The sequence below is a fragment of the Orycteropus afer genome, unplaced genomic scaffold, assembly GCF_000298275.1.
Source record: "Orycteropus afer afer isolate SDZICR_OR568_19922 unplaced genomic scaffold, OryAfe1.0 scaffold00500, whole genome shotgun sequence".
In the NCBI taxonomy this organism is placed as follows: Eukaryota; Metazoa; Chordata; class Mammalia; order Tubulidentata; family Orycteropodidae; genus Orycteropus; species Orycteropus afer.
Genome location: NW_006922087.1, coordinates 1,601,719 through 1,671,094, shown reverse-complemented (window position 1 = coordinate 1,671,094; position 69,376 = coordinate 1,601,719). Strand labels below are relative to the sequence as shown.

The 69,376-nt window shown below is 41.8% G+C and overlaps 1 protein-coding gene across 1 annotated transcript; it reads right to left on the bottom strand.

Annotated features, from left to right (window-relative positions):
* Positions 1–20,038: 20,038 nt before the first annotated feature.
* Positions 20,039–42,063, bottom strand: BANF2 (BANF family member 2). Its single transcript, XM_007955382.1, has 2 exons — positions 41,938–42,063; positions 20,039–20,185 (listed from the first exon to the last, which is right to left on the bottom strand). Exons 1-2 carry the CDS (start codon positions 42,061–42,063, stop codon positions 20,039–20,041), a joined length of 273 nt encoding a protein of 90 aa, XP_007953573.1.
* Between the last annotated feature and the right edge of the window lie 27,313 nt (positions 42,064–69,376).

Sequence of the window (69,376 nt, the reverse complement as noted above, 5' to 3'; positions counted from 1 at the left end):
GAGTTTCTGTGGGCCCAGAAGGTGGGAGTGGGGGATAGTCGCACCTCCATTCACCAAGTGGGTGTGGGGTATAAGAGTAACAAGAGGAATGTCGTACCTTTTCAGTCTTGCAGGTCTGGAGGGTTCTTGGGATTGCTGGAAAGCAGAATGTGTTCTTAAGCCCCAGGAATCTGTGAGAGCACTGTCTCTTTAAATATACAAAACAGTCAAGCTGCTTTTAGATCTTCAAAATGGCGGCATCCTCCGGACTGGCAAAAGTCCACAGCTCAGCCCGCCTTTCTCTTCACCTTCTCCGTTTATTCCCCAGCCACCGGAGCAGTGCTCCGTGCAGTCCCTGGCTAGCAGGGCTGATTTTTAGGTTAATTCTTAAGTCCTACCAGCACTCGGGAACCTCCAAGCTGTGTGTGCCATCAGGATTGCTCAGGATCGCTGCCAGACCGCAGTTCCATATGTCTCCTTTTTTGGTATTTTCATGCAAATTCTTCTGCTAGTTGGGGTTTAGTCCACTTCTATATCCTCCCTTCAAGGCTCAGGGGTCCAGGATTATCTTCTGTGTCTGTGTTAGTTGGTTTCCCTTTTCTTTGTTGAAGAGTGTCGGTGCAGTCATTCTGCCTAGTCCGCCATCTTGCCGGAAACTTCTTGCCTTTTCTCTAAACTACTGTTTGATTTTAAGAAGAATTCAGGGAATTTTTTTGGTTTAAGGTTTAAAGATTATCTCCGAGCAATGGTTTCAAGGGTTAGTCTACACCCTATAGCTCTAGAAATTCTACAGTCTATGAAAATTTGAAATTCTGTTCTTCATTTCCCCCCTTTTGATCAGGATTCTTCTGTTGAATCTTTGATCAAAATGTTCAATACTGGTAGCTGGGTACCATCCATTTCTTCTGGTCTCATAGCAAAGGAGGAAGTTGTTCATGGAGGCAATTAGCCACATGTGGTATTTAAGTCAACTTGGCTGGGCCTGGTTGAATGGCTGGGCAGCTGAATGTAGTTATTCCCCATGGTAAGATTGGTAATTAACTCCAAGGTGGAATCTATTGGAGCCGCTGAATAGCTCTTTGGGTATGTGGCCTACTTCCTGTCTATAAGAAGCAGCTTTGGGAATGGTCTCTAGTCTATGGCATGCTTGGACCCTGCATGAAGCAGTGTCGTTGCTCAGCAGCCTGCCATGATCTGTTGACCTTGGGACTTACAATGGACTTGAATTAATGGCCTGCCATGTGGTATGGTAACATCGGGACTATGCCTTTTTATTTGTTGATCTTGGGCTTGTTAGCCTCAGCAGCCAGTAAGCTGCCTGAGTAAAGAGATGTCTCTAGCTTCAGTGGGCCGGGAGCAAAAGGCAGAGCTGAAGCCCAAGGTCAAGGGGCTTTCACCCAGCCCCTAGAGCCTTGCACTTTGAATTTGGACTTAAAGCCTCCAAACTGCGAGAGAATAAACTCCTGTTTGTTCACACCATCCCATTTGTGGTATATTCCTGTCAGAGTGGCACTAGGTAACCAGAACACCACACATTCCATATCCTCCTCCTTTTCCTGATTTTCCTTCTTCCTTTTTTGCTCCAGAAGAATAGATACCAATTTTTGTGACTTAGAGGACTGCTTCCAAGCTTTTAAACCCCAGGTACTACGCAAGGAACTAGGAAGTACAATAGAAGCACTAAACATGTTATTAGTTTATTAATTAACTATTAATTCATGGTATGTCCCATGAAACCATGACCCTAAGTTCAAACCAAAGAACTAAATCCCATGAGGAGTTTGGTTATATATAAGCCTCAGCAGCTACTCTATCTGTTTTTTTTTTTTTTGGACAGGGGATCATTCTTGTAAATATATCTACCACATAACTTTTGCAAGTTCAACTCTTTACGGGTGTACAACTTATTGACAGTTCTTACAATAGTCAGCTATGCAACGGTACCCTTAATCAATATGATTTTTCCATCACCATAAAGTGAAACTCATTACTCCATAAGCAATAATTCCTCTTCTTTCCCCCTCCCTCTGATAACCACTAATAAACTTTGTTCTCTATACATTATAAGTGAAGTCATACAATTTTACCCTTTGTGATTTACTTATTTCACTCAGCATAATGTCTTCCAGATCCATCCATATAATTGCATGCATCAAGATGTCTTTTCTCTTGCTGGCTGAGTATTTTTTGTATGTATGAATTTACCCCATTTTCTTTATCTATTCATCCACTGATGGGCATTTATGTCGTTTCTACCTTTTCACTATAATGCTTAGTACTGCAATGAACATTGCTGTACAAGTCACTGTTTGAGTCACTGCTTTCAAGTCATTTGGGTATATACCTAAGAGTGGAATTGCCAGGCCATATGGTAGTTCTATTTTAGTTTTTTTAAGACCACCACACTGTTTTCCACAACAGCTGTATCATCTTGCATTCTCACCAGCAATGGATAAGTGTTCCAATTTCCCCACATACTCACCAACATTTGTTATTTTTCATTTGTTTGTCTTAGCCAATTCTAATAGGAGTGAAATCACATCTCAATGTTTTGTTTTGTTTTGTTTTGTTTTCTCATTGTGGTTTGATTTATATCTGTCTGATGGCTAATGATGCTGAAAATTTTTTCATGTGTTTGGGACCATTTGAATGTCCTCTTTGGTGAAATGTCCTTTCAAGTTCTTTGCCGATTTTATGATTGAGATATTTGTCTTTTTGTTGTTAAGATGTAGAAATGTTACATATGTTTTGGTTATTAGATTCTTAACAGATATATGGTTTCCAGAGATGTTCTCCCATAAGTAGCTTGCCTTTCATTGTTTTGGTGAAGTTTTATGATGAACAAAAGTTTTTAATATTTATGAAGTCTCATTTGTTTATTTTGTCTTTTGCTGTTTGTGTTTGTAGTTATATTAGATAATCCATAGATAAAAGATAGGCCTTTTTTCTTTGTGTATTGCATGAGGCTCGGGATCTTTTTGCATTATTTCTTACAGTTGCATGTGATTCTATAATTATCTCAAAAGAAAAAGTTTAATTAAAAAAAAAAAAAAACTGCCTGAAGGCACAGGAGAGTGAACAAAAGCAGACAGAAACAGGAGAGGGGAAGAAAGGAATGGCACAGGGAGACCTTCCTAGGTTTTATTTGTGTAGCTTTTAGTCTGAGGGAAGTTCGCAGCCTGAACCATGTAGGGTGGTGTTCAGGTTACCTAGTGCTGCTCTGACAAAAAATATACCACAAATGGGATGGCCTTAACAAACAGGAGTTTATTCTTACAATTTGAAGGCTTTAAGTCCAAGTTCAAAGTGCCAAGCTCTAGGGGCTGGGTGAAAGCCCCTCAACCTTGGGGTCCAGCTCTGCCTCCTGCTCCTGGCCCACTGGAGCTAGAGGCATTTCCTCACTCAGACAGCTGCTGGCTGCTGAGGCTAAGAAGCCCCAAGGTTGACAAGGAAAAAGGCACAGTCCCAATGTTGCCAAACCACACAGCAGGCCATTCATTAACTTAAGTCCATTGTAAGTCCCAAGGTTGGCAGAGCATAGCAGGCTGCTGAGCAATGACACTGCTTCATGCAGGGTCCAAGCATGCTAGGGACTATTCTCAAAGCTTCTCCTTATATACAGGAAGCAGACCACCTACCCAAAGGTATGTATAAGTCTTGCCATCAGTAGATCCCACCATGGAGTTGATTACCAGTCTCATCATTGGGAATACTACATCCATCTGCCCAGCCACTCAACCAGGCCTAGCCAAGTTGACATGCAAATATAACCATCACAATTCCACCCCTTGTCAACTTGGCACCTGTACAGATCTTCAATGGGTGGTACCTGTACAGGTCTCCTCCACTGCGTGGCTCCAGTCCCCTAGTTCCTGAATAGTGACCTTACCCCCTTGGCCTAGAAACTGCCCCGTTCCTCTCCCTCTTGGGCATGGCAGCCCCGCCCCCTCACTCTTGGGCAGCAGGTATGGCTCCATCCCACTGGCTCACATGAACGAGCAGCCCAGCACTCCAGAACCAAGTTGGTGAAGGCCTGGCTCTTTGAAACCTAGGGGGCTGTGGTCGTTCCACCCCCAAAGGCCATGGTCCTACCCCTAAGGCTGAGGCAGCTCTGCTTCCATTTCCTTGGTCTCTCAGCTTCTGCCGATTAATGCTGTAGGGCAACCCACTCCGCTGAAAAACCATGCCCAAAACCACTTGGCTTTTTTTTGCTCCATGGGCCAGCCAACCTGCTACTCCATTTCATGCCGGTCTTTTCTACCAATTAATGCCCAAAGGCAACCCACTCCACCAGGAAGCCGCCTAACCAAAGGCATCAAGCTTTTTCCTCCATGGGCTGGTAAGGCTGTCCCTGTCTCATACAGGTTCTCTTGGCTCTGCTCCTGCCGTCTCTCATGCCGGTCTCTTGCCATCTGTCTTGCCGTCTGTCATGCCGTATGCCAGGGTCTCTCTGCCAGGGTCTCAGGTCAAGGACACACTCCACTCCTGTTTCCACATTTTAGGTATCTGTCAGGCAGCACCCCACTCTCTTGGTACCAAATTCTATTCTGGTTACCTAGTGCTGCTCTGACAAGAAATATACCAGAAACGGGATGGCCTTAACAAACAGGAGTTTATTCTTACAATTTGGAGGCTTTAAGTCCAAGTTCAAAGTGCCAAGCTCTAGGGGCTGGGTGAAAGGCCCTCAACCTTGGAGTCCAGCTCTGCCTCCTGCTCCTGGCCCACTGGAGCTAGAGGCATTTCTTCACTCAGACAGCTGCTGGCTGCTGAGGCTGAGAAGCCCCAAGGTTGACAAGTCAAAAGGCACAGTCCCGATGTTACCAAACCACATGGCAGGCCATTAACTTAAGTCCATTGTAAGTCCCAAAGTTGGCAGAGCGTAGCAGGCTACTGAGCAACGACACGGCTACATGCAGGGTCCAAGTGTGCCATAGGCTGGAGACCATTCTCAAAGCTTTTCCTTTTATAGAGGAAGCAGACCACATACCCAAAGGCAGCTACTCAGCTGCTCCCAGTAGATTCCATCATGGAGTTGATTACCAGTCTCATCATGGGGAATATTACATTACATCCAGCTGCCCAGCCACTCAACCAGGCCCAACCAAGTTGACATACAAACATAACCATCACAAGTAGTGAAACCCCAAAAGAAAATCTTCAATCTGGCTTGAAGAACCAGAAAACAGAATTTGGGAAATTATAGATACTACAAACTGAGAGGAGAACCCCAGAAAGGTGAAGCCCAGAGAAAAGAAGCCCAAAATTCTGTGTATTAACTCTGTCTAAAATCTCTGACTGACCCTGAAATCATGTGTAGGGAAAACTCTCAACAGTCCTGCCAAGGCTAAAAGAAAGGAACTGAGGTTTGAATTGCTGCCCAACTGACAGCACATGAAGTGAAGTCCTGCCAAGTTAACTGCTTGCCAAATGAAGGAAATATAAGTCAATACTCTAAAGAAATGTAACAGAATCCAGAGTCTTCACACAATAACATCCCCAGTGCCTAATGTCTTAGAGATTATCTAGTGCTGCTATAAGAGAAATACCATAAGTGCATAGCTTTAACAAATAAATTTATTATCTTATAGTTTAGGAGGCTGGAAGTACAAATTCAGGACAGCAGCTTTAGGCAAAGACTTTCTCTCTTTGTTGGCTCTGGGGTAAGGTCTTTGTCTCCTTTCAACATCGGTGGGCTTGTCATCCCTTGGAGATCTCCCATGTTTCTTGGCATCCATCTTCCCTGGGTCTAGGAGGTTCCCAGTGCAGGGACCTTGGGTCCAAAGGATGTGCTTCTCTCCTGGTTTTCTTTATTGGTGGTAGTAGGTCCCTCTCTTTCTGCTCACTTCTCTCCTTTTATCTAATTACAAGGACTCTAAATTCCAATTCTTGATGGTGGTATAAAATTATTTGTGGCCATTTTTTAAAAAATCTGTGACAATTCTCAACAAGCATTTGTTGAATGAATGAATAGAGGGAAGGAGGAACAAATGAAATCTACGTTGAGATATCCCTAGATCATAGGTCCCAAGTACTTGTCATTAAAGTCATAATAAGGGGCAGATTACCCAATAAGCAAGGTAAGCATGGGTTTACTTGTGCTTACTTACTAATCTGTAGTGAATAGTTTCACGTGGGTTTCACCACATCAAAGATGTAAAACTGTTCACTACAGATTGGTAAATAAGCACAAGTAAGCCTGTGCTTACCTTCCTACTGGGCATTCCATTCCTATCAGGGATTGTAAATTTGAAAAGAGGCTTTGGTTCTGTAGGTTTGAGAAAGAGACATATGCCAGACTTACCTAGAAGCTAAATCTCTGATGTGGTAAAAAGAAAAAAAAAAAAAAAAAGTGAAACTATTCACTACAGATTAGTAAATAAACCTTTGCTTACCTTGCTTACTGGGTAATCTGACACCAGCTGAAATCAATGCTAGAGAATTCCTTCAAAAGATGGATCTTAGGTAAACACATTTTTCCTTCCCTACAACTTGACTAGAAGGTCTTTCCTGTTATCTGCTCTGCTTCTAGACCATCTGTCCTGCATGAACAAATCAGTGAATGAGAACCAGGGTGGTGACATTGAATTTTCTAACACCTTAACTTCTTCCCAAGCCATCGACTATATGACATGAGCATTACAGCATGTGGTGGCCTCTCCCAGGCCAGGAGGGTAGGGGTCCCATTGATCTCAGTCATAACACAGGATATGATAGACCAAAGTGGCTCTAATGATGATAGCCATCTACTGTCAGTGGACATATGCCATTCTAAATTCCTTCATATGAAGGGAAAAGCTGGAAGATATTGATCCTGGCCACCCTTTACTACTCTCCAGAGGGCTCCGAATCTTCACAAGAACTCAAACAAGGCTGACATTGGATCAAGAGAAATAAAGTGCATGAATATGTGCTTGGTAAGCAGCTGTGAGTGCTCTTCATGATGATGGTAAACTAGTAGAGAAGGTGTTCTCTCCAGACCTACTCAAGCAGAGGACGTTGTTCATACACAAACACACATGCTTAAAATACCCTTTAAAGTATGGGCTATGTCTTGATGTAGAAATGAAAGAAGAGAGGCCTCTAGCTTAGAAGCCTGGCAAGGGACACTGTGGGAATTGGGCTAAACCAAAAAAAACAAACTCACTGCTGCTGAGTCAAGTTTGACTCATAGGGAAAACCCTCCTTGGGTTTCCAGGGTGGTATCTCTACAGAAGTAGATTTCCCAGTCTTCCTTCCGGGAAGCAGGCTAGGCTGTGGAAACACTGTCTACTCAGATCTAGACCACTTGGCTTCCAATCCCTGTTCTGCTTAATCATTCTCTACTGTCATTGTCTCCTCTTGTGCTCACTCTTTAGTCCACCACTCTGCCTCTGTCCCCATGGAAGGGACCCTAAATAAGGTCACCGGTGACATCTGGTTGTCAAATCTCATGGGCATTTTTCATCATCTTCTTTCTTGACCTCTCTGAAAACTCTGCCTTCTGGAAACTCTCTCTTCCTTCAATGATCCATGAAGCAGTTCTCTTCTGCTCTTACATCTCTGGTCTTCTGGGATCCTTTGTGCATTCTTCAATATCCTCCTACCACTGAAATTTCATTAAAAACAAACAAAAAAAAATTGCCATCGAATCAATTCCAACTCAAAGCGACCCCCACAGGGTTTCCAAGGCTCTAATTCTTTATGGAAGCAGACTTTCTTTCTCTTGTTGCACAGCTAGTGGGTTTGAACCACTGGCCTTTTGGTTAGCAGCCTTAACCACTGCACCACCAGAGCTCATAATTGACCATCATTCTGCCACAGGACTTTTTCTCTTCTCATTTTCCTTGATGGACATTATTCACACCCACATCTTCACCCTGTGTGCCAATGATCCCCAAAGCTATAGTTCCATCCCAAATATTCTTCCTGACTTACAGATCATAGAACCAACTGCCTATAGGAAGTTGACCCTTAGATGCTGCACATGTCTCCAGTTCAATGTGTCTAAAAATAACTTGTCGTGGTCCCCACAAATCTATTTCTCACCTCTATTTCCAATGATCCCCCAAGATCTGGGATGGTTGGGTGGCTTGCAGAATATCTCCTGAATCTCTCCCCATGTTCAAGCCCTAAAACTGCCTTAGCTGAGACCCCACCATTTCTCACCTGGATTCCTGCAGCAGCCTCCTGAGAGTTACCCTGCCCTAATTCTGCCTGCCCACCCCCTGCTTCCCTGTACTGTGTGTGTTCATTGAGGCAGGACACTCCCTGCTTAAATCCTCCAGTGCCTTCCCATCACTGTTGGGACAAAATTTAAGTCTGATGAGAACATGTGAGGTGTTGGATGCTTGGTCCCTTCTTCACCAGCTGTAGCCAGGCTCTGGGCCTTGATCAAGTCCAGCTTCCTGCATTTACTGGCTGTGAGACTTTGGACAAATAACTTGGGCTATTTATGTGTATTTATGTGTCAGGAGCTCTGGTAGCATAGTGGCTAAAAGCACTTGACTGCTAACCAGAAGGCTGGGGGTTAAAACCCACCAGCCACTCCTCGGAAGGAAGGTTGGGCAATCCTAGGAAGGAAGGTTGGGCAATCCTACTTCCGTAGTGATACTGCCTCGGAAACCCAAGGAGGGGTCGCTATGAGTCGGGGCCGACTGGACGGCACATAACAACAACAGCATTTATGTGTCATTTTTCCATATATAGAAAGTATACTCATTTCCAACTTCTAGAACAAAGATACAATGAAAATGCATTTAAGGGCTAAGTGCCAGCACTTAGTACCTGCACTTCAGACACACCATCCCCCAAGACTCCAGGCTCTTTTTTTTCTTCACACCTTGCTCACACCATTCTCTCTTCCTCTGCCTGACATTCTTTTTCTTCTCTTTTCTCATCTTCTTCCTTTAGCTGTCTTCTTCTCAAAACCCCACTCAGGGATTACACTTCTCTGAAAGTTTCCTAACCTTCTCTTAGTTTCCTAGTGCTACTGTAACATAAATTCTATAAGTGGATGGCTTTAAAGACAAAACTTCCGAGACTCTGAGGGAAGATCTGTTCCATTCCTCTCTCCTAGCTTCTGGTAGCTACAAGCATTCCCTGGCTCTGACTGGAGAGACTCATGGCAGCCTTCCTCTATCTCCCTTCCTCTGTGTTTGTTCTGTTATCTTATTAGGTCACCAATCAGAAAGGATTCAGACACACTACTCCTGTGTGACTTCATGTTAATATAATTGCTAATATCTTCAAAGACCCTGTTTCCAAACAGAGTAAGCACTTTAGCATATCTTTTTTGGGGAAACAAAATTCAATCCATATCAGGAGGGAAAACCCTTTGCCTCCAAGTGGACCTGCTTGCTGGCGGAGGTGACTTAGAGCTTCTCTGTGATTTGGCCTGTTTCTGAATTTGCTCCCGCTGCTGAGGACAAAACTCTGATATCATATAGTGTTAATTGACCCATCCACACTTTAAACACTTTGCTTTATGGGGAATTTTGATCCTGTGCCTGTACTGGAAGCCCAATGAGCCTGACAGGAAGTGCCCCACAATGGGGAGGTCAGCCTCCTCCAGGATGCTCCTGGGGGACTCCCTGCTGCTTTGGCAGACATGCCTAGAAGGGATTTCCCTGCTTCCTAGGGTTCTTCCGCTCCTACCTTCACGCCTGTGTTAGGGGATTGCCTACAATGGAAAAGGCCTCCTCCCTGAGGACTCATGGGCTCCGCCCTAAGTAGGGGCGTGGAGGGCTTGCTCCCTTGGAGGTCCTGACAAAGTCGTCAGGTCAGGAAGGATGGGCAACTCAGGGGCTGGAGTTTGGCGGGTGGGGCTCGCTGGGCTCCGCAGCATGTGGTTTACAGTTCTTCCAGAGACAAAACTTTGTTTTCCCCGATCACAAGCAGGCTTATCTGTAAGGGTCAACATCTCCCAGGTTTTACTGCAGGGCAGAACAAACAGTCCTCAATGCAGCTGCTGATTGTTTGTTCCAGAGCTGATTGAAGCGACAAGACAACTGATCAGGACAATCAGGACTCCCTAAAAGACTAGAGCTTCTTCTGACCCTGGGAGAGGAGGTGGGTTGAGGAGAGGAAGTGTAGATCCTTCCACTTCCTCCATTTTACGAAGAGGGTTCTAAATGCTGAACATCAATTCAATTCAATGTGTCTTTATTGAACACCTACTCATCCCAGGCACCCAGGCTCCAGTGATTAATTTTCATAAGTTGATCTAGGAACCAAAATAAATAAGTAAATTACACAGTAGAGTGTCCTGGGCTCAGTCCTTGATTCTCTGTGTTTTTCTATCCACACTCATTCCATTCTACCTTCAAACAGACCCAGAGCCTGATCACTGCTCACTGCCCCATCACTTCAATCTTGGTCCTGGACCTACCATTAACAACCTTGATTATTGTCATTGCTTCCTAATTGGTCTCTCTATTCACCCTTGCTACCTTTAGATATTCTAAACACAGTAGAGATACTTTTAAAATATCCTTCTGATCATATGGTCTTCCAATGGATTTCCATCTTAACCCAAGTAAAAGTCAAAGTCCTATTGATGATCTGCAAGGGTCTACACAATCTGACTCCACTCACTTTCTCTCCAAACTCATTTCCTACTACTCTCCGCCTTGCTCACCCCACTCCTTGAACTCATCAGCACATGCCCACCTTGGGGGCTTTGCACTGACTGTTCCTTCTGCCTGGAACGGTCTTCTCCCAGAATGCTTCTTTTAGGACTTTACTTAGCCTCTAGAGTGAAGCCCTCCTTGACTACCCTATTTAAATTTCACACCCTTCTAACTCTCTTGATACCCTTTCTTTGCTCCACTTTTTTCCCTCCATACATCATAAACCTAGCATACCATTGTTATTGTTGTTAAATACCTTCCAGTCAGCCCGATTCAAGGTGACCCCATCACAGTGAACTATTGTGATCCATAGGGCTTTCATTGGCTGAGTTTCATAAGTAAATTGCCAGGCCTTTCTTTCTAGTTCATCTTAGTCTGGAAGCTCTGCTGAAATCTATTCAACATACTATTAAGTTGGACGCTACAAAATTGCTTATATTTACAAACAGCAAAGCACAAAACAAATAAATGAGACCTCATAAAAATTAGCAACTTTTATTCATCAAAAGACTTTACAAAAAAGTAAAAAGACAAGCTATTGCCTGGGAGAATATCTTTGGAAACTATATATTCTGCAAGAATCTAAAAATCAAAATATATAAAATGACAACAACAAAACAAAGAACTCAATCATAAAATAAGCAAAGCATTTGAATAGACATTTCATCAAAGAGGACGTTCAAATGATCACCAAACACATGAAAAGATCCTCAGCATCATTAGCTATCATAGAGATGCAAATCAAAATCACAATGAGATACCATTTCACACCCACTAGGATGGCTAAAGAAGCTCTGGTAGCATAGTGTCTAAAGCATTTGACTGCTAACCAGAAGGCTGGTGGTTCAAACCCACCAGGCACTCCTCAAAAGGTTGAGCAATCCACTTTCATAGTGATATAGCTTCAGAAACCTAAGGAGGGGTCACTATGAGTCAGATCCTACTCAAAGGCAGTGAGTTTAGGATGACTAAGATAAAGAAAATAATAATAATAATAACAATGGTTGCAAATATGTGGGGAAATTGGAACTCTTATCTATTGCTGATGGGAATGCAAAATGGTACAGCTGTTGTGGAATACAATGTTTTGGTTCCTCAAAAAACCTAAAAATAGACCCAGCAATTCCACTCCTAGATGTATACCAAAAGCTTGAAAACAGAAACTCAAAAGAGACTTGTATACCAATGTCCATTGCAGCAATACTCACAATAGCCAAAAGGTGGAAGCTAACCTAAATGCCCATCAATGGATGAATGGATAAACAAAATGTGGTGTATACATACAATGGAATACTACTTAGTAGTAAAAGAAATAAAGTCTTGATGCATAGTGAATGTGGATGAAGCTTGAGGACATTATGCTGAATAAAATAAATCAATCACAGGACAAATACTATGACTCCACTTATATAAAAAGACAAAGAAAAGTCAAATGTATAGAGACCAAAGGTTATTAGTGCTTACCAGAGGTGGAAAGGAGGGAGGAAAATGGGGTTAACAGTGACAGAAAATCATATTGATTAAGGATAAGGTTGCACAGTCCATTATTATAATTTCTGTCAATAAGTTATACACCTGTAAGAAGCTGAACTGATGAAAGTTGTGCGATAGATATATCACTGTACAACAAGGACCAAAAACAGAGAGAGAGAGAGAAGCTGCTGAGGCTGCTTATATACAACCAAATTCCTCATAGGATTTGGTTTCTTGGTTTGGAGGGTTAGGGTCATGTTTTCATAGGTCATCCCAATTAATTGGCCCAATAATATGTTAAGGCTTCTGTTCTACTGTCTAGTTCATTTTGTAATGCCTGGGATCTTAAAAGTTTGCTAGTGGCCATCCATCACACTACAATTGTCTCTGTTTGCCTGGAACAACAGAAGAAGAAGGATAGGCAGAAATAGAAGGAGGATATGGAATGTGTGGTTAATTGCCTCCATGAACAACTGCCCTCCTTTGCTATGAGACCAGAAGAACTGAATGATGCCTGGCTACTATTACTGAACTTGATCAAAGATTCCATAGAGGGAGCCTGATCAAAAAGGGGAAAATGCAGAACAGAATTTCAAATTCTCATGAACTCCAGACTTCCTGGATCCATGAAAGTTGGATGAACCCCAGAAACTATTGCCTTGAGATAATCCTTAAAATTTAAACCAAAAATACCACCTGATGTCTTCTTAAAACCAAACAGTAATTTAGCTTAACTAGTAAGATATGGAGGAGCTCTGGTAGCATAGTGGCTAAGACACTTGCCTGCTAACCAGATGGCTGGCGGTTCAAACCCACCAGCCACTCCTTGGAAGGAAGGTTGGGCAATCCTACTTCCATAGTGATACTGCCTCGGAAACCCATGGAGGAGTCGCTATGAGTCGGGGCCGACTTGATGGCACATAACAACAACAACAACAACAACAAGTAAGATATGGACCCTAGGGGATGTCCTTGGGCCTAAGGAAGTTGCCTGCCAAGTGCAAGGCTGGTGGTTCAAACCCACCAGCCGCTCCCCGCAAAATAGACCTGGACGTCTCTTTCTGGGAGCTCTGGTAGCATAGTACCTACGGCACTTGACTGCTAACCAGAAGGCTGGAGGTTCACACCCACCAGCCACTCCTTGGAAGGAAGGTTGGACAATCTACCTCCATAGTGATACCACCTCGGTACCAGTGCAGAGATCTCAGGCCCAAGGACACACTCTACTTCACCTCCAGTTCTTCTCTCTTGATGGCAGTGAGATTCCCCTCTCTGTATTTAACCAAAACCCAAGCTCACTGCCGTGGAGTTGGATCCAATTCATAGCGACCCCTCCTTGGGTTTCTGAGGCAGTATCACTACAGAAGTAGATTGCCCAACCTTCCTTTCGAGGAGTTGGGCAATCTACTTCTGTAATGACAGTGCATATAAGATGGCTCATTTTAAGCCTGGCAGAGTGACAAAACTAACCAAACCCAACATGAGAGTTCTACACACCTTATTTGGATGGCCCCATCTGGTAATCTGGCCTGAGTTACAAAGGCTATGGCTAGAAAATCCATACCAAATAATTCACTGCACCACAGAGCTAACTTGTATTGAAATTAATAATCTCATCATTTTGACCATTATGTATCTCCTTTTGTCCTCAATTTCCCCATCTGTAAAACAGAGAAAATAATCCCGACCCCACCCCTTAGCAGGATTTTGGGAACCTGAAGAAAATACCCAGTACAGAGTGTGCTGAATCAACTATTTGTATTTCTGCTCAAAATGATTTAGAGTAGCAAATATTCAAATTATATATCTTCAAGAAACATTTGCTAAAAGTTTCCATCAGTTTTCCCACCACCCACATCTTCCAACACAGTTGCTTGGTGGTTATGTATGAGCTGTGGTCATCCCATTCATCACCACCATAAACCCAAATATCACTCAGGATGACTCTAAGAAATAAAGAGTGTGGTTCCATTGTGAGCCCAGAGATACCCCACACAATGAAGCCTCACATGGGAATTGCATCAATCAGCTACAGCTGCATAATAAATCACCACCAAAACTTAGTGGCTTAAAACAATCAGGATTTATTTATGTGAGTCTGTGGGTTAATTAAATGGCTTTCCTGGTCTGGGCCAGGCATGGTTCATCTCAGCTGCAAACTCATGAATCTGGGGTCAGCTAACAGACTGACAGTGCAGGATGGTGTTCTGGTTACCTAGTGCTGCTCAGACAAGAAATATAACACAAATGGGATGGCCTTAACAAACAGGAGTTTATTCTTACAATTTGGAGGTTTTAAGTTCAAGTTCAAAGTGCCAGGCTCAAGGGGCTGGGTGAAAGTCCCTCAACCTTGGGGTCTAGTTCTGCCTCCTGCTCCCGGCCCACTGGAGCTAGAGGTGTTTCTTCACTCAGACAGCTGCTGGCTGCTGAGGCTGAGAAGTCCCAAGGTTGACAAGTCAAAAGGCACAGTCTTGATGTTACCAAACCACACAGCAGGCCATTAACTTAAGTCCATTGTAAGTCCCAAGGTTGGGAGAGCATGGCAGGCCGCTGAACAACGACACAGCTACATGCATGGTCCAAGCATGCCATAAGCTAGAGCCCATTCCTAAAGGCTTCTCCTTATATACAGGAGCAGAACATATCCCAAAGGCAGCTACTCAGCTGCTTGTGGTAGATCCTACCATGTAGTTGATTGCCAGGCTCATCATGGGGAATAACTACTACCAGCTGCCCAGCCACTCAACCAGGCCCAGCCACGTTGACACACAAACATAACTACCACAGATGGCCTTGCTCACATGTCTGGAGATTGGTTGATGTTGTGGGAATTTCTCAGGGAGGTTAAAACTTCCTCCTGAGTAGGTAAGGAAAGGGGAAAAAAAAAACACTTCCCCAGAGGCACAGGCAGTGACATGAACGTTTATTCAGAATAGGGACAAAGAATCAGGAGAGAAGGGATTTAAAAGATAAAAGAAAGCAGGCTTACAAATGTTGTTAGCAAGTTCAGCGCCCAGCAGCAGCAGGCTGGGATGGAACCAAAATGACTACTAAACCCTCCATTTTTATGGGGACATTTATACCTAAGTTTAAGGAATTGACAACAGGGGGTACATGACTGGGACTGGAAGGCTATGTGACCATCTTCAGCCTTGGTGGCACTGGGGCCACTCAAGAGGGAGCTCTGGATCATCACCTGTGTGTGCTTTAATAAGATGCTGCTGGCTAGTGAGCTTTATTTCTTTAAAACTATGCTAAGGATGAGTTAATACCTTACAGGGAAGGTGGTTAATACCTGACAGGTGGGAGCAGGGGTATACATGAGAGGGAAGGAGAGGGAAAATGGCTTGTAGTTGTTACAAGCACAACTAAAGATGGGGTCTGAGATCCATTTTGGAGGGGGTTGCTGCTACTGACCATACAGTTGACTATTAGCCAAGGCAATGAGGCAACTGGGCTTTGTGTCTCTCATCCTCCAGCAGGTGAGCCAAGGCTTGTTCACATAGTGGTCAAGAAGGCACGCTGAAGTCTAGGCTCAGAACTGTCATGGTGTCACTTCTGCCATATTCTTTTGGCTAAAGCAGGTTACAAGGTTAGTTCAGATTTAAGTGGAAGGGCAATAAACACCACCTCTTCATGGGAAGAGCTGTGAAGGGTGTGTGAAGGAGTTAAGGAATATGAGTATTTTAAAAATCAGTTACTACAGGATCTTTCTCAGGGTGCTGGGAACAGTACTGCCATATTCTGGGTTATGAGTACAGATGGGGTCCAGGCTCTCACTGACCGCTACAGGGCACAAACTTTCTTCAAGAAAGACACTCTTCATTGACCAACTTCTCAAACTGGGTCAGCTACCAGCTCACACACTCAGCTTCTGTCTGGGAGATATGAGAACAATCTCAGCCCTACAAAATCCAATCCCATCCTTCACCTGTTTCTACAGATTCCCATAACTCATTCTTCCTAGGATAGTTGGGTTTGTCCTTCCCCTCACAGCTTCTTCTCTCTCCCCACTTCTGTCCCCCTTTTCCTTCCCCTCCCTCTTTCCTATCCTCAGCTGCTTCAACTTAGACACCCCTTTTAACACCCAGCTCAAATGTCCCCTTTTCCTCAGAGCCTCTCCTGGATGCTCTGGTCCATATTAGCCACTCCCTTCTTTAAATAATAATATCCACCACATTTTAATACTTAGGTTTTTAGAGCTACCTTATAAAGCTCTTACCAGGCATCAGGAATTTTCATCCTCCCAATGCTTGAGTAGATATAATTTTCATCCTCCCAATGCTTGAGTAGGTAATATTTTCACCATATTACAAATTGGTTGTGAAGGTGACTTGCCAAAGGTCTTACAACCAGTAGGAGGAGGGAATTTGATATTCAAAGTCAGGCCTTTCCAACTCCATACCTACCTTGTGGCAGAAACTATCAGTGCCCTACCCGTGTGCCCTCACTCGTACCACTGCAATGTGTGTAGTTGGTCAGACTTTAAGCTGCCAGGGCCTGCATTTTTTGCCTAAATGCTTTCCCAGTAAAGTTGGTTTCCCCAATGTGTCAGGCTCAAGAGCTGAGGAATTAACTCCTGCAGGAGTGGGAGTACCCATCAATAAATGACTGATAAGAATGGTGTCAGATACTTAAGGCAGAATAGCTTTGAGGTGTGTGTTCTACACTTGCTCCCAGAGTTCCCCAGCAGGACTGAGCTCCAGTTGCCCAGAGTGATAAACTGCTTGATAGCACATCTTTATTGCCTGCTTTCCCTTCCTAGCCACATTCCCCACTCCTCTACTTGTTTCATGGGTGCACATCCCTAATAAATTATTTTCACTTAAATCCATATCTCAAGGGTCTGCTTTTGTGAGAACCCAAACTAAGACACACCTCTTAACACCTGCATTGTTTTGCCCTCCCTTCTCCCAACAATCCCTTATTAAGTCTTAGACTCCCTGAAGCCAGAGAAACTTACATCTTAATTCCCCTGACTCTCCCACACCATCTTTAGAACCTCCATGAATACTAATTAAATGACTTATTGATTCATAGATAACTACTAAACCACAGATATCAAGCCAAAAGTAGGTGCCTAAACCTTCTTCCTTACAGACATTTAGGTTTCTGTTGAAGATCCTGGTTAAATGAATGACAATTGGTAAATGTTCTCAGGTACCAACTCTTTACCTAATCTTTGAAATAGCTGCTGTGCCAAGTAGAAGATGTGCCATTGTTCAGGCTGAGGACAGATTCTCCTACTCTGGAAAGGTATGTTGACTGATCTGGTATCTCTAGATGCTATTAGCTGACTTTGGTGACTAATAAATCAGAAATATTGAATGGATTCTGGACACCAAGGGAATGCTTAAAGCAAAATATATTTCCAAATATGGTTCCCTATATTATGAAAAAGTAATCATCACTCTCACAATCCCAATTTATTCTCATATTATAATCATGAGGGAGCACTGGTTGTGTAGTACCTAAGGCACTTGACTGCTAACCAGAAGGCTGGCGGTTCAAACCCACCAGCCACTCCTCGGAAGGAAGGTTGGGCAATCTACTTCCGTAGTGATATTGCCTCAGAAACCCAAGGAGGGTCGCTATGAGTTGGGTCTGACTCGATGGCACATAACAACAACCATATCTAGTGATGGAGAAAAAAAAATAACTGAAGTTCAGCAATTCTCCCAGTTCTACTTTTTCTTCAGTTAAATTAAAATAAAATAAAATTTCTAAACTTTTGCCTTAGATTTGGTTCCCCCAGAAGCATACCCTGAGACTACAATTTGAATATTTCATTTAGGGGAAGTGGAGATGATCACAGGAAGCACTGATAGGGGAGCAGGGAAGGAAGGCAGAGAAGGGAAGGAAATGAATACAGAGGATGTCAAAGAGCAGGTGACCACTGTGGGAACTGGGGCTCAACTATACTGGGGAGCTTCAGGAGATAGTACAGACCATGTCCCAGAGTTGTCTCACCTGAAGGGCAAGGAAGCTGGTGTGTTTACCCATCAATTTTCATCCATCAATGAGGGCTGCTTACTGAGGGTACTGAATCCTTGGCACTTGCTCACTGCCCTATGGGTGGGCCAGTTCACTTCTGCAGCCAGAGAAGCTCTCAGGAAAAGAGAATTCAGGTGCTGGCTAAGGGAAGTTCTGGTCTTCTACTAGAATGGCAAATGCCAACAAGATATGGCCTGGGAACAAACACCATCTGCTACAACATGTTTTAGTTTTAAATTCCTGGAATCCCTGGAAGTGCAAAGAGTTAATGCACTAGGCTGCTAACTGGAAAGTTGGCAACTTGAATATAACCTTGGAAGAAGGGCCTGGTTATCTACTTCTCAAAAATCAGCCATTGAAAACTCTGTGGAGTACAGTTCTACCCAGACATACTTAGGACTGCCATGAGTCAAAATCAACTTGTTGGTAATTGGAAGGGGAAAAAAGGGAGGCAGGGTTGTCAAATGAATTATGCAAAGTGAAAGAAGGCTATCTCAAAAGACTACATACTATGTAATTCCATTTACATGACATTCTGGAAAAGTCAAAACTATGACAGAAAAATGATTCATGGTTGTCAAGGGCTGGGAACTGGGGAAAACACTCGAGAGCTTCTTGGGGTCATTAAAAGTGTTCCCCATCTGGATTGCAGTGGGGTTTACACAGCAATACATTGTCAAAATTCTTAGAACACTTAAAAAAGTTAAGTTTTATTGTCTGTAAATTATACCTAAAATATCTGTGATGGCTTCAGAAATACATTCACATATTATTTGCTATTTCAGGAAACGGAGCTTCATTCTCCTTCCTTTGAGGACTTAGTGACCTGCTTGTAATGAATAGAACAGGGTAGAAGTGATTTTATGTGAGTTAGAGACTACATCATAGAAGGTAGTGTGGCTTCCTGCTTGCTCGCTCACTCTCTTGGATCATTCGTTTTGGGGGAAGCCAGATGTTTCACCATGAGCAGCTGGACAGAGGCCATATGTGAGGAACTGAGTGTTGCCTCCTGCCAACAACCATTTTAAAAGTGTATTCTCCAGCCCTAGTTTAGCCTTCAGATTACTACAGTCCCACCTGATAGTTGCAGCCTCATGAGGGATACTGATATATAACCACCCAGCTAAGCAACTCTTTACCAGGAGCTCTGGTAGCATAGTACCTAACGTAGTACCTAAGGCAGTTGACTGCTAACCAGAAGGCTGGCAGTTCAAACCCACCAGCCACTCCTCAGAAGGAAGGTTGGGCAATCTACTTCTGTAGTGATACAGCCTGGGAAACCCAAAGAGGGGTCGCTGTGAGTCAAGCGGACTCCATGGCACATAACAACAAGGACAAGCAACTCTCAGATTCCAGACCCTTTGAAACTATGTGAGAAATTATTGTTTGTTTTTATAAACTTCTACAATTTAGTTATTTTTTATGCAGGATTAGATTACTAATGCCCTGAATTTAAAAAAAAAAAAAAAATGAATGTATAGAACAATTCCCATTTTAAAAATAATTATCTAGTGCTTCTTTAAAAAGGAGCTCCAGTGGCACAGAGCCTAAGGCATTCTACTGCTGAAGTTCCATGTGTCAAACCCACCAGCCCCTCTGCAAAAGGAAGATAGAACAACAGTTTCTACATGTACCATTTACCTCCGTAAAATATTTACTACCTATAAAACCCAAAGGGGGTTGCTGTAAGTCAGAATTAACTAGATGGCAGTTTTTTTTTTTTTTTTAAATCCCTTCTTTTATATAAATGTATGTGAGAGATATTTATATGATATTCATTTAAGGTGAATGATGGCTGTTTCAGGGTGGTGGAATTTGGGGTAATTTTTTTTGTTTGTACTCTTGATATTCTTGAACTACTATGAATAACGAGCATGTATCAGTAAAATAAAATCAATAAAAAACAACAACTAGTAAAAATTCCAAGCCTGGGCCTAGAGTAAAGGGCACGTCATTTATCCCGGTGGGAGCGGCAAAGGCTGTGTCTACAGGAAGCAGGTGCACCATTCCTTCAGACAGTTGGAACTCTCCTGGGCCTCACACTCAGTGGCGCCGCAACAACAAATGAGCCACCTCTGAAACTCAGCCTCGTTCTTGTGCATCAGAAGAAACTGTCCCAGCAGGATGTAGGCCTGTGAGGAGAGGGTAAGGCAAGGAGACCAATGGGAAAGATTATTATGAAACTGCCTCAGATGTGTGCTTCCTCACCCAAACACAGGAGTTACTTGTAAATCAAGCTCTTAAAGAATCCACACTTTCTGGAGCCATGAAGGTTGGAGGAAGCCCTGAAACTATTCCCTGAGATAATCTTTAAACCTTAAACCAAAACTAACCCCTGAAATCTCCTTAAAACCAAACAACAGTTTAGTTTAACTATTAAAAAAAAAAAAAAAAAGTCTGCCTTGAGCAGTATGCTCTTTAGGAACTATGCATAGGATCAGATTGATATGAGCAACTTGAAAGATTTGATAGGAAACTTAGGGGGCAGTGAGTTTATGTTAATGGAGGATGAACAACTCAGAAAAAGAGAGTGAGAATGGCTGTACAACTTGAAGAATGTAATCAGTGTTCCTAAATGGTACATGTAGAAACTGTTAAATTGATGAATGTTTTGATGTGTATATTCTCAACAACAACAACAAAATTTTTTTATTTAAAAAAAAAAAAAAATCAAAGGAGAAAGATACTGGCCAGATATGAGGGGACATTGTCAGTATCTGAAGCCCAGAAGCTATGAGGATTAGGGGACTAACTAGTTGGTGAAATTTAAGGTTAAACTCAATGCCTATCAAGGAGCTCTGGTGGCACAGTGGTTAAACACTTGGCTGCTAACTTAAAGGTTAGTGGTTCAAAGCCACCAGTCACTCTGTTAGAGAAAGATGTGGCAGTCTGCCCCTGTAAAGATTACTAACTACTCATTGCTGTTGAGTCAGATCCAACTCTTAGCAACCCCTCCTTGGGTTTCTGAGGCAGTATCACTAAAGAAGTAGATTGTCCAACCTTCCTTCTGAGGAGTGGCTGGTGGGTTTGAACCGCCAGCCTTCTGGTTAGCAGTCAAGTGCCTTAGGCTTTACGTTACCAGAGCTCCTACTGTAAAGATTAGAACCTTGGAAACCCTATAGGGCAGTTCTACTCTGTGCTACAGAATCACTATACGGTTTTGACAGCAACCGGTTTGATTTGTTGGTTGGCTGGTTGCTATACCCATCTCACAGGGCTGGTTTGGGGGCTGTCCAACCCAGAATGAACTAGAACCTGTCCTCAGATTTAGGTTAGCACAAGAATCACCTGACAGGTTCTGACTCAGTTGCAGGTGGGGGGGGTGAGAGTGGGGGGGGGAGTGGGGGCGGACACTCTGAATTTCTAACAAGCTCCCAGGGTGCTGCTGATCTGAGGCCACATTTTTAATAGCAAGGGCCTGGATGCTCCTATCAGGCTTCTAGATGTAGTCTTTCTCTCTTTAAAACACACACACACACACACACACACACACACAGAGAAGGAGTTGGAAATGCTTCTCACCCCATTTCTTTTCTAATTGCTCTGGCACAGGAATTCTCAGCCTCAGCACTATGGATGTTTAAATTCTCTGTGGTTTGGGGCTATTCTGTGCATTGATGTTTAGTAGCACGCCTAACCTCTACCCACTAGATACCAGTAGCGCCTCCCAGTTGTGACAATCATAACCATCCCCAGATAGTGCCAAATGTCCCCAGGGGGCAAAGTCAATTGATAGAAAACCTGTGTGTGGAGCAGCTGAGGAGGGGCAATCTCCTATAGACTATGTAAACCAGCTGTGAGCACTCAGGCAAGGCACTTAACCTGAAGAACCTGGGCCTCACTTTTTTCATTTCATCAAAGCATATAATGTGACCTGCCCTGCTGTGTCCCATAAAAGTGAATTAAATGTGAGCGTATTAGAAAAGTGCAAATTCCTTTTTTTGTAGCGGAAGACAGAGCACTGCTAAATGACTATAGAAGATACAAACATGCTAAACCTTGCCCATCTTTCCTTCTGAGGAGTATGAATGAAAATAAATATTGAATACACCATAACTCATGCTTCTATGGTATTCCATGTTGGTTTTGTCAGTTGCCACCAAGTCAGTCAGCCCCCTACTCATGGTGAACCCACGCACAACAGAACGAAATATTGTGCAGTCCTGGGCCATCCCCATGACCACTTGCAGACTGGACTGTTGTGATTTATCAAGGTGTCATTGGCTGATTTTCAGAAGTAGATTGCCAGGCCTTTCTTCCAAGTGTATCTTAGCCTGGAATGTCCACTAAGACCTGTTCAGCATCATAGCAACATACAAGTCCCCACTGACAGAGAAGTGGTAGCTATGCATTGGCCAGGAATCCAACCCAGGTGGTATTCCATAGGTTTCTCTTTTTATTTTCATGATTCTACATGTACAATTCAATGACATTGATTACATTCTTTAATGTCATACAACCATTTTCACCCTGCTTTTTTGAGTTGTTCCTTCCCCATTAACATAAACTCATTACCCCCTAAGGTTCATGTCAAATCCTTTGAGTTACTATTATCCATTTGATCCCATATAGACAGATCTTTAAAAAGTATAATGCTTAATGCAGACATTCTTAACCAGTTAAGCTAAACTGTTTGGTTTTAAGAAGACTTCAGAAGATACTACAGTTTTCTAATTCCTTGTCCCATGGATTTTCATTTATCTTTTCTAATTTTATCATTATATTATTGACAAGGAGCAAGGTGGAGAAAGGGACCACTGAGACCATGTGGCCATAGCTGGTGGACCCTAAAGCTTTATTTGGGTCATGGTAAAAGCCCATTTCTTGAGGCTGGTGTGCACTCTCCCACCTGGAATGATCAAGAACCAGTGTTCATGCCTCCAACTTCTAGATTCTTTCCAGGAAAACAGGCAGGTGTCTGTTTACTTTTGGTTACATAAAACAAAGCAAACATCATTTTAACCAAAGAGTACATATTTTAAAAAAGCAAACTCAAATAAGAGCTGGATCCCAGTCATAAAATGTATCCAAGCATTGGAGCCTTGGGGGTTTTACTTTTAGTCATGGTCCAGTTGTTGAAGATAGAAAAAAGTTATGATTTCATGGTGATTTAAACTGTTACTTCAATAATCTTTTTTAAAAGGCAGTAAGGAGCTCTGGTGGCATAGTGCCTAAGGCATTTGACTGCTAACCGGAAGGTTGGCAGTTCATACCCAACAGCCACTCTGTGAGAGAAAGACTGGGCAATCTGCTCCCATAAAGATTTACTGCCTCAGAAACCCAAAAGGGGTCGCTATGACTCAGAATCAACCTGACGGCAGTGAGTCTGGTTTTTTGGTATAGTTTCTTAAAATTATCTCCTTTTTACTTTATTAATATGCTCATTTTCAGTGGTGGCTTTTACTGAAATGTTTTAAAGTATTTTTAAAAAATTTAATGTTGTAAAATGGTGGTAGTAGCATGAGAAACAGTCTAACTCAGGCAATAATGAGAAGCAAAATCAGCCCAGTGCTGATTCCCATGAGGAAGAAGTCAGACATATCTCCACTCTCCAACCTTTGTGTTGTTGTTGTTGTTTTGACCACCAGCCATCCTCCCCAGGACACTCTCTACTTCTCTGCTGGGTTCAATAATCTGTTGCATTGGCCACATAGAACTCACAGAACATACTTACAGTTAAGTAGTTTATAAAAAGTAACAGGCTACAACTTGGAATCAGGATCAGGAAGCATGCAGGCAGTCTGGAAGGCTCCCGCTAAGTGGAGAGTGCTTCCTTCTTCAGTGCAGAACAGCTCTTAGCTTCTCTTAGCTGTGTAAGCAAGCAGGCCCTTCGCTCTGCTGTACACACCCCCTCTCAGCCATGCAAGCCTCCTCTCAGACCCCTCAGGACAGGTCTCTATGTCTTTGGCCTCCCATCACTATCGACTCTGCCACAGGTCCCCTTCCAAGCCTATTGCTGCCAGCTATTCCAAAGGTCACTTTCTGGGCTTCTCACTATCTTCAGTGTTACAGTCCTTGACTCATGTTACAGCTCTTCTAGGTGGTTCCTTGCCTCCTTTCTCTGCTGCTTCTGTCTTCTTGCCTCTCTTGCCTTTTTCCATTTTCTGCTGCTTTCTTCCTTCTCTGTCTGCCAACTCCTGGTCAATTCCAAGGCAGAGCACTCCCACCAGCAATGAAATTACTAATCCCTTCTCAGTAGGCCACTGATACTTCATTTGCATAGTAGGCTCTATTCACTTCATTTGCATAAGTATATTGACCAATTCCTGCAAGGTGTGTAAAACAGACCAATCACAGGCAGGCTGCAGCCCAGGGCCATACAAAAAGTAACAAACCACAAGCTGTATACAACTTACCCAGAAAATGTCAATCAACCTGGACAAAAGTAACAAATCCACTGGGATAGAAAACTAGGGCAAAGGTAACTCCTCAGGGCTTATGGGAGAAGTTTCTCAAGCTGTTTTTCCAGAGAACCGAGGCAAAAGGTCACATAAAGGAATTCATTTCACCGCAAACATTTATTAGGTTTTCACTGGGTCAGCTGCTGTACTTGGGGTGGGAGATGCAAAGGAGAAAACAACAGGATCAAGAAACATTTCTCTGTCCAAGCACAGAGGGCATGAATACTACAAATAATATAATATATAATTACTAATAGTTCATAGAAAGTGGCACTTTTGAGCACTTGTGACATGTTGTGCACTGCTACCAACACTTGATGTTTGAATTCATCTGTCCCCATTTTATAGATGGAGTCACAAAAAGTTAGAGAGGTAAGACTCATGTCTTTCTCTGCCCCATTTCTGTGCACCCCAGCCATCTGCCTTCTGGTCTGGCAGGTAAGGCACCTTTGCCTATATCAGAGGCTGTATCAGTCACCATCTGGCCCTGGTCATCAGAGCCTTCATGTCCCTACTTGGCTTAGCAGCCAGGATACCAGGGAAGGTATGGCACACTAGACCAGAGGCCAACTTTCCAGGAATATTACAAGAAGTAGAGCCCATCTCAGGGACTCTGGAGCCAAATTATAACCTGATGCTTGCTCATTCACTTTCTCTCGGGTTGCTCCTGCCAGTCCTCCAGCCAGCTCCTGCCTGGTTACATCTCCCTCGGACTTTGCCCTGATCCCAAGGGAGACCAGATTTTGGACTCTGACCATAGCTTGCCTGGTTCCTACTGATGCATGTCTTCTTTGTGTCTCTGCTTGTTCCATCCAAAAAGCAAGCCCCTAGTGAGCAGTTTCTACAACAAGGAGAGGAGAAATCATCCCTTTCCATCCTTAGGTCAAAGCAGGGATTGTGATATAGAAACATGGAAATCCTGAGGACAGTGGCCACTGCAGGGCCAGGGAAGTAGGTTCTTCCTGAAGCAGTCTTTGTCCCCTGATGTTGTGGCTGGCTCAAGAGCAGATGCTGCAGTCCTTGTTCTTCCAACTCCAAGAAAAGGCAATAAGGTACTCCCCAGAGGGTTACCTGAAGTGGGGTCTGAGCAATCCTCCAAGTGGCCTTAAACAGCTCCTTGATAAACAGGAGCAGCTTGTTTCAGTACCTGGGCCAGTGACACAAGTGATCTACACAGTCACTCGAAGTCCCATACTCACAAGGGCCGTGTGCCTACCTTACTGTTCAGCTATCACTTTCTTGAAATTTGTAATCATTTTTGAACAAAAGGCCCCATTTTTCATCTTGCACTGGGCCTCACAAATTATGTAGTCAATCCTGGTCTGCACTAATTAAGTTTTTAGTCTTCACAATGATAGTTGGCCTTGTCACACCCAGAAGAGTTTCTCTGCTTTCTTATTCTCAAGCTTCTGACACTGTTGCTCTGCCTAAATTTCCAACTCCTTAGCACCTATGAAGAACACCCTACACACTGCTGTACATTAGTCCATTCTGCAAAGACACAATTTCCTCTGTTTTTTTTTTTTTCCAACTAGACTTTCACTCTTAAGCCTTCATGTCCATTGATGGCTAGTGGCAACCTTGCAAATCCATTATCTCTCAGTCATTTCAGGTTTAAAACTCCATGTTTTGTATAATAAATGCATACCACAGTGTAGGCCTTTCCCCTTCATTCTCCTCCCTGTCTCACTGGAACATGTTGTTGCTGTTGTTAGTTGCTGTTGAATCAATTTTCACTCACAGCAACTCCATGTGACAGAGTAGAACTGCACCACAGGGTTTTTTAAGCTGTAATTTTTATGGGAACTGATTGCCACGTTTTTCTCCCATGATGCTTCTGGGTGGGTTTGAACCACCAGCCTTTTGGTTAGCAGCCAAGTGCTTAATCATTGCCTGACAGGACCCCTTCTCTGGGATATAACTATGTTTTAAAAAATTATCGGTCATTTATCTGAAATTTAAATTTAACTGGGTGCACTCTACTTTATCTGGCATACCTATTGCAGGATAATCCCCAAGCATATGTACTGACTCCTTGCAGGGTCCAGATATCACACAGCTCCTCACTGCCTACCCCGAGAGAGAAGACAGAAAAGAGCTGGGGTAAGTAGCAGTTCAGCTGGGAGCTGACCACACTGGGGCCTTCTTTTCCCGAATCAGTTCTCTGTCTGGTTTTCCAATTATGATGAATGTCTCTGAGAGGAGACAGGAAGCTGCTGGAGTTGCTGGCAGAGGAACCAAGCCCTTGCAGATTACTGAGGTAAGAGCAGTGGTGGCAAGAGAGCACCTTCCTTATGACTTCACTTTAAGGAAGCAGGAAGCACCATGGGTTAGTGTCCAGACCCTGGAGCCTGTCTGTCCAGATTCAAATCTCATTCCTGTCTCCTTGTGTGACTTTAAACAAGTCATGTGACCCTTTCATGTCTCAATTTCCCCATTGGTAAAATAGAGATGAAATTGTGTGCCTTGTAGGGTTTTTGGTGATTACTTCAGATAAGTAATGCATTTGGAACAGTGCCTGATATGTAGTAAATGCTATGTGCTGGGTCTCCATGAGGAGAAACTTGGGAGCAGGCAGGTACCCAGACATTCCCTCCATACTGATGCTCTAAGTCTCTTTCAGAAGGAGGACTTAAGCTCAAGGATATGTCTTCATAGTGTCTACAAAGAGCATTGGATGAAACCATATGATCTGGGACATAAAACTTTCAACTCTGCTTGGCTTAACTCCAGAGTTATCCACTCAGTAATGCACCCACCCCTTACAGAACCAATTCTTTTGAATTTATTGAATGCTATCCAGCAGCCCTGTGTGGGATTTTCTAGGGAGGGAAGGAAAACAAAAAACAAAATCCATCCTCTACCCCCAAAAGATCTTTAGGGACAAAACCAAGCAAGCTGTGATAACTATCGTCAGTCAGAACAAGGCTAGGGGCTGACTGCAGAACAGACCATCAATTACTCATGCAGAAGTTCAAGTTCAAGCTAAAGAAGATAGAAGAAAGCCTACAAGAGCTAAAGTACAATCTTGAGTACATCTCACCTGAATTTACAGACCATCTCAAGAATAGATTTGATGCACTGAACACTAATGACCGAAGATCAGAGGAGTAGTGGAATGGCATCAAGGACATCATACATGAAGAAAGTAAAAGCTCATTAAAAAGACTGGAAATAAAGAAAAGACCAAAATGTATGTCAGAAGAGACTGAAACTCACTTCTGAATGTAGCGTAGCTAAAGCAAAGGGAAGAAATGATGAATTAAAGAACTGAACAGAAGATTTCAAAAGGCAGCTTGAGAAGACAAAGAAAAGTACTATCATGAAGTTTTCAAAGACCTGGGGTTAGAGAACCAAAAGGGAAAAACACACTCTGCATTTTTCAAGATGAAAGAACTAAAGAAAATATTCAAGGCTTGAATTACAATATTGAAGGATTTTGTGGGGGAAAATATCGAACAACGCAGGAAGCATCAAGAGAAAATGGAAGGAGTCAAAAGAATTTGTCAATGTTCAATCATTTCAGGAGGTAGCATATGATTAAGAACTGAAGGAAGAAGTATGAGCTGTACTGAAGGCATTGGCAAAATACAAGGCTCCAAAAACTAAGAGAATACCCATTGAGATGTGAGAGAAAAGACACAATGCTGGAAGTGCTTATTCATCTATGCCAAGAAATTTGGAAGGCAGCTACTTGGCCAACTGACTGGAAGTGATGCTTATTTGTGCCCATTCCAAAGAAAAGTGATCCAAGAGAATGCAGAAATTATTGAAAAATATCATTAATATCACATGCAAGTAAAATTTTGCTGAAGATGGTTCAAAAATGGTTGCAGTAGCCATCCACTTGGAAGGGATGTAGGAGATCCTGCATAAAGAGGGAGAACAATGTGGTACAAAACTCAAAATCATTTGAAGGCAAAAAAAAAAAAAGAAGGTGGGGACCAGGTTTGCTGGTCCAATAGAGCCTGGTGTAACCACTGAGACTATGGCCCCTAGCTGCCCTTCAGGTCTGGAATTGAACCCACAACTGTGGTTTCCAGCCAAACAAAGTACAGGCAAGTGAGTTAAACATTTACGTCAAGTAGACACACGCCCTGGAGAGAACAATCATGGGAGAAGGAAGGGCTGCTTATGCACAGGGAGATAGCTCAGGGTGCAGAAGAGTATGAAGGGATGGACACTGGGAGGAGGTAACTATGGGGAGGAAGTGGGAGGGGAGCTGCTGCATTGTAAATTTTGGTCAATGACATGAGACAAAGTATATGTGAACTGCTATATGAAAAGTGAATTTACTCTGTAAATCTTCACCCAAATCCTAATTAAAAAAAAAAAAAAATGGTTGCAGTAGTACATCAACAAGGAACTGCCAGAAGTTCAAGGCAGATTCAGAAGAGGACATGGAATAGAGATATCATTGCTGATGTCAGAAGGATATTGGCTGAAAGCAAAGAATACCAGAAAGATGTTTACCTGTGTTTTATTGACTATGCAAAGGCATTCAACTGTGTGGATCACAACAAATTATGGATAACCTTGTGAAGAATGGGAATTCCCGAACACTTACTTTTGTTCATGAGGAACTTGTTCAAAAGCCAAGAGGAGGTAGTTTGAACAGAAGAGGAGGATACTGTGTGGTTTAAAATCAGGAAAGGTGTGCATCAAGGTTGTATTGTTTTACCATACTTATTCAATCTGTATATTGAGCAAATAATCTGAGAAGCTGGACTATATGAAGAAGAACATGGCATTAAGACTGAAGGAAGACTCCTGTGATATGCTGGCAGAACCTTGCTTGCTGAAAACTAAGAGGACTTGAATCACTTACTGATGAAGAGCAAAGACTACATACCAAAAAAAAAAAACCCAAACTCACTGCCATCGAATCAATTCCAACTCAGAGCAAGTCCCTTTGGGTTTCCAAGACAGAAAATATTTACAGAAGCAGATTGCCCAGTCTTCCTTCCATGAAGTGGCTGGTAGGTTTGAATAGCCAATCTTCTGGTTAGCAGTCAAATGCCTTAGGCACTACACCACCAGAAATCCTTACATCTCAAAGAACACTGAAATCCTCATAAGTGGACAAACAAACAGCATCATGATAAAATGAGAAGATTGAATTTGCAAGGATTTCATTTTACTTGGATCCACAATCAATGACCATGGAAGCAACAGTCTAGAAATCGAAGGACGTATTGCATTGAGCAAATCTGTTGCAAAAGACTTTTTTTTAAATGTTAAAAAGCAAAAATGAGGACAAAGGTGCACCTGACCCAAACCACTGTATTTTCAATTGCCCCATATGTGTGTGAAAGCTAGACAGTGAATAAGGAAGACTGAGGAATCAATTGATTCATTTGAATTACGGTGTTGGTGAAGAATATTGAATATACCATGGACTGCCAGAAGAATGATGAAATCTGTCTTGGAAGAAATACAACCAGAATGCTGTTTAGAAGTGAAGGTGGTGAGACTTCATCTTATGTACTTTGGACATGTTCTTAGTAGGGATCAGTCTGTGGAGAGGAACATCATGCTAGGTAAAGAAAACAGTCAGTGAAAAAGAGGAAGACCCTCAACAAGATGGATTGGCACAGTGGCTGCAACAGTAGGCTCAAACATAGCAATGATTTTAAGGGTGAAACAAGACCAAGCAATGTTTTGTTCTGTTGTATACAGGGTCACTGTGAGTTAGAACTGACTTGATGATACCTACCAACACCAAGAAGAAACTACAGGTTTTCACGGGGAGGGTTCCCACTGAATACAAGTTCAGAAGTTCAGAAGAAGCTCTGTTATGCCAACGTAGGCAGAAAAAAGATTTTGAAGAGGAGGTGAGCAGTGAGTGGGGCTTCAAATGGGACCTTACAAAGGGACAAAGTCCATGTCAGGGGGGCTTCAAGTTGGTGAGAGGGTAGCTCCCATATGTTTTATAGTGCACAGTCTGGCTGATTATGAGAGGAGGGTGAGAGCAGAAAAATGTAAGACAAAGTTATATCTAGGCCATGGGAATCTTTGAAATGCCTTTCTCCCTTCCACCATTAAATTGAGATCAGTCCTGTCCAGTAGAAATATAATGTAAGCCACATTTGTGAATTTTTATTTTCTAATAGTCTAAAGGGGGAAAGCAACAAGTGGACTTAAATATAATAATATATTTTATTCTATCCCATACTTCCAAAATATCATTTCAACATATAGAATATCATGTTCACTTCTTAATATGAATAAAAATTATTCATGAGATATTTTATTTTTTTAGCTAAGTCTTTTAAATAAATGGATATTTAAAATTTATAGCATGTCACCACCCAGATCAGGGTTCAATGGCTACATGTAGCCAGAGGCTAGGGGACTGACCAGCTGAGATCTAGCTCTTCAGTCAAAAACCTCAGGGAAAGGCAGACACAAAATAACCCACAGAGAATGCAGTCAAAATCTTGCCTTTCGAGTTCCTGAAGAGACCTGGGTGAACTACAGTAGAAACAACTGCTTTGAAGGTCAAGAATTAAATGGGAAACCAGGAGACATTCAGGAGGTAGAAGCTGGCCCCTTCTGTTGCAAAAGAGATGGAAATATGGCCTGTAAGTTCAAGACAGCATTTCCATGCCTGCCTCCCTTCTGGGCCACAACACCCTAAAACATCAAAGTGGTAGAAGCTGAGGCCTCAACTTCCCCCTGGGCATCCTACATCATGGCGTCTGGGGAGATAGCTGGTGGCAAGGGAAGAGACAAGGTTCTGGGGACAGCCTCATGAGGTCCGGCATCCAAGCAGGTCCTCAGAAAGAGTGTGGAAAAGTTGGGGGAGCCAGCACTCTTGGACACTGCTGGGAATGCTGTAAGGGATATGGTGGAACCTGAAGCTGTGTTTTACTCCCAGGAAAGAAACTGAGGCTGGAAACCATCTACATAGACTTCTGCAGAGCCTTTCAAAGACAGAGAACATAAGCCCAAAAAGATGTCCCTCCCAATGCCCAGCCTAGATACCCCAGGAAGCACTGACAGACTTAGCAAAAAAAAAAAAAAAAAAACAGGATCCTGACAACCTGGCCCAACAGGATTTACTTGCCTCAGGCTCTCTTGCTGCTGGCCCTGCTCCCACCAGTCCTTACCCTGAAGCACCTGTTCACCTTGTAAGTTGCCCTGCAACCTGAGATGGGGTCCAGCCGCCAAACCTCAGCCTTAGCCTGGGTATAACTACAAGGCCCCTGATCTTGTGTGTCATATATGAGGATAAAATCTATGATTATCCTCTTCCTCACCAGAGACCTTGGACAAGATGCACACTTCCTAGAGCCTCCTTTTCCTAATTTGCATAATGGAGATAGTGATCTTCATCTAAACCACAGGTAGATGGAGGGCTCAAGACAAAGCATAGAGGAGAAATCCCATGCTGATGCTTGGAATTTGTGGCTCTTGGCATGAATGAGCATGCCTAGAAGTGGCATGCTGGTCACTGACTCAGCCAAGAGGTCTTTTTTTTAAAAAAAAAATTTATTGTGATTTGGGCTCAAATTTACAAAGCAGATTCGTTTTACACTCAACAATTCATACACATTTTGTTTCACAGCACCAATTACAATTCCAACAACAAACAGCTCTCCTTCCATCTCCGCCCTGTGACTACACCTTCCCTATGTCCTTCTTACCTATACATTCCTGTCTGTCTAGCTTTCCCCCTACACAAATATTACCTTTCTGATTTCTCACAGTTGAGTGTTATCTCCCTGGGGTAGGTGTTCTGCTCTTATGCTTTTTTATTGTTTGGCTTAGAGCTAATCCATGGAAGTGAGTCCACTTCCAGGACCAAAGGATAACCCAAGGCCACAGTCTCAGGATTTTATCAGTCTCTAATCCACCAGTAATTCTGGACAATTTTGTGTTTTTGAATTTTGTTCCATATTTTTCCTCCCACTCTATTCAGCATCTCCAATTTCAATCTCTTTCTGAGTGGCTGGCATTGGTAGCTGGGCACCATCTAGTTATTCTAGTCTCAGGGTCATGAAGGCTGAGTTTCCTGTGGTCCATTAGTCTCTTGGGCTAATTATTTACATGTGTCTTTGATTTCCTTTAGTCTTTTTTGCTCCAGATGAGGAGATAACAGTACTTGCAACTTTGATGGTCCTGGAAAGCTTTTAAGATCCTGGTCACTACTCACTAAAGCATGATGTAGAACAATATTTTTATGTACTATGTTGTGCCAATTGAGCTTGATGCTCCCCAAGACCATGGTCCTGAGCCTACAGGCCCAGCAACTCACTCCCTCAAGATGCTTGGTTGTGGTTAAGAAGCAACCCCAATCTTGTCCCCTATTAGTTCTATAATGTACGTAGATATTTTTGTAGTACAAATACACATATAAGAATATTATCTGCCAAATCTAACTGTGGCCATGGGTACATTCCCACTCACCTACCCATTCTTGATCTTCTCATCCATCTGCCTATGTATCCACCCATAGATTAATGTTTGTTGTCACTGATAATGCAGTATTATATATGTAATACTACTTGCCTCTGTTGTCTATACCTTTTGTGCACCTCTTTGTGTTCTCATTTTCCTATTGTTACAGTGCTGATCACACACTTTTCTTATATTGCCTTTTTCTTCACCCAAATCAAAACATGACTTTTAACTAGTCAGGAATTTTCTTTCCCATCCCTGGTAAACAACAAAGTAAATTTTCTTCTCCACAAGAAATCTTGACACAAGAACAGGCACATCCCAGAGGCCTGGCTCCTCTCAGGCAAAACAGTGCCTTCTTTCCTACAGCCCTAACACTCAGTTGCCCCCAATTTTTCTACTATTCATTCATTTATTTGTCTTAAACATACCTATCATCTCACCTAAAATCCTCTTTTAAAATACAGTTAAATTGGATTGGTTCCAGTAAGATGGCAGAATAGGCAGAAAACTACACATACTCTTCAACAAAGAAAAGGGGAACCAATTAAATCAGATACAGAAGATAATCCTGGAGTCCTGAGCTTTGAAAGGAAGGATATAGAAGTGAACTAAACTCCAACTAGTAGAAGAACCTGCAAGAAAACACTGAAAAAGGAGACATATGGAGCTGTGGACTGTCAGCGATCCTGATTGCACAGCCAGCTTGGATATTGCTGAGTGGTGTTATGACCTATGAATTAACATAAAAATTGCTCCTGCTAGCCAGGGGCTGCACAGAGGACTGCACTGGTAGCAGATGAATAAAAGGGGAAGCAGCAAAGAGGTACATGGGCTGAGCTGTGAACTTTTGGCTATCCAGAGAGTGCAGCCATTTTAAAATGTTTGCAAATGGTTTGACCATTTTAGATGTTTAAAACAACAGTGTTCTCTCAGATCCAGGGATCTAAGAGTATGCTCCACTTGCCAGGGACTGCAAGGACATACTGAACATGGAGGACTGGATATTCCCCTTGTTACTCTTACACCCCACACCCTCTTGGTGAATGGAGGTGTGGCCATCCCTCACTCCCACCCACCATCCAGGCTGCCAGGAATTCCATCCCAGTCTGTGTGGTCTGGTAGAGCCTGGGTGCCCTGTCCTGCACCCAGATTTTTTTTCTTTTCCTTTTTTTTTTTAGTTTGTTTTTGTCTGCTTTAATTTTTTTTTCTTTTTATTATTCTTTCTTCTTCCTTCCCAGGCTCTAGCTTTCAGCTTTTTCTCTTCCCTTTTCCTATTTCCCATTTTTGTCTTTCTTGTGGTTCTACCCATTCCTTGTTTTTCTTTTTGCATTTTTCCCATTTTTTTCTTTATTATTTTCCTACCCTACCTCTTTTCTCTTATTGCCCTCTCCCCAGATGTTGTGGGTCTTTCCCCCCTCCCTTTCTATTCATATTTCTTTTGGCTTTTGAAAATATTTCTTTCAATAGTTTCTCTCATTTATTGCCTTCACTCTTTTTTTTTTCTTTCTTTCTTTCTTTCCTTTTTTCTCTTTTGGGTGATTGTCCCTGTATGTTTTTTTCAGTGTGTGTTTTTTATCCTCATGCTTTCACTTTTTCTATGGTTTTTCAATTCTTGTTTTTGTCCAACTAAGTGGAAGACAACAACCATGCTCATACAAAGCAATCACACCCACATTACTGGAGTTCCACTTACAGAGTGAGAGCTACCACTTTCTTTTGCACCAACTGGCCAATGATACACAACCACCAATAAGAGCCTGACTCACTTTTAACTGCTCTTCACAATCAATTAACAGAGATCTGTGCAGCTACTCTCATTCTCTATCACACCCACCAGGAGACAGATGGTGGGTGCATAAGTGTTGTCAACTATTAAATAAAGAATCATAGTACCCTGCTTACTCAGATACATCCAAAACACAACAAAGAAAATGAAAATCTTGAGCAAATAACTCCAACATACAATCACCGATTAAATATAAATACAACAAAGTCACAATGAGACAACAGACCATCACAGTCCACACAAAGAAGCAAGATAAAGCAATAAACAAGTGAGCAGGATACAGACCCAGAACACATCCTTGAGGAAGAAGGAACATCAGAACTCCCTGATAAGGAATTCAAAAGAATTATATTTAGGTACTTTCAATGGACTGAGAGACAGATCAAGGAAAACACTGACATAATTGGGGAAAACGCAGACAAAATCTTAGAACAATTTCAGAAGACAATATAACAACAAAATGACAAAATAAATGAAAAATTAGAAATGATACAAAATCTACAGATAGAAATCCAGAAGATTAATACTAAATTTTCAGAAATAGATAACACATTGAAATGGCAAAGGAGTAGAATTAAATCAATGGAAGATAGAATTAATGATATTGAAGACAAATACCTGACTACTTCTTTGGAAAGGAATAAATCAGAAAAAAAAAGATCAAAACAAAATGAAGAATGCCTAAGATTCATGTGGGATACCATCAAAAGGAATAAACTATGTGTGATCACAATTCCAAAACAGAAAGAGAAAAAAAAAAAAAACACTGAGAAAATTGTCTAAGATTTGATGGAAGAGAACTTCCTTGATATGACGAAAGAATGAGAATACATCCAATTTGAAGTCCAATGAACCCCAAACAGGATAGACCTCAAAAGAAAATCACCAAGACTTATCAATCAAACTCACCAAAATCAAACACAAAGAAAGAATCCTTAAAGCAGCACGAGAAAAATGAAAAGTTACCTACAAAGGGCAATCAATAAGATTAAGCTCTGATTTCTCAGCAGAAACCATGCAGGTGAGAAGTCAATGGGATGGTATATATAAAACTTTGAAAGAGAAAAATTTCAAGCCAAGAATTATATAAACAACAAAACAAAATCTCACTCCTGTCAAGTTTATTTGACTTGTAGTGACCCCTCCTTGGTTTTCTGAGGCTGTGTCTCTATGGAAGTAGATTGCCCAATCTTCTTTCTGAGAGGAGTGGCTGGTGGATTTGAATTATATACCGAGCAAAATTGTCCCTTAAATATTATGGTGAAATTAGGACATTTCCAGATAAGCAGAAATTAAGGGAATTTGCTAAAACCAGACCAACCTTACAAGAGATACTAAAGGGACTCCTTTGAACAGAGAACCAATAATAGCAAACAACAACCAACCATTAATACACAAGATAACATAACCCAGAAAACAACCCAGTTATGGAAGTATCCAAAGTAAAATAAGCTTACAAGATTGTAAACAGGGAACCAGAGACATCAATTGGCAAAGGAGGACAACTACAAACCAAAAAGAGGGAAAAAATTATGTAGGTACAGAACTTCTAAATGGTGAGGAAGTCAAGAGACTTGCAAGATAGAATGGACTGTTCTAAACTCAGAGAGAAAATTATAAATCACACGGTAACACCAAAGAAAAATTATAAACCTTCACATCACAATAAAAAAGAGAACAAGCACCAATATTTAGGAAATACTAAAACAACAGTGATGAAGGAAATGATAACACAATTCATAAACAAAATGAGCTCAACACAGAAAATTATATGGAACAAAGAAAGCACAAACACCACGAAAAAACACATAACAAAATGACAGCAACAAATTCATACTTGTTGATAATTGCACTGAATGTCAATGGATTAAATGTACCACACAAGAGATAGAGAGTTGCAGAATGGATAAGAAAACATATCCCGTTAATATACTGTCTACAAGAGACACATCTTAGGGACACAGATAAAAATAGACTAAGAATCAAAGGTTGGAAAAAAAACATATCAAGCAAATGGCAACCAAAAAAGAGCAGAAGTGGCGATATTAATTTCTGATCAAATTGACTGTAAGACAAAAACCACCATAAGAAACAAGGAAGGACATTATATAATGATTAAAGGATCAACTGAACAAGATGATAAAATAATAATAAATATCTATGGACCCAATGAAAGAGCCCAAAAATACATAAATCAGACTTTAACAGAATTGAAAAGACAAATAGATGACTCCACAGTCACAGTAGGAGACTTTAATGCACCACTTTCAATCAAAGATAGAATAACTGGAAAGAAACTCAACAAAGACACAGAAGAGCTAAACAACAAAATCCACCAACTTGACCTTACAGACATCTACAGAGCATTTCACCCAACACAGCACAATATACATTCTTTTCCAGTACACAGGGAACATTCTTGAGGATAGACCATATGTTAGGCCATAAAGTAAGCCTTAATAAATTTAAAAACATTGAAATACTGCAAAGTATCTTCTCAGATCACAATGACATCAAATTAGAAATTAACAATAGAAAGATCAATGGAAAAAGAGCAAACACATGGAAACTGAACAATGCCCTCCTTAAAAATGACTGGGTAATAGAATAAATGAGAAAAATTACATTAAAAATTCCTTGACTCAAACAAGAATGATAACACAACATACCAAAATCTTTGGGACACAGCAAAAGCAGTGATCAGAGGCCAATTTATAGCAATAAATGAACAGATTAAAAAGGAAGAAAGAGCCTTAACCCAACATCTCCCATTAAAATACAGTTAATTTGGAAAAGACACATTATAGGTATAAAAAACAAACTAGTAGTTGCCAGTGGCTGAAGGTGATATAAAGGGCTCAGGGAAATATTTTGGGGTGATAGAAGTATTTTGTATCTTTTTAATACATATATTATTTACTTTATTGTTGTTAAGAATATACACAATGAAACATACCAACTCAACAGTTTCTACTTGTAACATTTAGTGACATTGATTATATTCTTCAAGTTATGTAACCAGTTTCACCCTCTTTTTCTAAGTTGTTCCTACCCCATTAACATAAATTTACTGTCCTCTAAGGCTCCTATCAAATCTATCAAGTTGCTGCTGTCAATTTGATCCCATATAAACAGTTCTTCAAGGAGCTCTGGTGGCACAATGCCTAAGGTACTTGACTGCTAACCAGAAGGTTGGTGGTTCAAACCTACCAGCCACTCCATAGATGGGCAACTGGGCAATCTACTTCTGTAAGATTTACCACCTCAGAAACCCAAAGGGGGTCACTGTGAGTCAGAATTGACTCGGTGGCAGTGAGTTTGATTTTGGTTAAATTCACTGCTGTCAAGTAGGATCTAACTCATTGTGAAAATGCTCAAGGCAGACATTTTTTAGGAGTTAAGCTAAATTATTGTTTGGTTTTAAGAAGACTTCAGGGGATATTTTTGGTTTAAGGATTATCTTAGGATAACAGTTTCTGGGGTTCATCCAACCTTCATGGACGCAGAAAGCCTGGAGTTCATAAGATTTGCAATTCTGTTTTGTATTTTCCCCTTTTTAATCTGGCTTCTTTGATGGAATCTTTTACCAAGGTTCAGTAATGGTAGTTGGGCACCATCTCATTCTTCTGGTCTCAAGACAAAGGAGGCAGTTGTTCATGGAGGCAATTAACCACACATTCCATATCCTCCTCCTATTCCTGATGCTCCTTCTTCCTTTGTTATTCTATGTGAATAAACACCCATTGTTGTGCCTTGGATGACCACTTGCAAGGTTTTAAGACCCCAGACACTGCACATTGAATTGGAAGGTAAAAGAGAAGCACCAAACATATTGTTAGGACAATTAACTGGAATGTCTCATGAAACCATGAGAAGTGTTCTATATCTTGATTGTGGTGGTGGATAAATGAGTATCTTGTCAAAACCCACAGAATGACATACTAAAGGAAGTGAATTCTACTGTATTTAAATTATACCTTAATAAAAACATGAAAAAAATATATAAGTATACCTGAAGAATAACACCACTGACAACAGAAAAAGAACCTTACAATTACAGAAACATTAAATCCATGGTGGTAGAAACCAGAATAGTCATTACTTTCAGGTAGAGATGACATTTATAGGACAGGGGCTAAGGGAACAATTCACAGTTTTGTAAGTGTCTGATAGTTGGATCTGAGGGTACACGGGGTAAGTATGTGTAAGTAAACACAGAGCTGAATATTAATGCACTGATTCTTACCATAGTTATACCACAATAGAGAGGCAAAGTGTATAATCATTTTTTAAATTTTTATTTTAAAATTTATCCCCTAATCAGATTGCTGACCTCATTACCTGCTTGGTATGATCCTATCTTCCATATCTGGAAGGAAAGCATCAAATCTCCCTGTTTTTGTTACCTCTCTTGCCACTCTAACAGACATATACCACAAATGGGATGACTTTAAGAAACAGGAGTTTATTCTTTTAGAGTTTTGGAGGCTAGAAGTCCAAGTTCAAAGTGCCAGGTTCTAGGGGCTGGATGAAAGCCCCTCAACCTTAGGCTTCAGCTCTGCCTCTTGCTCCCAGCCACAGAAGCTGGAAGCGTCTCTTCACTCAGGCAGATACTGGCTGATGAGGCTGACAAATCCCAGGTTGACTAGTAAAAAGGCACAGTCCCAATATTACCATACCACATGGCAGGCCATTGATTTAAGTCCATTAAGAGTCCCAACCTGAGGTATGCTGAAGACACAACTTTGCTTGCTGAAAGTGAGGATAACTTGAAGTACATACTGATGAAGACTGAAGAATACAGTCTGCAGTATGGATTACACCTCAATATGAAGAAAACAAAAATCCTCACAACTGGACCTATAAGCAGCATCATGATACATGGAGAAAAGATTGAGTTTGTCAAAGAATTCACATTGCTTGGTTTTATAATCAACGTCAATGGAAGCAGCAGTCAGGACATCAGATGACGTATGTTGTTGTTGTTGTTATGTGCCGTTGAGTCGGCCCCAACTCATAGCGACCCCTCCTTGGGTTTCCGAGGCAGTATCACTACGGAAGTAGGATTGCCCAACCTTCCTTCCGAGGAGTGGCTGGTGGGTTTGAACCGCGAGCCGTCTGGTTAGCAGGCAAGTGTCTTAGCCACTATGCTACCAGAGCTCCCCCTCAGATGACGTATAGCACTGGGCAAATCAGCTGCAAAGGACTTCTTTCAAGTGCTGAAGAGTAAAGATGTCTCCTTGAGGACTAAGGTTCACCTGACACAAGCCATGGTATTTTCAATCACCTCACATGCATGTGAGAGCTGGACAATGAATAAGGAAGACTGAACAAGAGTTGATACTGTTGAGCTGTGGTGTTGGCAAAGAATGTTGAAAGTACCATGGACTGCTAAAAGAACTAACAGGTCTGTCCTGGAGGAAGTGCAGCCAGAATGCTCCTTGGAGATGAGAATGGCCAGACTTCGTCTCACATACTTTGATCATGTTTTCAGAAGGGACCATTCCCTGGAGAAGGATGTCATGCTTGGTAAGGTGGAGGGTCGACAAAAGAGGGGAAGATCCTCAACAAGGTGAATTGACATGCTAGTGGAGGCGATGGGCTCAAGTGTAGCAAGAATCGTGGAGCTGGCTCAGGACCAGGCGGTGTTTTGTTCTGCTGTGCATAGGGTCGCTATGAGTCTGAGATGACTCGATGGCACTTAACAACAACAACAAAAGTCCCAAGATCAGCAGACAACATGGCAGGCTGCTGAACAATGACTCAGCTACGTGCAGGCTTCAAGCATGCCAGAAACTGCAGACCAATCCCAAAGCTTCTCCTTATATACGAGAAGCAGACCACATCCCTAAAGCAGCTACTCAGCTGCTTGTGGTAGATTCTACCACAGAGTTGATTGCCAGTCTCATTCTAGGGAATAACTATCACCAGCTGCCCAGCCGCTCAAAACCAGGCCCAGCCAAGTTGACACATAACGTTAACTACCACACTCCCTTGATTGTGGAACTCCAGTTTCCCAACAATACCAGCTATTGAGTATTGAGTTGTTTTGTATATAGGAATGATAATCAGAATATTTAACAACTGGTACAGAGCAGCTTAAAAGGAACATTGGTACTTCAGTGGCAGAATTCTCACCTTCTGTGCAAAAGACGCATGTGCGGCCACTTGTCTATAAATGGAGGCTTGTGTTGCTATGATGTTGATTAGGTTTCAGCACAGCTTCCAGACTAAGATAGACTAGAAGGAAAGACCTGGAAATCTACATCTGAAAATCACCCAGTGAAAGCCCTATAGATCACAACAGTCTGAGCCACAACCAATCATGGGGATGGAGCAGGACCAGGCAACACTTTGTTCTGCTGTGCATGGAGTCACCATGAGTCAGAGGCCAACTCAACAACACCTAACAACATCAACAAGACAGAGCAGCTTGTCAATCAAAAAGACACAGGTGCAATCAAATCAGATGCTACTTGGAAACAACACATGCATTGTACTGGTAAAAAGCAAACAGATTATCAGCTATTCATGCAAAGAGGAAATCCCCAGCTTCTTTAGGTGTTTCTGTAACACACCCCTGCCTGGTAGTATAGACTACTTGGGGAAAAAGAAGGGAATTAACTGAGCTGTTATTGGTGCTCTCTTGAAGGAATGTGTCATGTTACACGTGAGTTCCCAGCCTTCTTTGGATGGGCTCTTTCCTTGGAATCTGTTTGGGAACATTCACCATCCTCTTCTTAGTTTCCAAGTAGCAGCTTTTTAATAGCCTCACAAAAACAAATAGAAGACATAGGAAAGAATGATCAGATTCCATTGAATATCACTGAGGCCATTCTTGGACTGGGAATGGCATCTTAGAACAACTTGCATCCTCTTACTCTGTTGTAGACCTTGGCTCTGTTGCTCCACCTGCCAGTGTCAGGCTGGCACTTCAACAAGGACCAGCAAGTCTTCATGGGTGCTCCTTCATGGCTGTCGGGGTGGACACTCAGCCCAGACTCCAGTGGCAAGCTCACATCTGCCAACACTGTGTGTTTTAGCACCAAGTGAATCAAGCCAAACTTGGCTCCTCTGAGAGGGAGTGATTCTATTTGCCTGTCATCTGTGAGCCCTTGAGGTTGTGCAAGCATGAGGGCTCAGTCACACTGAAGCACATGGCCACCTGCCAAGTGGCAGCTTTGCTCTCTGGTGACCTTGCAGGGACAGGTGGCAGGACTGCTATGTGGCAGGTCTGAGGGAAAGAGAGACTGGAAAAAGAAGGTGGAAAAGAAAGAGGAAAACAAATTACCTTGCTGAAACCTTTAGTGACTAAATTGATTGCAAGCTCATGGCTGACTCCATCCACCCAGCCAACATCCTTTTCTCCGATGGGTTCAGAGAGGAAAGCTCGCAGCTTGGGAGACATGTGATCCATCTTCTGTAAGAGTATTGGGAAAGAAGAAGTATTAGGAGGTGCCTGACTGCTCACAGTGTGAGTGGACATTGGGGAACTCCCTCAGCCTGGGCCCAACAGATGGCAGGCTTCCTTCTATCATCCAACCTTTACGGGGGATTTTCAAATGCCAGGTTCAGTGCCCTGACATCCTGTCCCACCTGGATGGACTAGAAGTGCAATGATAGCCACAGACAAGTCAAATAATTCCTCATGAAAAGGATGTGCTTTATGTTAAGAACTGCACCTAGTTTCTTTCCAACTCTTTCCACTTCAAATGTTTAAAAAACATCTTATTTCTCTTAGCTAGTTAAACTGTCTACTCAGCAACAAATACTTTATCATACCTTTATTTTAGCATTTATCACACTTTATAATAGTTGCTTGTTTGGTTGCAAGTAATAGAAAACAAGCTGACTAAAAATTAAAGAAGATATTATCTCACTCAGAAGTTCAGGGACAAGGTGGGCTTCGGGTATGGTATGGTCAGTGTTGCTACTCCATTTCTCTATGATGCTTTCCACTTTTCCACTTTTTGTTGGCCTCATCAGTTGGTTCACTTCATGGTGTTGAAATGGCTGCTCCAGTGTTAATAATTCCCAACAGTTTCAACAAAAGAGGAGTGGAGGGACTCTTTTCTCTCTAAACAAATGTTTCATCCAGTCTCTAAGGCCTACACTGAGTGACTAGTAAGAGCTTAACCATATGTCCCAGTCCTAGAACTAGGTGTAGAGTTCTATTTCCCTAAATCAAATGAGCTGTGTGTTCAGCTGTAGCTACCTGACCAAAATCAGGATTATTATCCAGAGAAGAGGAGATGGGTATTAAAGCAGCCACCATAATGTCTTACTATGGTCCCCCTCTCAGATTACCCAGCACTCATTTACACTCTTCCCTTACATAATCATCAAAAATACTCTGTCTGCTGCTCTGGTCCTCAGATTAGTGGATGGCTTCTCCATCTCTGAAATGAGGAGGCACCTCAAATTGTCTTCCTGTCCTCAAGAAATACCCTAGCTGTATCTTCACATAAATTAATTTTCCCGTTATCAAGATTGGCATCCCAAAACAAGATGTTTAGGAGAGATTTGGGAATTGGGATTGAGGTTTTTAAATAAGACCGTTGGGGGGATGGGGAGTTATCTGTAATAAGAACTTCCATTTGCAGAAGGAGAGAATGGTCAGTACATTCAGTTGTCATTGGTCAATGGTCCACATAATATCCTGCTGGATGAAAATCTTGAAGATTCCTTGCCCTGAGGGGGAAATGAGTTCCTCAGTCAGACAATATAGCAGCCTCTAGTCCTGCGTTTGGGTGTGTCTTCCTTGTCCATTGCCTTGTTAACATGTGTGGACATGGGAGGGATGCCTTCACAGGACAGTCACTGTTTTAGCACCCCACTTCTTGTGGGTAAGGACCCCTGGTTGCATAGTGGTTAAGCACTTCACTGTTTACCTAAATAAAGGCCGATGGTTCAAACCCATCAGCCACTCCATTGGAGAAAGATGTGGCAATCTACTTCTATAAAGGTTACAGGCTTAGAAACCCTATGGTGCAGTTCTACTTTGTCCTATGGGGTCACTATGAGTTGAATTGACTTGATGGTAACAGGCAACAGGTCTCATAGGTACAAGTTCAGGAACTACCCTGAGGGATGGGCAAACTCAGGCCATACTTGACTACTTTCCTTGACAATTCAATTCCCTTAAAACTGAATGGGTTTCTTCTAGTCAAGTCCATGGACTGGTAGTCAGAGTTGGAGATCTCAGGTCATAAGCCTTAAGCTGGCCACCAACCTCTGCACTTTGTCCACTGCCCTTGTCCTCAGATTAGTGGCTTCTCCATCTCTGAAGTGGGGAGGCACCTCAGATTTGCTTCCTGTCCTCCAGGAATCTCCTAGCTGTATCTTCACAGTAAATTAATGCTCCCCTTATCAAGATTAGCATCCTAAAACAAGATGCTTAGGAGAGACTTGCAAATTGAGATTGAGGTTTTTAAAGAGCCCCAATATTTTCTCCTGCTAAATTACTTGATTTTCTGCCTGTGTTTTAACGTTAGCTAGATAAATTAAGTTTTCAACCCAGTAGGACTTGCCTATGAATTTCCAGTCCTTTAGATTGCAGGCTACAGGCAGAAATGTCATCTGTTAGCAAAGCTGTATTTTCATCCTCTCCACTTTGGGCTGCCTTCTTCTCAAATTCAACTCTTTTATGAATGACTTTACTGAAGATTGCCAGAGATAGCCAACATCCCAAATACTTCCTATCAAATCCTCAAATCCATAAGCAGAAGCATAAGATCTGTATCCCATGGCAAAATAGGTCCAACTAACCTACCATTTTGCCGGAGAAGCATTCCTGTATTCCAAATTTGAGTAAAGACATCCCTATTGCTCTCTGCCTTAATATCTCTTCTTAGTCAATACCACATTTAGGGCTTATTAATTGCAGCACCCTCTTCTTGGCACCAAATTCTACATCAACTTGAAGAGGAATGTCATTGCATTCATCATCAAAAAGAACATTCCAAGATTCATCCTGAAGTACAATGCTGTCAAAACTCACTGCCATTGAGTCAGATCCATCTCACAATGATGGCTCCTTGTGTCTCTGAGGCAATATCACTAGGGAAGTTGATTGCCCAACCTTCCGAAGAGTGGCCAGTGAACCACCAGCCTTCTGGTTAGTAGTCAAATGCCTTACGCCACCAGTGATAGGATAATATCCTTACACCTACAAGGAAGATCAATGAATATATCTATTATTAATTTACAAACTACTAATGCCAGTGATGAAGAAATTGAAGATTTTTTTTTACCAACTTCTGCATTCTGAAATTGACCAAACATAAAATCATGATGTACTGATAATTACTGGTGATTGGAATGTGAAAGCTGGAAACAAAGAAAAAGATCAGTAGTTGGAAATATGGAGTTGGTGTTAGAAATGATGCTGAAGATCATATAATAGAATTTTGCAAGCCAAATGACTTATTCATTGCAAATACCTTTTTTTTTCAACAATATAAGCAGTGACTAAACACTTTGACCTCACCAAATGGAATTTAAAAAAAAAAGGAAAAAGTCACTCATAGTGACCCTTCCTTGCGTTTCCAAGGTGGTATCTTCATGGATGTAGATTGCCCAGTCTTTCTTCTGAGGAGTGGCTGGTGGGTTTGAATGCACCGGAATAAAATCTGCATAACTGTAGAAAGAGAAGGTGCGGATATTAAATGTCATCAGGCAGAACAAAGCCAGGGGCCAACTGTGGAAAAGACCATCAAATTGAACCTATACAAGTGAAGTTGAAGCTAAAAGAAAATTAAAACAAGTCCATAAGAGTGAAAGTACAATCTTGAGTATATTCCAATGAATTTAGAGACCATCTCAAGAATACATTTGACACATTGAACACTAATGACTAAAGAATAGACTAGTTGTGGAATGGCATCAAGGATATCATACATCCAGAAAGCAAAGGTTATTTTTTAAAAAGGCAGGAAATTGGCCTTACAATGGGTGAAAATGTGGAACAAAACACAAAATCATTTAAAAAAAAAAAAAAAACAGGCTTACTAGTCTGATAGGGACTGATGAAATCCAATACTATGGCCCTCTAGGCCTGGAATTGAACTCAATCCTGTCTGTGTCTTCCAGGCAAATAATAGACAGGCATATGAGGTAAAAATTTACAGCTATTAGGGACATTCCTTAGAGCAATTGACCATGGGAGATTAGAAGGGCAGTATTTGCGCAAGGAGATAGCTCAGAGGACAGGAATGCATAGGAAGGAAGGACACATGTAAAGACAATCACAGGGAGGAGAGCTGTTACATTACAGGGATTGCAATCAATGTTATGAAACTACATGTATATGAACTGCTATATGGAAAATGAATTTGCTCTATAAATTTTCACCCAAATCACAATCAAATAAAAAAATTTTTAAAGACAGAAAATGAAGAAAAGATAAAAATGAATGTCAGAAGAGACTCTGAAACTTGCTCTTGAACATAGAACAGCTAAAGCGAATAGAAGAAATGATAAGGTAAAAGATCTGAACAGAAGATTTCAAAGGGCTGCTCAAGAAGACAAAGTATTATAATGAAATGTGCAAAGACCTGGAGTGATAAAACCAAAAGAGAAAATCATGCTTGGCATTTCTCAAGTTGAAAGACCTAAAGGAAAAAATTCAAACCTCAAGTTGCAATATTGAAGAATTCTATGGGCACAATATTGAATGTTGTTGGAAGATGGAAGGAACACACAGTAACTGTACCTAAAAGAATTGGGTCAATGTTCAACCATTTCAGGAGGTAGCATATGATAAAGAACAAATGGTATTGAAGGAAGAAGTTCAACCTGCACTGAAGGCACTGATGAAAAACAAGACTCCAAGAAGCAACAGAATACAAACTGAAATGTTTCAACAGAAGCAATGTTACAAGTACTCGCATATCTATGCCAAGCAATTTGGAAGACAGCTATCTGGCTAACCAACTGGAAGAGATCTATATTTGTGCTCATTCCAAAGAAAGGTAATCCAACACAATGCAGAAATTATTTAACAATACCATTAACATCAAATGCAAGTAAAATTTTGCTGAAGATAATTTAAAAAATGGTTGTAGTAGTACATTGTCAGGGAACTGACAGAAATTCAAGCTGCATTCAGAAGAGGATGCAGAATGAAGGATATCATTGCTGATGTCAAAGGGGTTTTGGCTGAAAGCAGAGAGTACTAGAAAGAAGTTTACCTGTGTTTTATTGACTATGCAAAGGCATTTGACTATATGGATCATAAAAAAATATGGATACATTTGTGAAGAATGGGAATTCCAGAGCAGCCATCTAATATGCAACAACTGGTCTCACCTCATTTGAAGCAAAGAAGAATGAAGAAAATCAAAGATGCATGGAAATAATTAGTACAAGGGACTAGTGGACCAGGTGAGCCTCAGCCTACATGACCCTGAAACCAGAAGAACTAGATGATTCCCTGCTACCACACTCTCAACCATTCATAAAGAGCTCAGAATAGGAGATTCTGGATAAAGTGGAAGAACAATGTGGAACAAAACTCAAAATCATACAAACTACCAGGCTTACTGGTCTGATAGAGACTAGTGAAACCCTTGAGACTATGGCCCCAGAATTGAACTAATTCCTGTGGTTTCTAGCCAAACAATAGACAGAACTACAAGGTGAACAATTACACCAGGTAGGTACATTTTTTTGAACAATCAACCATGGAAGATCAGAAGGGCAGTATTTGCTCACTGCCCTCAAGTCAGTCCCGACTCATAGCAACCTCTCCTTGGGTTTCCGAGAAGGTATCTCAGTGGAAGTAGATTGCCCAATCTTCCTTCTGAGGAGTGGCTGGTGAGAGATAGCTTAGAGGGCAGGAATGCATAGGAAATGAGGACACAGGAAAAGGTAACCCATAGGGAAGAAGTGAGAAGAAAGCTGTTACGTTATGGAATTGAAATCAATGTCATGAAACAAAATATGTATGAACTGTTGTATGGAAAACAAATTTGGTCTGTAAATTTTCACCCAAATCACAGTTTAAAAAAAAAAAAATGGAATTTCAGTATACTTAATTGGGCTCATGTGGAAGCTCTACATAGACCAAGAGGCAGTTGTTCAAATATATCAAGTGGGTACTGTATGTTTTAAAATCAGAAAAGATATGAGTCAGGACTGTATCCTTTCACCATACTTATTCAATCTTTATGCTGAGTAAATAACCCAAGAAGAATGCAGCAGGCTTGGAGGAAGATTCAGTAACAATCTGTGCTAGGCACATGACACAAACTTGCTTGCTGAAAATGAAGAGTTGAAGCACTTACTGAAGAAGATCAAAGATTACCGCCTTCATTATGGTGTATACCTCAACATAAAGAAAACTAAAATCCTCACAACTGGAGCAATAAGCAACATCATGTTAAATGGTGAAAATATTGAAGTCATCAAGGATTTCATTTTACTTGGATCCACAATCAACTCCCAAGGAAGCAGTAGTCAAGAACTCAAACAATGTATTGCATTGGGCAAATCTGCTGCAAAACACCTCTTAAAAGTGTTAAAGAGCAAAGATGTCACTTTGAAAACTAAGGTATGCCTGACCCAAGCCATGGTGTCTTCAATTGCTTGATAAGCATGTGAAAGTTGGACAATTAAAGAAGACCACAGAAGAATTAATGTATTTGAATTGTGGTGTTGGTGAATATTGAGCACTTTACTGCTAGTCGGAAGGTTGGGAGTTCAAACCCACCAGCCACTCCTCGGAAGGAAGGTTGGGCAATCTACTTCTGTAGTGATACTGCCTCGGAAACCCAAGTTGGGATTGCTATGAGTCGAGTCCGACTCCACGGCACATAACAACATGGACTGCCAAAAGAATGAACAAATCTGTCTTGGAAGAAGTACAGTTAGAACACTTCTTAGAAGTGAGGATAGTGAGACTTTGTCTCGTGTACTTTGGACATGTTAATCAGGAGAGACCAGTCTCTGGAAAAGGACATCATGCTTGGTGAAGTAGAGGGTCAGCAAAAAATAGAAAGATCCTCAAAGAGGTGGATTGACACAGTGGTTGCAACAACAGGCTCAAATATTGCAAAGATTGTGAGGATGGCACAGGTCCAGGCAGCATTTCATTCCATTGTACATAAGATCACTGTGAGTTAGAACCGACTTGGCACCTGTGGTAGGAAAGGTTGTTGTGTGTCAACTCGGTTGGGCCGCAGTTTTGAGTGGTTTGGCAGCTGGGTGTAGATATTCCCTATAATGAGATTATAATCAACTCCATGGTGGACTCCACTGTGAGACATTAATCTGTGGAAAGGAAGCTGCCTTTGGGGTGTGACCTGCTTTCAGCACATATGAAGAAGTTCTGAGAAAGGTCTGTAGCTTTTGGGCACATTTTGAGCTGTGTTGTCTCCAATCTTGGATTGTTCCTGGACTTGAACCAGTGGTCTTCCATGTTGCCTGCCAATCTTGGGTTCATTGGCCTCAGCGTCCAGCTGCTGCCTGAGTTAAAAGAAGCCTCCAGCTCCAATGGGCCTAGAACAAGAGGCAGAGCTGAAACCCAAGGTTGATGGGGCCTTTACCCAGCCCCTAGAGCTTGCACTCTAAATTTGGACTTCTAGCCTCCTAAACTGTTAAAGCCATCCACTTGTGGTATTTCTGTTCTGGCAGCACGAGAACTACATCAGCAGCTACCAACAATAAGTCACTTCATTGGCATACCAAAAACCAAACTCACTGTCGTGGAGTCGGATCTGACTCATAGCAACCCCTCCTTGGGTTTCCGAGGCAGCAGTACTATAGAAGTAGATTGTCCAACCTTCCTTCCAAGGAGTGGCTGGTGGGTTTGGCCTATAGTATATTGACAAACCCCCGGAAAGTGGGTAAAATCACAGCGCAGGCTGCAGCCCAGCACCAGACAAAAAGCCTCAAACCACAAGTTCTTTACCCAGAAATGCCAATCAACATGGACAAAAGTAACAAACTATCTATGGCAGAAAACTAAGGCAAAGGTATCTTCTCAGGGAAAATCTATCAAGTTATCTTTCAAATAACCAAGGCAATGTTCACACAAAGCAACTCATTTCACTACAGGGGGGTCTCAGATACACAGGTGTGTACACCATAATACAGTAATATATAGAGGGGCACTGATCTCTTGAGCAGCTGAATATGAAGATCTCTATCTGTGAAAATATTTTCCCTATAGGTAAACAGGACTTTGTCCGCATCAGTGGGTGAACTCCTCAGCACCCATTGCCTTATGAGATGATGAATGGGGATTGGTGACCCAGCTCAAGGCTGGCCAAGTAAGAGTTTAGGATTTTTCAGCAGAAGGAGCAACCAGAGAGTGCTGATGGGCCTCACCAACTTTGCCTAGGGAAAATTCCATTGACTATCCATATTGGCCATCTGTTAAATTAAACATCACTGCCTATTAAAACTTCTAAGAATAAGTGGAAACTACAACATTGTTATCAATGCATTAGCAGCATCAAAGAGTGAAAATGATTAGTAACACCTTGTGTATGTTTGCTTTTCTCATACACATGATCTGACTTTGATCCTAGAAATACCTGGAAGAGAGGCAGGGTGGTTGTCCTCACAGGAACCCACAGCCAAGAAGTGGCAGCTCTAAGGATCAGAAGGAAAAACACTTGCATTCATTAGAATGCCTTTGGCCACAGCAGAGACTCTCAACTGAATGATTTTGCCCCACCCCACCACCCAGGTAACATTTAGCAATGTCTGGACACATTTTGGGTTGTTACACTGGGGGTAATGGTGCTAATGGTGCTAATGGGTAGAGGCCAGGGTTTCTGCTAAACATCCTACAATGTACAGGACAGCCCCGCAGCACAGAGTTAATTATCAGGCCCAACATATCAATAGTGCCATGGTTGAGAAACTCTGGGGTACAAGTAACAGAAAACTCTGACTGTTAAACAATAAGAAAATTTCTAATTTCACATAAGCATGAAATCCATCAGAAAAGTGGACCCAGGATTTTGTCATACAGTGGTTCAATGAAATCAAGGACCGGTCTACCCACCCGCAAAGTCCTCAAGATACCCTACAGCATTTGCTCAGGTCCCAGCACCACATAAAAACTTCCAGAGGGAGGAGAGACCATTTCTTGATGGATATCCTTCTTAAGAGGGAGGCAACCTTCCCCACAACTTTTCAGTAGGATTCCTTCAGTTTCATTGGCCAGAACCAGGTGACATGTCCACTTTTGAAGGCAAATAAATCCCTTGTCATGTGTTGCTTTCTCACATAGTTCTGAGCAGGTGTGCTAAGTGACAAATCCTACTCATGTCACCAACGGCATTGTAAATATTCACATGAATCAAATCCCCAAAATGTGGAGATTGATTCAGTTCTCCCCTTCTCACTTTCCCATTCTCATCACCAGCCACCCTTGTCTCTCTCTATCATCTTTCAGACCAGCTGCCCATGCAGCACTTCTCTAACTCTAGATACGTAAAGCTATGTCAGAGCTCACAAGTTAAAAGAAAACCATCCTCACCATATAGGTAGATGCCAGCCACAAATTTGGGAGTCCAAACGACACCCCAATCTTGTGCTCTGCTGACCACAGATTTAGAACTTGTTTCCCATTACCCTTTCAAGATACCAGCCACAGCTCAGGAGTATGCACAATACCCTTACTTCCTGACCTGCTGGCTTCCACTGTCCCTTTGGAGTCAATCATTTGCTGGAACAGCTCACAAAACTCACTGAGAGTATACAACACTTATGACTACAGATTTATTACAGCCAAAAAGCATACAAATGAAAAGACACATAGAGTAAGGTCTGGGAGAGTTCTCAATACAAAGCATCAGCATTCACAAGGGACAACTACCCTCCCAAGAGCAGAGCTATTTCCAATCTGGAAGACTTCTGACCCTTAAGAATACAGGTTTTTATCATCCAATTCTCCATAATAAGCTAAATCATGCCCCTGAGGCTACTTGATATCAGCCTCTCACAGGAGTCTTTTCTGGTCTGGCCAGCTCCCAGTCACCAGCACAAATCATCAAGTGTAGCCTGGAAGTCCCAAACAAAGGCACTCCAATTACTCCACAGGTTATTTCTGAGAAACCAAGGACAAAGCCCACCTTGCTTTAGGTAAGGCTAAGTTCTTTACCCCACAGCAGGTTTTCCAGGGTGACAGGACTCCAGTGAAGTGGGATTTACAGTGGACTCTTTCAAGCCTGTATAGTCATATGGCATGTGCTTACCAATTCACCAATAGCATCTAACCCCAGAATCACCAAGTACACCATATCCTCATCAGTCATCAATAGGAAGATTTAATCATTACATCTTGATGGTTTTGAAATTAGAGTATGCCAGAGTAGGCAGACCTCAATAATGACTTATTCCTTATTAAAAAAAAAAAAAGATAGATCTTTACTTCAAAGGAAATTTTGCCGAGAATTCCTTTATATAAAATAGATCAAAGACGAATTACTCTGTTGATTTAGAATGAGTTGAGGTCACTAACACCCATCCACCCTCCTGTTTCAGAACCATTTCCATAGTCTCCTGTGCTCCCTAGAACCATTCTCTGATCTAGCCTAAGTCCATCATTTAATTCATAAGGAAACCCAGGCCCCCAAGAGTTTAAGTGTGCTATTCACGATGACATACCTAGCAACGCAGAGCTTGGCTCTCGGCTTTTCAGGTGAGTGCCCCTTTTCTAAGTCACCAGCATTTCCTGAGTGAGCTTCAAGGCTGCTCATGGCCATCAAATTAAGCACCCAGCTTCTATGACAAAACTACTGCAAATGCCTCCACCTAGTCTCATCCTTTAAAAGACTCCTGTATTACGGGATGTTCTCTCAATTACTTCATTTCAAACCACAAAGAACTGATTGAGGAGGGCACATCAGCAGGAAACAATCTCAATAAATTCTGGTTTTAGATACTTAGAGAAGTCACCTATTTAAATAATGAAAAAAGGAGGGAATATAGTTTGATCGTGATTCCTGAAGGAATAACTTCCCAGTTGCAAGTGTTTGACATCATTTAAAGATCAATTTAAAAAGTTATCCCATTCAATTGCTCATAAGCAAGTTTAAGTTGAAGCTGAAGAAAATTAAAGTAAATCCATGAGAACCAAAGTACAATCTTAATTATATCCCACATGCATTTAGAGCACACTTGAAGAAAAAATTTGAGACATTGAACACCAATGAAAGAAAACCAGATGAGTTGTAGGATGATATCAAGAACATCATACATAAACAAAGCAAAGGCATTAAAAAAAAAAAGGGAGATAAAGAAAAGATGAAATGGATGTCAGAAGAGACTCTGACACTTGCTCTTTAACACAGAATACTTAAAGTGATTGGGAGAAATAAGAAGTTAAAAGATCTGAACAGAATATTTCAAAGGGCAGCTCAAGAAGACAAAGTAAAGTATGATAATAAAATGTGTAAAGACCTGGAATTAGAAAACCAAAAGGGAAGAACACACTTAGCATTTCTCAAGCTAAAAGAACTGAAGTCAAGTCTCAAGTTGTAATATTGAAAGATACTATGGGCAAAATAATGAACAATGCAGGATGCTTCAAATGAAGATAGAAGGAGTCATTGCACCAAAAAGAATTGGTTGATGTTCAACCATATCAGGATGTAGCATATGATCAATAACTGATGGTACTGGAGAAAGAAGTCAACCTGCACTGAAGAATTGCCAAAAAACAAGGTTCCAAGAATTGACGGAATACTCATTGAGATGTTTCAACAAATGGATACTACTGTGTGAGCATTCACTTGTTTACACCAAGAAATTTAGAAGACAGCTACCTGGTCAATTGACTGGAAGAGATCCATATTTATGCCTATTTCAAAGAAAAGTGATCCAACAGAATGTGAAAATTATTAAACAGTGTTATTAATATCACAAGTAAAAATTTGCTGAAAATAATTCATAAACAGTTGCAGCAAGATAGTGTCAGGGAACTGCCAGGAATTCAAGTCAGATTCAGAAGAGGACATAGAATGAGGGATATCATTGCTGATGTTAGATGAATCTTGGCTGACAGCAGAGAATACGAGAAAGATGTTTACCTGTGTTTTATTGACTGTGCAAAGGCAGTAGACTATATGTATCATATCATATATCAGATAATATTATGAAGAATGGGTATTCCAAAATACTTAATTGCCCTCATGAAGAACCTGCACATAGACCAAAAGGTAGTGGTTTAAACAGAACAAGGGAATGCCACATGGTTTAAAATTTAAGAAAGGCATGTGTCAGGGTTGTATCTTTTTACCATACTTATTGAATCTCTATGCTGAGGAAATAATCTGAAAAGCTGCACCATATGAAGAAGAACGTGACATCAGGATTGGAGAAAACTCATTAACAACCTGCAGTATGAAGATGGCACAACCTTACTTGCTGAAAGTGAAAGCATGAAATACTTATTAATGACATTTAAAGACTGTAGCCTTCAACATGGATTACACCTCAACATAAAGAAAACAAAAATCCTCACAACTGGACCAACAGGCAGGATCATGATAAATGGAGAGAAGATTGAAATTGTTAAGGATTTCTTTTACTTGATCCACAATCAACTCCAATGGAAGCAACAGTCATGAAATCAAACAATGTATTGCATTGGGAAATCTGCTGCAAAAGACCTCTTTAAAGTGTTAAAGAGCAAAGATGTCATTGTAAAGATGAAGGAGATCCTGACCCAAGCTGTTGTCTTTTCAAATAGCCTCACATGCATGTGAAGGCTGGGAAATGAACAAGACGACAGAAGAAAAATTGATGCTTTTGAATTATGATATTGGATATACCATAGACTTCCAGAAGAATGAACAAATCTGTCTCTTGAACTTTGTTCATGTTATCAGGAGACACCAGCCCCTGGAGAAGACATCATGCTTGCTAAAGTAAAGGGTCAGTGAAAAAAAGGAAGACTTCCAATGAGATGGATTAACACAGTGGCTTCAATGATGGGCTCAAGCACAGGGAAGATTATGAATATGGTGCAGGACCAGGCAATATTTCGTTCTGTTGTACATAGTGTCACTATGAGTAGAAACCAACTCCATGGCACCTAACAACAATAACAACAACCCATACAAATACACCATCACAAATACACCCTTCTCAGATAGATGGGATGGTGGAGGGGCTGCTCTAATGTCATGCAAATGGGTACTTGGGATTTGAGATACAATTGCCAGTGGGGAAAATTATACCTGTATTCAAAAAGTGACATCTCTTGACAACCAATCATTGGATGTGAGGTCATTATTCTCTGAAAACTGTAGACAATGACTGAATAAGTGACTCCACGATGAAGATGCTGATGCAGACAAAGTGTGAATATAGTTAGAAATGTGAATAGAAAAATACAGTGTTTTAAAATATATTATTTTACTTAATATGTAATTTTAAATGTGTGCAATTACATTACCTACCACCCATCTGTCTGTCTGTTGTACTGTGGTGGCTTGCATGTTGCTACAATGCTGAAAATTATGCCACCAGTATTTCAGGTACCAGCAGGGTCACCCTTGGTGGACAGGTTTCTGCAGTGCTTCTAGACTAAGAAAAATGAGGAAGAAAGGCTATTTATATCTACTTATGAAAATTAGTCAATGAAAACCTTATGGATCACAATGGACTCAAAGGTACTAATGATCATGAAGACAGTGCAGGATCAGGCAATGTTTCATTCTGCTATATATAAGATTGCCATAAGTCAGAGCCAATTCTGGTTATATGATCAAGCAGATTTCTATTGCTTCTAAGCACTACCATATCTGCTAATACATGAGTTTAATGTGTCCTTCATGAACCATGGAAGAACCTTCTCCACACATCCCTCACATCCTGGAGACATCTATTGTCTACATCTGCCCAGTTCACTCACCCTGCTTCTGAGACAAGCATTTTTAACTTCCCTTTGGAGAGTCACTCTTCTCATAACCTTAGTCCTTAGTCCCTATCCTTCCATCATGTTGGCTCTAGGGAGCAATGATATTCAAGCCTGTCCACTGAAACTATTACATTGCTTTGCCCATAGTGATTGGTTCAGAAAAGGGCATGTGACTTAGCCCAAGCCATTAAGAGCCACGTCTGATACTTCTCTTGGAATTACTAGTAAAAAGGCTGTAAGGATTTTTCCAGTAGTGGAATGTAAGTTCAAATGTGTTGGTGGCCAACTCTGTCACTACTGAGGAGAACCTGCCTGAGAAGGAAGCCAATATGGAGGAAAGCAATCTGAGAGAAGGAAAGAGAACACACCCCAAAACCAAACTCATTGTTGTGGAGTCGAATTCTGACTCATAGCGACCCTATAGGACAGAGTAGAACTACCATATAGGACTTCCAAGGCTGTAGTCTTCATAGAGTAAAGCTTTCAGGATCTCCATTTGCTAATGTGTTGTCATTGTTATTAGGAGCTGTCAAATCAGTTTCAACAAATAGCGACCCCATGCAACACAGAATTAAACACTGCCCACTCCTGAGCCATCTTCACAATCCTTGCTATGCTTGACCCCAATGTTGTGGTCACCATGTCAATCCATTGTTATTAAGGGTCTTCCCCTTTTTTCCCTGACCCTCTACTGACATGCTGACGTGGCACATCTCAAAATAAGAAGAAACAGCTATAAACAGTAATTAGAACATGGAATGTACAAAGTATGAATCTAGGAAAATTGGAAATTGTAAAAAATGAAAGAGAATGCTCAAAGATCAAGACCCTAGTCATCAGTAAGCTGAAGTTGACTGCTATTGGCTATTTTAAATAAGACAATCATATGATCTACAATGCCAAGAATGACAAGAGAAATAGCGTCAGATTAGTTGTCAAAAAGAACATTTCAAGATCTATCCTGAAGTACAACACTATCAATGACAGGTTAATACACATATACCTACAAATAAGACAAGGTAATGTGACTATTATGCAAATTTATGCACTAACCACTAATGCCAAAGTTGAAAAATTGAACACTTTAACCAATTTCTGCAATCTGAAATTGATTAAACAAGTAATCAAGATGCTCTGATAATACTGGTGATTGGAATGAGAAAGTTGGAAACAAAGAAGAATCAGTAGTTGGAAAAACATGGTTTTGGTAACAGAAATGATGCCTGAGACTGCATGATAAAATTTTGCAAGATCAATGACCTATTCATTGGAAATACCTTTTTTTTTTTTTTTTTTCAACAACATAAAAAGAGACTATATATGTGGGCCTTGCCAAAAGGAATACACATGAATTAAATCTACTGAATCTGTGGAAAGAGTCAGAACAAGGCCAGGGGCCCACTGCATAACACCCATCAATTTGTCATATTCAAATTCAAGTTGAACCTGAAGAAAACTAAAACAAATCCATGAGAGCCAAAGTACAACCTTGAATATTTTGTTGTTGTTGTTGTTGTTGTGTGCCAACTCATAGTGACCCCATATACAACAGAATAAAGCACTGCCCTATCCTGTGTCATCCTCACAATCTTTGCTATACTTGAGCCCACCATTGCAGTCACTATGTCAATCTATCTTATTAAGGGGCTTCCCCTTTTGTGCTGACCTTCTATTTTATCAAACATGATCTCTTTCTCCAGAGACTAGTCCCTTCTGACAACATAACCAAAGTACATGAGACGAAGTCTAGCCATTCTTGCTTCTAAGGAACATTCTGGCTGTACTTATTCCAAGCCAGATTTGTTTATTCTTCTAACAGTCCATGGTATTTTCAGTATTCTTTGTCAACACCACAATTCAAATGCATCAATTCTTCTACAATCTTCTTAATCATTGTCCAGCTTTCACATGCATATGAGGCTATTGAAAGTTCCATGGCTTGGGTCAGGTACACTATAGTCTTCAAAGTCATATCTTTGCTCTTTAACACTTTAAGGAAATGTTTTGCAGCAGACTTGCTCAGTAAAACACGTTGTCTGATTTCTTGATTGCTGCTTCTATGGATACTGAGTGTGGCCCTAATTTATGACATAAATAGACTACCAAGCATAACCCAAAATGCACTAACAGCAGAAGATAAACTAGATTATTGGGACCTTCTAAAAATTACATTCTTATGTGCATCAAAAGACTTCTCCAAAAGAATAAAAAGAGCTCTGGTAGTTGAGTACCTAAAGCACTTTACTGCTAACCAGAAGGTTGGCAGTACAAACCCACCAGTCACTTCTCGGAAGGAAGGTGGGGCAATCTACTTCCGTAGGGGTCGCTATGAGTCAGGTCTGACTCAACGGCACATAACAACAACAACAACAACAACAACATGGATTGGGGAAATATATTCGGAAATGACATATTTGACAAAGGACTTATCTCTAAAATTTATAGAAAACTCCAATACTTCAGCATTAAAAAGACAAAAAATCTAATTGAAAATGGGCAGAAGACATGAACAGACACTTCACCAAAGACAATATTCAGGCAGCCAAAAAACACATGAAAAAATGTTCACAATCATTAACCATTAAAAAAAAAAAAAAAAAAAAAAAAAAAAAAAAACCTCACCGCTGTCAGGTTGATTTTGACTCATAGCGACCTCTCCTTGGGTTTCCCAGATGGTATCTCTACAGAAGTAGATTGCCCAGTCTTTCTTCCAAGGAGTGGCTGGTATGTTTGAACTATGAGACTTCTGGTTATCAGTCAAATGTCTTAGGCACAAATCAATGAGATAGCATTTCACCCCAGCAAAGTTCAACAAGACAGAAAATAACAAATGCTGGAGAGGATGTGGAGAGATTGCGGCTCTCATACACTGCTGGTGGGACTGTAAAATGATACAACCACTATGGAGATTGATATGGTGATTCCTTAAAAAGTTGGAGATAGAAATACCTTTGATCCAGCAATCCCATTACTAAGTATATATCCTAAAGAATTGAGAGCCAGGACAAGAACAGATATATGCACACCCATGTTCATTGCAGCACTATTCACCATAGCAAAGAGACGGAAACAACCTAAGTGCCCACCAGCCAAGGAGTGGATAAACAAACTATGATACTTACACACAATGGAATACTATGCAACACTAAAGAATAATGTAGAATCTGCAAAACACCACAGTGTGGATGAACTTGGAGGACATTATGCTAAGTTAAATAATCACCGAAGGACAATTATATTAGTTCACTATTGTAAAAAAGTCAAGGAAAGTTTTATACATGGAAAGGAAATTTCTTTGTTGGTTTCCAGGGAAGGGAAAGAGAATTCCTAGATAGGTTGAGGGGGGGAGAATACACATACACACATACATATCAAAGATTATTACTGGTTACCAGGGATAGGAGGGAGGAGGAAAGGGAAGATTTTGTTTGTGGGGCATTGGGTTTATGCTAACGGTGGTGGAATATTTTAAAAAGGGATAGCAATAATGGTGGCACAACATGAAAAGTGTCATCAATGGTCCTGAGTTCTAAATGTGTAAGTTGTTATGTTGGCAAATGTCTTGTATAAGTTTTCAGCAAAATAAAAGTTAAAAAAAAGAGCCTCAACTAACACTCTCTCAATATTCATTCATTTGAAGGAGTCCTGATGGTACAGTGGTTAAAACACTCAGCTGTTAACAGAAAAGTCAGTGGTTCAAACCAACCAGTTACTCTACAGGAGAAAGATATGACAATCTGTTTCCATAAAGACGAATAGCCTTAGAAACCTTGTGGGACAGTTCTGCTCTGTTCTATAGAGTTGCTACAAGTCAGAATATACTCAATGGCAGTATGTTTCATTTTCTATTCATTCATTCATTCAGTCATTCACTCACTCTCACTCATTCATCCTCACTCTTTCATTCAAATGTTTGTGCAGCACCTACTATGTTCCAGAAGCTATGCTAGGTACAAAAGCATCTCTATTTTACCTAGAGATCTGAGGCAGGATCAGTCCCATGGCTTAGGCATGAGACATGGATGAAATCATTTTTCCATAGCCATTAATTCTCCTCTGTCAAAAATAAAGGTAATTAGTTCCCCTACTTATTGTTAGGTTCAATTCTATAATGGTAAGCAAGGTCTTTTATTGCCCTTGTTGACTATCTTATACATGACCCTTTAATTATAGATTTTTCTTTGATATGTTTACAAGTGATGAATACCCAAATAGATTCACCAATTCTTCAGACCTTTACTGGGCACCATTTGTATGTAATGCCTTGAGTGAAGTCTATACACCTATAGGAAAAGGCCTTCTGTGGTGCAGTGAATCACTTGATATGGCTTTTCTAGCCATAGTCTTTGTAACTCCCACTGGATTACTAAATTGTTGTTATGTGCTGTCGAGTTAGACCCGACTCATAGTGATCCCTCCTTGGGTTTCCAAGGCAGTATCACTATAGAAGTAGATTGCCCAACCTTCCTTCTAGGGGGGATTACTGGGTAGGACCATGGAAATAAGGTGTGTAGAACTCTGATGTTGGGATTGGTTAGTTTTGTCATTCTGCTAGGCTTAAAATGAGCGCTCCCAGAGGCAGAAGGTGGGATCTCACTGCCATTAAGAGAGAAGAGCTGGAGATGAAGTGGAGCACATACTTGGAGTGCTGGACCTCCTTGGCAGAGACAACCTGGGAGAGATGACCCAGCAGAGACCCAGCTGAGAAAACAAGAGGCATGAGACATAGAGGCAGGCTTACCTGGCTCACAGAGCGAGAAAGCTAAATGCCCTTGGGCAGGATGCTTGCTGACAGAGTGGGGTGCACCTAGATGTACCTATCAGAAGAGGTAGAAGAGCTTTGTAACATTTGCCCGAGCAGAGCAGAGGCCAGGCTGAGAGGTCAAGGGCCAGAGAGGCATGCCTGAGGGCACAGCAGAAGGTAGGCTGTCCTTACTGAAGAACTGTATCCTGAGCACATTCCTGAACCTGAGTTGTAGCCTGTTACTTCCCTAATAAATCCCAATAATTGTGAGTATTGTCTGTGAGTTCTGTGTGGCTGCTGCAATGAATTCTCAAACCCAGCAGAGAAGAAATGAGCACTGTGGGAGGGATGGTTGATGTCAGAATTAGTAAAACGGCTGGAGGGTAGTGGTATGTCTGGCCTCATAGGAGTAAACCTTAGGCTGTTGAAGGTGATTCTGTCTCACCCTCATGAGATTGAAGATGGTCAGAAGATGTCATCTCCATGCCCTTTTTGCACCTTTTATGACACTTTCTCCCATAGAAAACTTAACTGACCAATCACAGGGTATGTTGTTGTTGTTGTTATTATGTGCTGTCGAGTCAAACCCGACTCATAGCGACCCCTCCTTGGGTTTCCGAGGCAGTATCACTACGGAAGTAGGATTGCCCAACGACAGGGTATACTCAACAATAAGGCAGGACATTCCCAGAGGCAAGGGTTCACCTCTGCAGAGAACTAGGATAAGAGGGAGGGTTGACTTCAGGGTCCCCAGACTACTCAAATTATAATCCAGGTTGGAAAGCCACTGCTAGACCCCTGCTGGATTGTGCTGGGTTGGAGTAGGGGACCTGATCCCATCTCAACTCTTCCCAAGACCACTTGTGTAACCTTGGGCAAGTCACTGCCCTTTGTGAGCCTCCAATTTATCATCTACAAAGTGAGAGAGTGTTGGATTAGCTGGAACTTGTCACACTGGTCTTTGTTAATTTACAAAGTTGTAGATGATGCAAAGTTCATGGAGGTCCCTGATTCTTACTCAGCCATTCTCAAATAGAAAAAGCTTGGAAAACCAGAGTGTTTTTGTTTCGTTTCTTTAAAAAAAAACTCATTTGGCAGCAAACCCTGGCCTGAACCCACAAGTCTATTTATAGCCTTTATTATCCCGCTTAGTGTGAATATTTACATATTTCACCACAGGAATATTAATGGGTTTGTTTACAGGGTACGGAGACAGACTCCATTGCAGATGGCCTATAACATACAGAATAGGTACAATTCAAAAATTTTCAGTTTGTAAAACTTCTGGCTCCAATGGTTTGAGGTAGGGTTTTATGGACCTGTACTAAGATTACTTTGCCAAGACAACCTGGGGCACCTCCTAAAGAAGCAAGCTTATCTCTCCAGTTCTCTACACCCTACTTTCCTTGTCACATAACTCCAAGTCCCTCCTGTCCCCTGAATATAATTGTCCCCTTTCTGTAAAACTCTATCTAAGCTGGTATTCCTTGTCTGAATAGTGGTTCTAGGTGGGGACTCTTTCTGTTTCTGGTTGCATCTTTCCTTCACGAAAATATTTCCTTCCTCTTGGGGCTCTGCTCTTGGCAAAGGAGCAGGAGCAAACCTAAGAAGTCATATAAAGAACCATGAGTGTATTAGTTATCCTCCACAGAAAAGATATTGTAACAAATATACTTTTAACATCTCTTGATTTCTACCCAGTTATGGGGAAAGCCGGGGTCCCTAGGTGGCACAAATGGTTATACGTTCTACTACAACAGTTATGTACTTGACTGTTAGCTTGGTTCAAATGCACTCAGTGGCACTGCATAAAAAAAAAAAAAAAAAAAAATCCTGGTGATCTGCTTCTTTAAAGATTACAGCCAAGAAAACCCTATGGAGCAGTTCTACTCTGCAACATACGGGGTGTCGATAGCAATGGTTTTGGTTTTCCTGGTCTATGGTTAAAACTCTGTGTTTTCTCCTGTCTCTGCCATTATAGCCTCAGAGAAAAGAAAGCAATATTGTCTTGGAAAGGAGAAGGAACCTCCCCAGAAGAAAAAAAGAGTAAGGGAAACTCTGCTTCTTCTGTTCCATGAATTCTAGAAAGAGGTAGGAGGAAGCCCACCCCATTATCACCACCCACCCACCCCACACTCAAAGGGGAATGTGAAAGAAAAAAAGATGGAGGTTTGGGAAGTAGGAAATAGGGACAAGGGGCTTGACCTTCTCTGTGTGGAACAAAAATGCCAAGTGGACAGACATGGTAGACAAGGTCTAGAATTTGGGATGGGCTGTAGGACTCAGTGGCCTGTTTCCCTGAGTGGACCAGGAGGTAGCAGGAACAGGGCCACTTGCAAAAGGCAGAAGTACTACAGCAGATAAGTCTTAGGCAGTGCCCTTGGCTTTTCTCAACAAAGCCCACATGTCCAGGACAAGAAGGTATGGACATGTTTGGAGGGCAGATGGATAAATAAGCAAAAGCCTGGAGTCAGAATGAAGAGGATCCCATGAGCGTGGACCTTATGACCAGGCCACAGACTCCAGTAGTGGGGGTCAAGAATTCCTAAAAGACAAGCAGGGGCAGATCACCCTCAGCACAGGGTGCAGACAGACCTACCGGAGCAGCCACAATGCCACCGAAGTCTGCCAGTGCCTAGCAGACTCTATGTATTCAAAGCCCTTCCCTCCTCCATACTACCAAGGTAAACTGGGAGCACCCCACACACCCAGACAGCCACATAAAAACCTCAGGAAGGATCTTGGTTGGGGAAGAATTCTGAAAGACTAAGTTTTCCCTAAAAAGACATATCTTCCACCACCAAAAAAAAAAAAAAAAAAAACAACCCACTGCCATCCAGTTCATTCCACCTCATAAGGACCCCTATTAGGTTTCCAAGGAGATAAATCTTTACAGAAGTAGATTGCCCAGTCTTCCTTCTGCAGAGTGGCTAGTGGGTTTGAATGCCAGCTTTCTGGTTAGCAGTCAAATCCCTTAGGCACTGTGCCACCAGAGCTCCTTTATCTTCCACCAGTGCCTCTTAAAACAGCCTTGACAGAAGCTGACCATTTGCACAGACAGGAAACTATGTGAACCTGAAGAGACAGCTGTTGTTGTGGGTGCCTGCCCATGTCCCGATCAGCACTCCTCTCCCTGCTGTAACAAGTGCAGCCCTTACAGGTCACAGCTGTGGCTTTCTCTAGAGACTCATCTTGGCAATGAAAGCTGCCCTACCTGGAGACACCTGGGAGGTCCCACGGCCCAAGCTCCTGCCTGGGAGCAGCCAGGGCCTGACTGGTGCTGAAGCCCAATCCCCTGACCTCCAGGCATTGTTGTTGTTGTTATGTACCATCAAGTCGGATCCGACTCATAGCAACCCCTCCTTGGGTTTCTGAGGAGGTATCAATATGGAAATAGATTGCCCAACCTTCCTTCCAAGGAGTGCTGGTGGGTTTGAACTCCCAGCCTCCTGGTTAGCAGTCAAATGCCTTACGTGCTACGCTACTAGAGCTCCCTGATCTCCAGGTAGGGCTTGCTTTCTGGTGCAATTCCTGCTGTGAGTCCTCCAGAGGTTAGGGAGAGCTCAACCCAGCTGAAATCATATACCCTCGCTCAGTTCCTTCCCTGGCCTCTTCCTGCTCCCCTCTTTCCTCTCCTGAGAGCCCCTCAGTAAACTAAGAGTGCATGAATCCTGGGCTCAGACTCTGCTGCTGGGAGTCTAGCCAGGGACATAAAAGATTTGTTAACTCATTTATGTCCTAGCTCTGGTAGCATAGTGGCTAAAGCTCTTGACTGCTAACCAGAAGGCTGGCAGTTCAAACCCACCAGCCACTCCTCGGAAGGAAGATGGGGCAATCTACTATCGTAGTGATACTGCCTCGGAAACCCAAGGAGGGGTCTCTATGAGTCAGATCCGACTCGATGGCACACAACAACAACAACAATATATAACTAACAGAGTACAAGTTCCTGAGAATAAGAAAGTGCATTTTCTTTCCACACCCAAATATGAGAGTGAATTTGTGACCAACTCTAGTATATAGTTTAAGAATAGCTTAAGTTGCTGTGGTACGGACATTTCAGTAAGGCTCCATGAGAGATAAGCTTGAGGCAGGTGGCCATTCAGAGCTCCCCTTTGCCTGCAGGATGACAGGGTGGTTGCTATGTTGATATCCAACCATTACCTCTTGTGAGGGTTTATTCTCTGTTCCCCTAAAGTAGGATTGCCAGACTTAGTAAATAAAAATACAAGATACCCGGTTAAATTTGAATTTCAGATAAATAATAAGTAACATTTTAGTGTAAGTATGTGCCAAATATTTCACGGAATATACTCATACTAAGAAAAGTTATTTGCATTTATTCAAAATTTAAATGTAAATAGGCATCCTGTATTTTATTTGACAACCCTGTCCTAGACCATGTGACTCAGCAGATGTTCCAGGCCCTGTGCTGCCATGTGAGCTGCAAGGGGTCAGAGATTCATCCTGTTGAGATTTTGCTCCTGATCTAGCATCTTCCAGGCCAGTCACTTATTCCTCACTCTCCGGATCTGATGAAAGCCACAGAATCAGAAGCTCAAAGCTGAGGGGAAAAAAACAAAACAAAAAACACTGCTGTTGAGTCGGATCCGACTCATAGCAACCCCTTCTTGGGGTTCCAAGGCAGTATCACTAAGGAAGTAGTTTGCCCAACTTTCCTTCAGAGGAGTAGCTGGTAGGTTTGAACTGCCAGCCTTCTGGTTAGCAGTCAAATGCTGTAGGCACTACGCCACCAGAAGTAGCATGATAATACATACCTAGAGAGATAACCGCAGCAGAACAACATGTCAGTCAGAAGTCACCTCAGAAGCAAACTAGTTTGGATGTCAACGTATCTCTGGTCATGTGGAAAGACTGTTTGGTGCTAGCCTGGGCTCATCATGGGACTGGAAACAGAATAAGGATTATGGCCAAGTAGGAGTAGCTAAACAAAACAGCACTGCCAAGTAAGGGGCTGTGTGTTTGTTGAGCATCTGCTATGTGTTTGTCTCTTTATGGTCAGTGTCACGCTTACTCCTCAAAATGAATTCTGCAAAGGTGGGGGACCAAGTTTGCTGGTCCAATAGAGCCTGGTTGTACTACTGAGACTATGGCCCCTAGCTGCCCTTCAGGTCTGGAATTGAACCCACACCTGTGGTTTCCAGCCAAACAAAAGACAGGCATATAAGTTGAACATTTACCTAAGGTAGATACACTCCTTGGAGAGAACAATCATGGGAGAAAGAAGGGCTGCTTATGCACAGGGAGACAGCTCAGGGGGCAGGAGTACATGGAGCGATGGACACAGGGAAGAGGTAACTATAGGGAGGAAGTGAGAGGGGAGCTGTTGCATTGTGGTAAACTGTGGTCAATGTCATGAGACAAAGTGTATGTGAATAGCTATATGGAAAGTGAATTTGCTCTGTAAACCTTCACCCAAATCACAATTAAAAAATAAGTTAAATAAATAAATTCAGCAGTATTGGAGAATTGTTCCTGTTTTTACAGATGAGGAAACTAAAGCTGCAAAGCTCTTTCCTCTCCTGACAGGAGTCAGAGCAATAATGTCAGGAATTTAGCAGAAGTTATTGATGCCCAGTCTGTATCTCCCCAGCACTTACACTTCCCATTGCAACCACTGCGTGCAGCCCCAGCCAATGATGGACACAAACACAAGTAGGTGGATAAATACCCAGCTTCTGCATTCTTCAGTGAAGCAACTCTGACGCAGGTTCCACATCACCTCTGACAGGTTCCCAGTGACATTGAGCCTCAGTTGCCTACTTTCCCTTCACTGTCTCTCTTACTTCCCTATTTATATGACTTGAGATCATCTCCCATATCAGCTGTTGTTATTAGCTGCCATGGGGCTAATCTACAACTCATGGTGACCCCATGCCCAATGGAACAAAACACTCCTGGTCTGCACCATCCCCATAATCAGTCACAGATTGAACTTTTGTGGTCCATAGGGTTTTCATTGACTGATTTTCAGAAGCAGATCATCAGGCCTCTCTTCCTACTCTGTTTTGATCTGGAAGCTCTGTTGAAACCTATTCAGCATCATAGCAACACACAATTCTCCAATGACAGATGGGTGGTTGCTATGCATGAGGTGCACTGGTTGGGAACTGAACCCAGGTCTCCTACGTGAAAGGTGGGAATTCTATCAAGGAACCACTAATTCCCCCAGATGAACGTTTTGCACTTAAATCAGAGTCTCAGGGTCAGCATCTGGGAAAGCCAATATAAGAGAGCCTCTAATGCTTACCCAGACTTAGTAAGGTGCTACACTAAGCTATTCACATGAATTATCTCGTTAAGGAGCTCTGGTAGCATAGTGGCTAAAGCACTTGACTGCTAACCAGAAGGCTGGCGGTTCAAACCCACCAGCCACTCCTCGGAAGGAAGGCTGGGTAATCCTACTCCCGTAATGATACTGCCTCGGAAACCCAAGGAGGGGTCGCTATGAGTCAGGGCCGACTGGACGGCACATAACAACAACAACAACATCTCGTTTAATATGCTCATTAATGTGATCAAGTAGGTTTTATTATTATCTTTATTTTACAGATGAAGATACATTAACTGACCCCATGGCAGAGAGAAGCCTACAACCCAAGTGTGCCTTTGACTAATATCTGTTCTCTTAATCGTTGTGTCATTAAGAAAGATTTCTGTTGTATTTCTGGACTGAATTCCTCTACTTAGGTGCATATGCAAACTGGGATTGTAGCAGCTGGCTATCAGCCAGCAAGGGGCATTGTGTGTTTCATGTACAACCGAACAATTGTGTGACGTTTTAGACATTTCATTCACTCCATTTATAAAGTATTTAAAACCCACATACTAATGTGTCTGCTGCTTGTTCTGTGCTGGACAGAATGCCTAGCCCAAGATTCAACTTTTCTTTTTTCCTTCTGCTCTCACATTTGTCCACAGATCCTCAAGTACAACAGTTCCAGTGCTTTTTAATGACAAAAGCAGCTCAGCTCCTTCAGTTTCACATCTCAAACTGTGAGAGTATGAGTATGAGTGTGTGTACTTGTGAGGCTCTCCTCAAAAATGGGCTCTCAGTGACTTGCCAGATCTTCCCCAATGAAAAGACCTTGTTTGTTGTTATGAGTTACCGCTGAGTCAATTCTGACTCATAACGACCCTATATGTGCAGAATAGAATTGCTCCATATGGGTTTCAAGGCTGTGATTTTTTGAAAGCAGATCACCAGACCTTACTTCCAAAGTACTTCTGGATGAGTTCAAACTGCCGGCCTTTCAGCTAGTAGTCCATCACATAACACTTTGTGCCACCCAGAGTCTCCTATGTGAAGCCACTTAAAAAATCACTAGGCTTGTTGGTTCTGGTTTCAGAAAAGTGGCCTCAGCAAAGGAGAATCAGTTCTTCTATCTTTCTGCTTTGTCTCCATTCAGAGGCATGTTCTCAAGGCCTAATGAAAAAATTTCCCAAAGATTGCCATTATTTTTATTCATTGCATTATTGTCTGAGCAGATAATGACCTATTTGTATTGCTAATAAGTCTCTTGCAGAGACTGTAAGGAGTTCCAGTAATTTCTGGATACATTTTACGGTTTTAGCAGGCCTTTTGGTGTTTTGCAGCCATGAAAAGATAAGCCTACCAGTTTGTAAACAGACCCTTGGACACAGAGCATAAATACATTCCTTAGTGGGAAGAGAATCTGTGTTTCCTGGCCCCGGCAAGACCCTGTAATGCTCCTACTAAGGGTCAGTCTCAACACTGGATTGTCAGAGAAGCGCTAAGCTGGGAGGGACCTTATAGTTTCAATAACCTTTTTGAAGTCAGACACCTTTTTGAGCATCAATTAAAACTTCAGATCAGGGTTTACAAACTCAAAAGCTACAAGAAGCAGACAAATGAAAACAAAATAAACCAGGAAGGAAAACAGCAAAAGGGCAATAATAAATGAAGATTGATATCTGGTGTCCAAGTAACGTGGATTGTGGCAGATGGGGGCCCCATACAGTATCTAAAAGAGGTGGCCCTATCTCAACTGTAGCCAGGAATAGGAGTCTCAGGTAGTCATATTTTGTATTTTTCCAAGAGAAGTCAAAAATTTAGATTTTTGTGTGAAAGTTCCCAATTTTTAAGTGTTGGACTATAGTTTAAATAATTGTAACATTATATAACAACAATGGGCTCAAGCTTAGCAAAGATTTTGAAGATGGCACAGGACTGGGCAGTGTTTCTGCCCATTCTGCTGTACATAGGATTGCTATGAGTTGGAACCAATTTGACAGCATGTAACAACAACAACAACATATAACAACACAATGCCATGCCACCAGTTTGTTCCACCTGCTGTAGAATCATCTTCCACGAAAAAGACCTACTTGCACATATTAGAAAAAGGTGGTATCAAACTCCAGGGGGTTTTGGACCAGGGCCCCCAAGTTAGGAACCTCTGCTGTCAAGTTTCTGCTTTTATAAACATTCCCCTTGGACCAAGTTGTTCTTATTTTCAACTTCACATGTAGGCCTGCAGACATGTTCTGACTTTCTCCAGAAAAATATCTACAAACAGGTCATGCCTCTACTACCATCTCTCTACTTGGTGCCACAAGCCACCCAACATCTTATAAATTCCCATGGGGATTTTCACCTCAAAAACATCCCTTATAAACTTGATTTTGTGTGCGTATAAACATGACTAGAAATGCTAAGATGTGGTCCTCAGTCTATGTCCTCTGACTAACCTGAGAGTACCAAGGGCAGATGCTGCTGCTAAGCCATGCTTGGTGCAGTTTCTGCTGTGGAGAGTCAGGGATGTACACCCCACCCTGCTCACCACATCTGCTTCTCCACATGGCATCTAGATAGAGTAAACTAGAAGGGGCCCAATAAACATGTTGTTGGTGTTAGCTTCCATGGAGTTGGCCCAACTCATGTGACCCCATGCTCAGAACAAAATGCTACCCAGTCTTGTACCATTGCTATGGTCAGTTAATGGTCAGATAATTCCATTGTGATCCATAGGGTTTTCATTGGCTGACTTTAGGAAATTGATCGACAGGCCTTTCTTCCTAGTCCATCTTAGACTAGAAATTCTGCCAAACCTATTCATCATC

Bases quoted from the DNA above. Each gene is read 5' to 3' on its own strand.
- BANF2 (XM_007955382.1), bottom strand. From the start codon at position 42,063: ATGGATCACATGTCTCCCAAGCTGCGAGCTTTCCTCTCTGAACCCATC. The intron at 20,186-41,937 runs GTAATTTGTTTT...CTCTCCTCACAG, and splicing joins TCACTAAAGGTTTCAGCAAG to GCCTACATCCTGCTGGGACA.